Source organism: Cyprinodon tularosa, unplaced genomic scaffold, assembly GCF_016077235.1.
Source record: "Cyprinodon tularosa strain WSP-4 unplaced genomic scaffold, ASM1607723v1 ctg127, whole genome shotgun sequence".
Taxonomy (NCBI): domain Eukaryota; kingdom Metazoa; phylum Chordata; class Actinopteri; order Cyprinodontiformes; family Cyprinodontidae; genus Cyprinodon; species Cyprinodon tularosa.
Window position 1 is genome coordinate 1,400,732 of NW_024038081.1, and position 72,089 is coordinate 1,472,820.

The window sequence follows — 72,089 nt, forward strand, 5'->3', positions numbered from 1 at the left end:
GTCTACCTGGGGCTTATAAAAGTGAAAATTATTTGGGCAAAAAAGCAAACTCTAAGGCAGTTGAGATGAGAAAGAGATCTTAAGTGGACAGAAGAGGGTTATACTTAAGATTTAATACATACATTAAGTTATAAAAATGAATAACAATGTGCAGACGACCAAAGAACAAATAAAAAAACGCAGCCTATTAAAACTAGAAAGACTTTCTGAGATGATTTAAATGTGACACATGTTAAACTCCTAAACAATCCCACAGCAACAAGTAAATACATTTAGGAATTTAGAGTTTCCAACACTGTATAGGTCAACATAATTGCCTCTCCTAGATGGAGGTTGCTACAGGGTGATTGAAACAGTTATTAGGTTAAAAGGGAAAAAAAAAGGAGAGAGAAGATAAAGTTATAGGTTGAAATAAGAAGTACTATAGAATGGGAGAACACTGTAAATCTGAATAAGTTAGCAGTACTCAAAAAAGTAAGGCAATCAGTTGCAACAATCTTGCTGAGTTCTGAAACTCAAATATTTGAGAATGGCTGCATATATTTGGAGTTTATTTAAATGCGTATTTAAATTATAATTACCAATTAAGACAACTTAAAAGTATTCAGTTTGTACTACTCAGAATATTCCTTCATCTTTCTCATTGAAACAACTCAAGTAAACTTAATCATTTCAAGTATGACTCAGGATTTTATGGTCAATGAACTTTTTATTCATTTATTATTTTTTTTTCTTTCTCAATAAAATTAACTGAAAAACACACAAACTTATTACAACTCAAAATCATTTCACTTAAAACAAAATATATGTGGCAACTGGTTGCCTAAAAGATAATAAGTATATGTGACTTAAAAGTAACAAAAAATAAAATGAATACATCAAAAGTTTTTTTTTATTCTGAATTTTTACATATACCTTTCTGTTTTACTTAAACACAAAATATATTCAATAAAAAACAAACAAATATAGACATTAAATCTATATTTCTATATAAGAAAAACCATAACAGAGATATTCAAACTCAGAAAAGCTAAAATGTATTAAGAAAAGATCTTTATGTCACAAATATTTATAGATTTGAAAGACAAAAGAATAATAATAATAAAAAAGAATTAAATAGAGAATTAAAGAAACATTTGTTAAGGGACACTTTTGGCCATCTGGTTATAACCCTGCAGGGCAGCAATGTATAACACATTGCTTATAAATTCTTCTGAACCAAAACTAAAATGTCCAATCTGTACAAAGGCAGTGTGTAGCTTTGGCTATCTGGTTTAAATCTAGCAACTTCAAGCAAGATTAACAATATGATATATAACATTACAGTGCATAAACCTTAATACAGCACTGCATTCGTTAACGACAAAAACCTTTAAGTAGTACAGACAGTGTCTACTTTATGCCAATTGGCTGAGAACCAGTTGAGTAGAACAGCAAGTTTAACTCTGTGATTCCAGCTCTGTGATTGGATGATCTCTGAACTCAGTGCAGGAGGTGGAAACAGACGGATCCTAACTAAATGAACATCTCTGTTGGATAAAGTCTCCCCCCCCATGCATGAAGCTGGTGCTGAACTGGAGAGCTCCTTCAGTGACAGACTGCTGTGCCCTAAATGCACCAGGGAGCGTTATCACAGATCCTTCCTCCCAGCAGATGGAAGACTCTAGAACCTTCACTGTTCCAGACAATCTCAATCAGTTGTTATATTCATGCTGATTTTGAACAGTTTCTACCTTAGTCAGTTAAATAACATGCTGCTGTCATTTTGCACATCTCTGATGTTGATGCTATTTTCAAATATCCATTACTGTAAAAATGTCCACAGCTGTATATTGGTTATTTATGCTCCAGCTGCAAAGTTTTATATTGTTAAAACACTGTACAGTACAGAATTTTATTGCTTATCTTTTCACTCTTCACTATTATTATAATCTTACACATTTTTTCTAAGGTCCACATATGGGTGACCATCTTTCTGTAATCCTTTTGCTGCTGTAAACTCGAGAGTTTCCCCATTGTGGGACAATAAATATTTTATAGAATAAAATAAATATATTTTATTCTATCCTAACGTTAACATTGAACAGTAGGCAACATGGACCTGGTGATTGTGGACTATGTGCTAATAGAGTGAGCTATCAGAATCCACCACTGCTTTTCTTGATCTCGAGTTACACATAGAGCATCAGGTGGTTTTTAAGATTCTGCAGCTTGGGTGACTTTAGAGTCATCAAGACCAAGCAAGATTTTCTGTGTGAACTCAAAAGTGTTGGTGAGTCCCTTAGGATAGCTGAGGTAAAGTGCATAGATCTGTCCAAACATTATCAGGAAGGCATCAGGAACTCTGAGAAAGTTGTCTCTCACTGGGTGGTAGGGCACATCATCACTGACAGTTGCCACTGATATACCCCCCATGTCTGGTTCATCCATTACCATCCTTAAAAAAGGAAATAGAGATCATATACTAATCACATTTACTGAAACTATGGCTGAGGCACGTTTGATTACAGTTGATTCTCCTACCATTGAAAATAAATACACCAGTCTGAAAGACTCATTGGGTCAGTTTCAAGAAGCAGGTTTACCAAAAACTCAAAGTAGGCAAAACCTGAAAACAGGGAAACTCTGACTTTTCCGTTTCACAAAGAGATTTCTCTCAACCTCACCATAGTAACATTCTCCCCAGAGCTAACCTGGTCAGCAGCAGGTTTTCTTCAGTAAACTCGGATTGTCCTCTTTCTCCGCTCCTACCTACAGCCAATCCCACGGTGTTATTTCCTGATTTAGGAAAATGTTTGTGCTAGTTTTGTGCATAAAAAAAATATATGTCATTTACTAGGTCTGTTATACACATTAGGTTTTAAAAACAAACACTGCATGTCCATTTGATGCAGATTTTAAATTAAATATGTATAGGGAGAGGATTCTACAACTCAGTTGACAGGGCATGAGATTACTTGTTTTTGGTTTGTTTAATATGAGCAAGATGATGATTCTTTTTTTTTTATTATTTTGTTATATTTACATACCATGAAGAATTAACAACATTTATTGGGATGATAATATCTGAAGTGGCAGCAAACAGCCATTTAGTATTTACTGTGTAAAAGAAGACTGAATCAACATGTGGAGAGGCCCATAAGGTTTTATACATTAGAACATGTTTAAACTTCATCTTCACCTGCTGCCAGAAGATTTAACTTAAATAGATACAACCCTAACCCTACTACCATTCAAAAATAAACCCGTTACATCATCAGAGTCACAAGAGACTAACAGTGTACATGTTTTGATATATACTAGTTTTACTGAATATGTATTCCTGATATCTGGAAAAAAAAGCACAAAAACCTTACAAAACACAAAAACATTACAAAATGTATTTCTCCACATTCTGGATGTCTACAAATTACTTTCAGATCAACATATTCCCAATATTACTGGTCAGCATGTGTATTATTTTGACTATGAGGAAATGTATTTCAGATATCATAAATACATTTTCAGTCACTTAAAATCTGTAAACATTTGTAGATATATAAAACTTAATTCTTACTAGTAATTTTGGTTAATTTTGTTATTTTACTTTCTAAAATTCAGTTTCTGCTACAGAAATGTAATTTAGAAAATATATTATTAAAGTTCACTCTAGGAGTGAACTTAAAACTTAAAAAGAGGGAAAAAGCTATTGACACTTGACATTTTTAAGTAAGTAGAACTAATAAGATGATTTTAAGTTTACTCTACTTATTTTAATTAATTTATAGTTAAGGAATGAAGCTAAATGATGAAAAGTGGTTGCTAGGTTTTCCAGCAGTCTAAGCCTATAGCAGCATAACTATAGAGATAACCTGAGCCACACTAAATATAAGCTTTAACAAAAAAAGGAACATTTTAAACCAAGCTGTTATGGCTTAAAATGTGTAGGACCTTACTGGCACAATATATATTGACAATATATTGACAACCCTGAAGACAGAAGTGCAAAGGAACTGTGTTACACACTTAGAAACTTTGGTTTAACTCAACATGTTAAACAACCAACACACAAACAGGGACATATTTTAGACTTGATCATCACTAAAGGTCTGAAGATTTCTAAAGTCAGTGTTACTGATGTTGCCCTATCCGATCACTTTTCTGTTACCTTTGAGGGCATCATTTCCAGTGACTCATTTAGCCAAAGGGACATCATAAGAAAACGCACCTTTGAGGAAAATGCCACAGAAACTTTTATTCAAGCTTACTCTGCTACTTCAACCTTGGGGTGCAACTCAGTAGAAGAGCTAGTAGATAACTTTCAGTCTAAAGTCTCAGACATCATTAGCTGCATTGCTCCAATTAAAGTGAAAGTCTTTTCCGGTAAGAAAAAATCTCCTTGGAGAAGTGCTCCAGCAGTTAGAAGTGAAAAAAGGGAGTGTCATAAAGCTGAACGCAGGTGGAGAAAGATGAAACTCCAGGTTCACTATGACATCTATAAAGAGAGACTTTACAGATATAGCTTACAACTGAAAAATGCAAGAGAATCTTTCTTCTCTGAAATCATTAACAAGAACATTAATAATACTCGTGCTTTATTTGCCACAGTCGACAAGCTAACAAATCCTCCTGTGTCCGTGGCTCCTGAACTCGACACCACCCGGGCCTGCAATGAATTTGCTAATTTCTTTACTGAGAAAATCCTAAAGATCAGAGTATCAGTTTATACATCCATATCAAGTTCAGTACCAAAGCTGTCTCCAACTGGAATTGATCTTGGCCAAATGTCCCAATTCAGCCAAATAAACTATAAAAGCTTAGAGGAAATCATTCAGCAGCTAAGTTCCTCCTCCTGCTGCCTTGATGTTCTACCCACAGCTTTCTTTAAGAAAGTTTTGCCTGTCATAGCGTCTGATTTGACTCAGATAATAAACACGTCCCTTCTGTCAGGTGTTTTCCCGCAGTCCCTAAAAACAGCAAATATCAAACCACTGCTGAAAAAGAACAGTTTAGACAAACTACTACTCCAGAACTACAGGCCCATATCAAACCTCCCCTTTATCAGTAAGATTATCGAAAAAGCAGTGTTTCAACAATTAAACACTTTCTTAGATATGACCAGCCGCTTTGACGTGTTCCAGTCAGGTTTCCGTGCTCACCACAGTACAGAGACCGCCCTTATCAAGGTGTTTAATGACATCCGTATAAAAACAGACTGTGGAAGAACCACAGTGCTGGTACTATTGGACCTCAGTGCAGCATTCGATACTGTCGATCACTCCATCCTGTTAGAGCGCCTGGAAAACTGGGTCGGCCTCTCTGGTACAGCTCTCAACTGGTTTAAATCCTACTTAAAGGACAGGGACTTTTTTGTGTCAGTAGGCAACTTTACATCAGAGATGACAAAAATCACATGTGGGGTTCCCCAAGGGTCCATTCTGGGTCCCCTCCTATTCAATATCTACATGCTCCCTCTTGCTCAGTTAATAAAAAACAACAACATCAGCTACCATAACTATGCAGACGACACACAGCTTTACATCACCATGTCACCAGGTGACTATGAACCAATTCAAGCACTGAGGAAATGCTTAGAAGAAATCAATGCCTGGATGTGCCATAATTTTCTTCAACTGAATAAAAACAAAACTGAAGTAATAATCTTTGGAGCAATAGAGGAGAGATCTAAAGTTAGCACACAGCTTCAGTCGCTTCAGCTAGTAACCACTGATCAGGCCCGAAGTCTAGGTGTAGTGCTGGATTCAGACTTGAACCTCCAAAAGCATTTAAAGACAATTACATGGTCGGCTTTCTTCACCTGAAGAACATTTCCAGGATTAAAGGACTAATGTCTCAGCATGATCTGGAAAAACTAATCCATGCGTTTATTTTTAGTTGAATTGATTACTGCAACGGTGTTTTCACAGGTCTGCCTAAAAAGTGGATGAGACAGCTGCAGCTGATCCAGAACGCTGCTGCCCGTGTCCTCACTAAGACTAAGAAAGTAGAGCACATCACCCCAGTTCTAAAGTCCTTACACTGGCTCCCTGTATCTCAGAGAATAGACTTTAAAATACTTCTGTTAGTCTATAAATCTCTGAATGGCTTAGCACCTAAATACATCACAGACTTGCTATCAGTGTATCAACCCTCCAGACCACTCAGGTCTTCTGGCTCCAGCCTGCTCTGCATACCTAGAACCAGAACTAAACATGGAGAAGCAGCATTTAGTTCCTATGCTCCACTTATCTGGGACAAACTTCCAGAAAACTGTAAAAGTGCGGAAAGCCTGAGTTCCTTTAAATCAAGACTAAAAAAACATTTGTTTAGGATTGCCTTCGACTGTTCTAGTTAAACAATTCAACAAAAACATGTTTTCTTTAATCCAACTGTTTTTAATATTCTTTTTTTGTTTCTGCATTTTTTATTTTATTTTATTTGTTTTTTATTCTTTCCTACTTGCTTTGATTCTGTTTTATCTTCCTGTATTTTAATCATGTAAAGCACTTTGCATTGTCTTTGTACTGAATTGTGCTATACAAATAAATTTGCCTTGCCTTGGCACAAGACAACAAACATGAGATTAAACATAAACAGGGTGCAGCCAGCTTTTTAGCAGACACTTTAACCAAAGAAATTCTCATACCTCTGCCTTTTTGTTCAGTTTTTATGGATGCAGGCGTTACAGCCAGAGGTATTTGTTTTATTTTTTGTGTGTGTGTGTTTTTCGTTTCTCAGGGTATGTTTTTTAGGTACAGATCGCAGCTTGCAATGGGAACTTGCAGCCCTCCTGTCGCATTCTGTTTCCTGCAATTGCCTTTTGTCACTTCCTGTTGCCTCTCCTCATCTGGATTTGATAATGGTCTGATTGTCCCACCAAGGAGACCTGCTCCTATTTAAACCAGCACTCTCATATTGACTAGGAGGCTGTCTTTGTTTTAGCAGCATTTTTTTTTTGCTGGGTTGTTAATTGGTAGAAGCTTGGAACAGATATCATAAATATTAAAGTTGTGACACTTTTTAAACCTCTTTTATCAGTGATGTTGAGATGAACACTCATGAGGCATTTAAATTTCTTCAAAAAACCACACATTTCATGAAGCTTCATATAAACATGTCCCCACCTATTGGCGGAGTGCATAACTATAGTTAGCATATAACCTGTGATGTTTGAAATCGTTCATCTTTTTTGTTCTTTATTTAAGTCCCTTTGAATTTGTTCATGATCAATCTGTATAATAAAATATTTTGTTTATAAAATTTCATAAGCAGACAGTGAAAGTACTTGTGCAACTTGGGCAATGATGAGCATATTGAAAGTTGTTCGTCTTTTGTATGAAAATAGTTTTTCCACAGTTTTTGGTTTGAAGTTATGATGTTTCCAACAAATCTTTTGGTTAAAAAACAATCTAATTTGGTAGTGTTTTTACCTAATCTATATTGATATTAGGCAAAGCCAATACAAATTGTTCACTTTGGCCAAAATACTGGTTCAGTAGTACAGCTAGTTTCAAAAGACCAGACCAGAAAATAACCAAATGATTCTATGGCACTCTGTAAAAGCAGACGCCACTATAGCAACTACTATTCATCAGAAATACTATTGAATAGTAATAATACAACCGAAACCAGTGGCTAGGTCAGTTTCTGATCATTATAGATAGTTTAATCAAGCCAAAATTGGTTTAACCAAATAATTTGTTTTTTTCTCCCCCCAACTATTCTATTAGAATACATAAAGACTCTATTCAACTGACTGCAACTCTCCTATAAACTCCCATATATTGACTGAATACTGGCACTGTTTAAGTGCTTGTCAAAGTTGGTGGGCGATCTGAACCACTTCCCAGAGTAGTCACATGGTATGGCGGCAGGGTTGGGATGTAATGATTATTTTACTTTAGTAGAATAAACCATGGATCCAGACATTTGAATTGAGAAAGCTTCCTGGAGAGGTGGCAAAATGTCTTCAAACTTTGGAAACTAAGTCCAGTGGATTTTTTGAACTTTTACAGAATGACTATGACCTGGATGACTGGGATTCTTCATCAGCACATGGATACTTTCTACTTCTACTTCACTACAATTTACATCAAGTACTTTCAACTCTATTACAAATTCTAATTTTTTTTATTACATGTTGCATTCAAGTCACATTGTATTTTTCATTTATTTGTTTAGTTTTGTTTGAAAGTTATTTGAAAGTTGTACTGAACAACTGCAAAGCAAACAGGTAACATTGGTGATTGATTACTGTTCCTCCACTCAGAGCAACACACATCTAAAATGGATTGCAGCATGGAGGCTACGCCAACAGTACTGTAAAACCTTGACTTCATTTGAAAGACTTGTCTTCTATAATTGGCTCAAAATTGATTCCTGGAGATTCTGGTACCACCTTTGTCTCCCACAAAATCACAACCTTCTAGCCTTCAAAACTCACCCTTAAATTAAAAAAACATTTCAAGGTAAGTTGCTAAAGGCTACCTTTTTACACGTGAGTAAAAACTTAGATTTTTTCATCTGTGTTTGCTTTGATGCTTATCCTTGTCCAGACCCATTTGTTGGCTTCTTTAAAGAAAAATAGAAGAATAGCATTTTTTTCCTGTGTTGCTGGAGAAGCACCATGCTATTTTCAGCGTGGAGAGCTGCGCAGATGCTGTGTCTGCCAGTAACACCTGCTTGAAGTTATGGAGAGAGGAACTCTTTCACTTTCCATTATTGTAAATAAATCACAAATGTGCAAAGTTGTGAAATGTACTGTCCTGGATTATTCCAAAAACGTAAAACAAAAAAAATCCTCTGGACTTTGTCTCCAAGTTTGAAGATATTTTGCTACCAACCCAGGAAGCTCTTTGAATTTTAAAATGCCAGATTTTGCCTTGAATTCCAAGTTCACAGTGTGGGTGTCATGTTTGCGCAAACGATTATTGGTTTATGTATTTTCTTACTTCAATACTTAGATCCATCTTCCTCATTCTCAGTAGTAGTTTGTGCGGAGTGAACAAAATTAAGGTACAGTGTTCAGTGAATATTTTGTTGTAAAAGTTGTACATTTTTTTTCTTTTAAATGGTGTTACACTGTCTTATTAACATGTGTGATGGTTATTTGTAGTAGATATTAACACTGAAAAGTTGTTTTGCAGATGTCATAAAATCCAAAGACAACATCATATTTTAAACATAAGCAAAGAAAGTTCTGGAAAATAATTTTCCCAGCAAATCACTATTTACATAGAAATGTTGGGCGTGTAAAAAATAGCATTCCTACTTCAAGAAATTGGCAAATTCAATGTTAGCTGTTTAAAATATGGCATGTCTAAAACGTTTCGTTATACAGAGCATTAAGTAGATATTACCGCTTTTCCCATGGACAGAGTCTCCCACCTCAGCCGTACATGTAGATCTCTGCAGTTCATCCAGAGTGATCATGGGTCTCTTGGCTGCATCTTGGATCAGTCTTCTCCTTTTTTGAGCTGAAAGTTTAGAGGGTCAGCTTGGTCTTCATAGATTCACAATAGTCTGATGCTCCTTCCGTTTAAATACTATCGCTTTCACAGTTCTCCTTGGGATGTTTAAAGGTTTGGAAATCATTCAGAGATCACTGAACTTGAGTTTGCTGTGCTGAAAGTAAAGGGGCCTATTTATTTTGCATTCCCAACTCTTCAGGTTTTTATTTGTTAAACAAGTTTGAAATATCTAATAAATTTCGAAGCACTTCATGATTGTGTCCTACTTGTTGATTCTTCACCAATAATTAACATTTTTTATCTTTATGTTTGTAGCCTGAAATGTGGCAAAAGGTCGAAAAGTTGATTGGGGCTGAATACTTTCGCAAGACACTGTTGGGTCATCTGTTCTTAAAAATGTCTTGAAGGTTTTCATTCTCTGAAGGCAGTGCTCTCTATGTGGTCCTTTAAAAATATATATTTTTTTCAATTACTAGTAATTATTTCTACAAGATGAAAGATATATTGTTGTAAAATATGTTAACTTTTATCATTATCATTAGATAATTTGTTTTACTTGTTCTTTGGGCCACTGGTGGCCTCCTGGTTGCCTTGGGGCCCTTAGCAGTCACTTGGTTTGTTGTGCCTTGGGCTCTGATAAATTTTTACTTTCTATGTAAATACAATACAGTAAAAATACTGTAAGCTATTTAATCAAAATTTTAATAAAAAAAATAATTAATTCTAAAAGGGAGAAAAGAAGACATTATCGGGACTCTGTCCGCGGCCTTGAAACCATGAAAGGTAATACCCTTACAGTTATGAATAAAAAGAAGAGAAAATGGTCCCAATTGGACGAGGAAAAGAAAAACATGATAAAATATCTTGAAATAGGATACTGGTGGATATACGACATGTTAATATAGTTTAATAGCCGATTCATTTTTTTTCTTTTATCCAAAAAATTTGTTGGTTTACAAACATAATCTACTAAATCTTTAAGGCCTTTCCAAAAGGTAATTTTCTATATGAATAAATTAATGAATGGGTTGGGGAGGCACTGAAAATACAAAAAAAGTTTCATTATTAAAGAATTTTACACGGAGAAAGATAGGAATAGCGAACTCCATTCTTTTTTTTTAAATAAATTAAAAAGAAGTAGAATAAAATACAGAGGAAGCAGAGAAACATAACGAAGGAATGTAAAACAAGGACTAAAAAGTGTTGTTTGAAATCTGATTTTCTGTCAGATAAGCTTTAATTAACAGGTTCAGAATAGGTTCCTAATTAGATCAAAAAGCTTTAAGCCATGCAAACAAAGCTGTCAAATGTCCTCATAACAATTTGCTTCAGGACCTTCATAGTTACCATGTGCTACAATGAGCAATTATGCAGTCTAATTTTACTTAAGACTCATGGACATGTTGACAGGTGAAATGTGTTTTCTACATTAGTGATGGTGTTTTTTTATGAAGGTGGTTTTGTAGACTGCCAATAAAGGTGTGTTAACATTAATCCACTGTCAACGTAGGCTGCAGACAGCTTGTGTTACTATGACTCCATATTCAGTGTGCAAACAATGGTGTGTTTTTGACCTGCAACTCTGAAGTCTTTGCTATGAATCTGTGCTTGTAGGGTAAGGAGAGTTTACAACATTAAAGTAGGGGTAATTATATCTCAGTTGGTAGGGAAGTTCTATAATCAGAAGGTCTAGGTTTGTGTGTGTGGGGTCATTGCTTTTAGTGATCTGTATAACTAGAAATAGAACCTAAATCCATTGATTGATTGACTTTCTTGATCTCACAGTGGAGAAATTTACTCATTACATCGGCTCAGAAGTCAAAAAGAAAAAGGTGCCAAAAAGGGGAAAAGGTGCATGGGTATATACAGTATATACAGTGCATCCACACATTTATATATATATATATATATATATATATATATATATATATATATATATATATATATATATATATATATTAGGGGTGTAAATAATAATCGTTTTGTATCGATGCATCGATCCAAAAGCCGACGATCCGATGCATCGACACGTCCGCAAGATAATCGATTAATGTTTTTTTTTTCCCTCCGGTCTATTTTTATCCATTTGCTCCTGGGCGTAATTCTTCCTCCCGTGCTGCGGTGCCGCTAAACCTATTTTGCCCTCCTACCTCGCTTCCTGGTTATACTCTTACAGCAGTTGGTTGCAGCAAGCTTCACACAGACATTTTTAAATTATGCTCAGTATTGAAGCGTGGTCTGGGCTACACGCTGTGGGTCTAGATATGGCCGAGGCGATGAGGAAGTGGGGGCGAGTTTAGTCCGACGACGGAGGGACAATGGGGCAAAAAGAGCGGAGATTCAGCTGGAAAAAGGCTCCCAGCGTTCTCGCGCACCTCGCTCTTCTAGCGGGTCAAACTTCACGAGTTGTTTTCCGCAATTTCGGTCATAAAAACAAAACAAGCCGGCCTCCTGTCTGGTGCACTGTTTGCGGTCAGCTACAATCTGGGAGAGGTGCAGCGGAGCGTCTCTCAAGGGGGCGGTGACGCAACACTCTGGAGCCTTCTTCTTCTTCTTTTTTTTAATGGCGGTTGGCAAACAACTTATAGGTGCATTACTGCCACCTTCCAGAATGGAGTATGGACCAGACAAACTATTATATTCTCCCTAAAATACCCGTTCTTCTTAGAAAATTAAAAATACTACCAAAAACTACATCCCCAGATGACCTTTGAAACAATTCCCTTATATCTAGTTTATTTTTATTCCTGTCTAACTCTCTACACAACATCTCTCTTTCCTGAATATATTTATTACATTCTAAAAAAATATGTTGGACAGTTTCTCTGGAGCCGAGGTATTGCATTGAACTCATTACACTGATATTGTGCAGTATTTTTGCAGTATTTTTTGATGCAACTTTTCTACTTCTGTTATTTGCTGTTGTTTCTAAAGAAAATGCATAATGATATTACAGCTTTCATTGATTTATTTCAAACTTGAAACTTTGTTTAGCCTGTAAGGTGTAAAAAAATAAATAATAATAATTTAAAAAAAATTAATCGATTAATCAAATCGAATCAAATCGTGGTGTATTCTTAAGTATCGAAAATAATCGAATCGTTGGGTCAGGAAATCGATACTGAATGGAATCGCCATGATGGATGTGATTTACACCCCTAATATATATATATATATATATATATATATATATATAGCTGGGTATTTATATAAATAGCTATTGCACTGGGTATCAAATATAAAAACAGGTTATTGCCCAGGATATTAAATATTAATTGCACATTTGATATTGCATGAGTTGTTGCCGTTATAGTGTTGCATTGGCAGCAGGGATGAATGACCTGTGGTAGCGCTCCTTTTTACTAACAGGGTGTAAGAGTCTTTGACTAAGGGAGCTCCTGAGCTCCTCTACAGTCTGGTGCAGAGGGTGGAAGGTCCAGAGTGCAGCCCAGTAGAGAAGCAGCCTTTCTGAACATTTATATTAAATAAAACAGGGTCTTGTATCTTGGAGCATAAAACCAAATAATCAGGTTGCAATTCAAAAAGCCTTGAAAGTTTGCATTTTTTACCCTACGGAGAAGCTAATTACTGTCAGAATAGCTGTATGTGTCAATGTTGAAACCTTGGACCCAATATTCAAACAGACAGATCCGATTGAGTTCAAACTGTCTTTATTTAAATATTAGGTTCAATGATTTAATTAAAGTCAATGATAATAGAAAACAACTAACTTACACAAAACTTGGTTTCTTAATTCAGCTTTCTTTAAAATGGGAATTGTTGGGACAAAGCATGAGTTGACATATAAATGAAAATGGACTGAAAGAAACGTAGGCACAACATTGATTCCTCCATAAAAAGCAGTGCACAATCTGTTGATTAAATCGCCATGACATAATTAACAGTGAAAATTTTATAAAACCCATCAGAGCACCTTGAAGGCAAAGATCAGAAGACTGATGTTAATTTACGATGAGAAGCTGAGCTGAGAAGCACGTGTGTGAGATGTTTTTAATAGAGAAGAAAGCTGAAGCTATGAATGAGGAAACACTGAACCTTGAAGCAATACGTCTCACCTGAAGAGAATCAGCCAGCTGAACGCAGAGCGAGCCAGCTAACTGCCGATGGCTGAAACACAGAAAGGTTTGAGACGGGGGAACAGTTTAACCTGACTCCGCCAGATGGATTTGCTGGATTTGCTCCGCATATCCATCTGGAAACCTTCCGTTTAAGTAATTTTGGGAAGGGGTGAAAATACTGGTTAGCTGATAGGCCTATGTTGGTGATAGACGGGCCAAATAAACCAATCAGATCAACGAAGCATATGACGTACTAACAGAGCGAGAACGAAGAGGAGCCAATTGATAGATCAAACCCTTGCCGAAACCAGTCAGGAGAAGAGCAAAAACAACTTTTCCTCTGAGAAAAGCCTCCAGAGCAGTGTTTTGCTCTTCTTTCAGTGAAGAAATACTCTGTAATTCTTCTCGTTGCGTCACACTTCAACCCGCCTCAAAGCCAACGCTGATTGGACGTTCGCGGCTCCAAATTTTCTTCAACGGAGAGTCTCCAGACTGATTAGCGAGTGAAACCTTGAAAGCTCGCGAGATCAGGATGGTCTCACGAGGCTAGGAACAGGGAGTGGTGGGGCCTCAAATCTCTGCAGCATTGAGTGGATCAACAGGTGTGTCAGAGGACACACCGCAGCTGGTGCGGACGATCTGAAGCTCACTTCGAGTTGAAACGGGGTCATCTGAATGGAGTCACACAGCGCAACCTCCACCTGCGCACGAGGAGCAGACAAGCTGCAGACATGAAATAATCAAATTCATCAAAGGACACATTTTTTCCTCCGTCCCGAATCATGCCAGACCTGCAGACCTCTGTCTATGTCCAGTTGGAGGGCTTGAGTTTCATCCAGGCAGCTTAGCATGGCAGGCTCACAGCAACACTGGGTTTTTTCTTTTCCATGTGGCTCACACCAAGGGATCTACAGGAGACTTTCTCTTCCAGTTTTTCTCTGTAAGTTCTGAAACTCAAGAGAAATGGGTGGCAAAATGTCTGTTTTGGTGGACAGAGCAGAGAAGAGAGGTCTCAAAGCTGCTCCATGAGCCAAAACTCTTCTCAGGTTACTATGTTGAGATGAAACATGGACGCAATGTCCCAATGTACAAAACCAAGATCATGGCCAATGGAACAACAACACTATCCATAAAAACTCCTGGCTTAAGCCCCAGCCCCTCAATATTAAACAATAAACATTTATTTAAAAGAGTGCACCATATGGAGCAGATAATTGCACAATTACAAATGAATACAGATTTATTTAGGGGAAAATGGGCCTTGATTTGGTTATTTTTCAAATTAAAAACAAAGGCAAAGAAAAGTAAGAGAAAAGAGAGAGAGGGAAAAGAAAAAGAATGTAATATTTCAATAACATAAAACAAGTAAGATTTAAAAATTGAGTATAATAAAAAATTACAGAGCGCCAGAAGCACAAGCACATTGTTCATTACTGTAGCTATCACTAGCTGTCAAATAAATTTTCACTATATTGAATTTTCAGTTTGGGCTTTGTGAAAACTTTGGTATTTTTACTTGGATTTTGAGTTAATCTAGTTTGTCTTATTATTTTTTTTTTTACTTAGACCTTATGGAAATGATAAAAAGTAGATTTGGAATATGTAGATCTGTGAAAACGGAGCCGTCTTCCCCCTCTGTTCTCAAAGTATAACCGCCGTCTATCACACACAGCGTCGCATCCTTCACTACATTTCCCAGCATGCACCACAGACCGGCCATCATGGCGGCGGCCGATCGAAACATTTCACCCGGTAATTTACACTAGTTCTGCAATTACAACGTCACCTTTCATTTAACATTTTACTTACTCACCAGCATAGCGAACTCTGAAAGTATCCACTGCGTCAGCATCAGTATACATTCCGTAGTCGGCAATAAAACTTCCCAGTCAAGTTACACTTTCTCTTCCCTTAGTCCGTCAGAATACTGGTCCGTGTGGAAACACGTACCGCATCGGAGCCAATCTCTTATTCATTGTCCCAGGGCATTGGAAAAGACTATTAGGGGGCAGGGGTGTTAAGTGGGATTTCAGTGTGTGTGATAATTGTTTGCATGATGATAAGTAGGTGAAATGGTAATGTTTGTATGGTTAAATTATTTCATAAATATGTATGTTTTTGTATGAATGATGATATTGTCTGTATTTATTTTTCTATAATGTTAACTGTGGTTTATTTGGGATTTGCCTTCCTGTTCAGTTGGGCTGTCCCAATTGGTTAATTATTGGTGGGTCTATTTAAGGGGCATACTCACAATGTCTTGGAAGGGCTGCTTGAAGGGCTGCTTGGAGGGCATCTTGGAGAAACTGCTTTGGAAGGTCTGCTTAAAAAATAACTATATTTAATGTCAGCTTGCAGTGAGGCTGTCAGTTTTTTGTATTGCCTGCAATGGCCGGTTTTGTTTTCTTTATTTGAAAGTATTTTGTTTGTTTTGTTTTTTTTGTCTTCACCATCGCCAGTAAATAAATTGCTACAAGCTTTTTTACTGGAATTTTGTCGTCCGCTGGTTCTTACCATTTAATTTTTTTGCAAGTCATCTGCTTACTCCTCCTCTGACGTGAGACGAGAGCTGGCGAGCCGTTTTTCTCACATGTGGTGTCAGAAGTGGGATCGTGGCGCCGAAGAAGTCTACGAAAAGGAGAGGAGGAGGAAGGCTGCAGTCAAGGTCTGCAATGTCACTGGTCAGGCGGACCAAAGCTGACTCAATGGAGCTTCCTTGTGATGAGGAGGACTTGGTGGAAGAAGAGAGATTCCAGCGCTCAGCTGATGATGCTGAGGGTGGAGCCACAGGAGGAGCAGCTGAAGTGTCCGGGGAGCTCGACCTGCGTTCACTGTACAACCTGCTACAGACTGCTATCAAGACCCAAGAGCATGAGTCCTACAAGCATGAACAGAGGTGGCGTAGCGTTCAGGTCCAGTTGAACAATGTGTGGGATGAGTTGTACTCTGGGCGACAGGGGCGTCAGCGACCTGTGTTTGATGCCGCTGTACCAGCACTGCCAGTCAGACCACCAGTGCCGTCTCCAGAAGCCCAGCGGAGTCCGGCAGCCGCACCACCAGTGTCACAGCATCCAACGGTGCCACCTGAAGTTCTGCTGAATCCGGTGGTGGCGTCGGCCGCACCATTTCCTGTGCCAGTTCCAGCAGCCTCACTGTATCCAGCAATCGACCCAGCAGCGCCGTCCCCAGTGGCCTGGACCAGAGCAGCAGTGCCAAAGCTGGAAGAGGGGGACGACATAGAACAGTACCTCACAACCTTTGAACGACTTGCTGTCGCCTATAGGTGGCCGAGAGCCAACTGGGCTGTGTACCTGGTGCCATATCTTACCGGTCGAGCCAGGGCAGCTTATGTGGCAATGGACAGTTTTGATGCCATGGACTATGATAAAGTGAAAGACGCTATTCTCACCAAGTTCGAGATAAATGAAGAAGTCTACAGGCAGCGTTTCCGTGATCCAGAGGTCAGGACAGGGGAGACTCCACGGGAGCTTTACAACCGCCTGATGGACCTCTACAGGAAGTGGATTAAGCCATCCGGGAAGTCGGTGGAGGAAGTAGGACAAATTCTGGTCCTGGAACAGTACCTGCGTACCCTAGCTCCAGAGGTGCGTGTCTGGTTGAAGGAGCACCACCCAGCTACAGGCCAGCAAGCTGCAGAGCTGGTGGAAGCCTTCCTTGCTGCTCGTCAGGGGCCAAAGACTTTCCGGGTTCAGACCTGGTCTGGGGGATTCGGTGGTGGAGTTGGTCCTAGGGGGTCTGTACAGGGTAGGATACCGGATAAACAGGCCTACCCTTTTCCTTCTACCTCACAGCCTAGACAGGCCCCAGCACCCACAGCTACACAGAACAGGACTTTTGTTATCTGTCATTACTGCAGCCAACCTGGTCACATGATTCGGGATTGCCCCGTTAGGAAAGCTAAAAACCTGTGTAGCCTGTCAGGGCCTGGAACTGGAGTTGTTGCCAGATTACAGACTGCACCGGTCAAAGTAAATGGCAAAACTACAGTTGCTCTCTTAGACTCAGGTAGCATTCACACCTTAGTCCAGCCCCATCTGGTAAAGCAGCCAGTTGAGTTGGGGAAAGGGCAGCTCAGGGTTTGCTGTGTGAATGGAGAATAGCATGTTTACCCGGTAGCAGACCTTTGTCTGGAGGTCAAAGGTCAGATCTTTTCATTGAACGTGGGAGTGGTTAAAGGACTGAGCTATCCTGTAGTGTTGGGGCAGGATGTGTTAATTCTGCCTGAGCTTATTCAGTCTTCCAAGCCAGTTAGCCTGGTTGTAACCCGCTCTCAGGCCAAGGCTCAGCAGAAAGAGATCCTAGAAGAGGTTACTGCCCGAGCACTGATAGAAACTATGCCTTTTAGCCACACTGACATAGACTTCCCTGAGCATGAGAAGTTACACAAAAGCCGCAGACAGAGAAGACGGGAAAAGCTATTGGGATCAGTTCAGAAAATGGCAGAGCAGTTGCCAGTTCCAGATGTTGATAAAACAGACACATGGGAGCCTCCAAGTAACATTAGGGATTTGCAGAAAGAAGATGAGTCATTAAAGGAGCTTTTCAGTAAAGCAACAGAAACTGAAGGGGAAAAGAATGGGATAGCCACTGCGATGTATGGGGAGGATTATTTTATCAGGGATGGTTTGCTTTTTCATCAACTTGAGGGGGGCAGTATTGAGCAGGTGGTAGTGCCACAGTGTCTGAGGGGAAAAGTGTTGGCCCTAGGTCATGATGTTCCCTTAGCAGGACATTTGGGTAATGTCAAGACCTTTGAGAGGATAGCACGGCGATTCTACTGGCCAGGGTTATATACTGATGTCCTGAAATATTGCAAGTCATGTCCCATCTGTCAACTGACCAGCAGCCATAAAGTTAGGCCTTCCCCACTTAAGTCTCTCCCCATTATTGGTGTCCCATTCCATAGAATAGGGATGGATATCGTTGGTCCCCTGGAGAGAACAAGGTCAGGTCACCGGTTCATCCTTGTTGTATGTGATTATGCTACCCGCTACCCAGAAGCCTTCCCCTTGCGCAAAATCACAGCCGTTGCTGTTGCCCGTGCCTTACTCCAGCTGATCTCTAGGGTAGGCATACCTCTGGAAATAATTACAGATCAGGGCACTGCATTTCTATCTAAGACACTCAAACAGGTCTATAGCTTACTGGGGATAAAGGGGATACGGACTACTCCCTACCACCCCCAGACTGATGGGTTGGTTGAGAGATACAACCGCACACTGAAGAGCATGCTCAAAAAGTTTGTTGCTCTGAATGGCAAAGACTGGGACCAGTGGTTGCCGTACCTGCTTTTTGCCTACAGGGAGGTTCCCCAGGCCTCCACGGGGTTCTCGCCCTTTGAACTGTTGTACGGGCGCCATGTTCGGGGCCCTCTGGATTTATTGCTAGATGCCTGGGTGGCACCTCAACCGGAAGCAGCAGACGGCGTCCTCTCCTATGTCCTTAGGATGCGGGACAAGCTGGAGGAGATGACCTCCTTGGTGGAGGAGAATATGCAGCAGGCGCAGGAGACCCAAGCACGATGGTATGACAAGTCTGCACGCCAGAGAACTTTTTCACCGGGGCAGCAGGTCCTGTTGCTGTTGCCGACAACGGAGAACAAGCTCCTTGCCCGTTGACAAGGGCCGTACAGGATTACACATCAGCTGGGCCCAGTGACTTACGAGTTGGAGATGCCGGGGAGGCGGAAGATTCGACAGGCCTACCATGTCAACCTTCTCAAAGAGTGGCACGGACGGGAGCCACCTGTCAGCCAACAGCTGATGGTACAAGCAGTGCAGGAGGATGAGGATCCACCAGAGCAGTTCTTTCCAGCTGCTGTTTCCCCCACTGAACCAGACCTTTCACACCTGACTGCTCAGCAGGCCAAGGAAGTGCAGGCTGTCATACCTGCAGGTCTGTTTTCCGAGCAGACAGGGCACACTTCATTGGTGGACCATGACATCCCGCTGAAAGACTCCACTCCCGTGAGGCAGCGGATGTATCGTATCCCTGAGCGCTTGTTGCCGGCCCTCCAGCAGGAGCTGGAGGACATGAAGCAGCTTGGGGTCATCGAGCGTTCCAGCAGTGGAGTAGTCCCATTGTGCTCGTGCCGAAGAAGGATGGGAGCATCCGTTTTTGCATTGACTTCAGGCAAGTTAATGCTCAGTCTCACTTCGATGCATACCCAATGCCGAGGCTGGAGGACCTTATCGAGCGCCTTGGGAGGGCGCAGTTCATCACAACCCTTGATCTCTGTAAGGGGTACTGGCAGGTACCGTTGGCGGAGGGAGCCAGACCATACACGGCCTTCCGTACCCCTCAAGGTCTTTATCAATTTACTGTTATGCCTTTTGGCCTACAGGGAGCACCAGCCACTTTCCAACGGCTGATGGACCAAGTCTTGGAGGGCACTGGAGCCTATGCTGCAGCCTATTTGGAAGATGTGGTGATTTACAGTGCCACCTGGCAAGACCATATTCAACACCTGGCCGAGATTCTGAAGCGCATTCACGCAGCTGGACTGACGATCCAGCCAAAGAAATGTGCCCTAGCCCAGCCGGAGGTCCGGTATCTGGGACACATCATCGGCAGTGGGGTAATCAAACCTCAAAAGGACAAGTTGGAGGCTATCCGAGACTGCCCACAACCCCGGACCAAAAAGGAGATACGGTCTTTCTTGGGGCTGGCGGGGTGGGACCGGAGATTTGTCCCGAACTTTGCTACCCGGGCTGCACCTCTCTCTGACCTGACCCGGAAGTCGGGGTCAGTAAGGGTGAAGTGGGAGGAGGTGCGTGAAGTGGGAGGAGGTGCATGAACGGGCTTTCCAAGACCTGAAGGCAGCATTACTCTGTGAGCCTGTGCTGCAGAGTCCAGACTTTGAGAAACCTTTTGTTGTGCAGACTGATGCCTCTGGAATTGGGCTGGGGGCGGTCCTTCTCCAGGGGGAGGATGAACAGCAGAAGCCTGTGGCTTATATCAGCCGCAAACTATTTCCTCGGGAGACCAGGTATTCTGTGGTGGAGCTGGAGTGCCTAGCTGTGAAATGGGCTCTTGAGTCTTTCAGATATTACCTGTTAGGAAGAGACTTTCTGCTTGAGACTGACCATAGGGCACTCCAATGGTTGGGGAAAATGAAAGACTCCAATGCTCGCATTACAAGATGGTTTTTGTCTTTACAGCCATTTCGGTTTAAAATTCAGTACAGGGCGGGGAAGCTGAACCCTGTAGCAGATTTCCTGTCTCGCCACCCCTGTGTCAAGACTTCAGAAGGGGGAGGAAATGTGAAAACGGAGCCTTTTTCCCCCTCTGTTCTCAAAGTATAACCGCCATCTATCACACACAGCGTCGCATCCTTCACTACATTTCCCAGCATGCACCACAGACCGGCCATCATGGCGGCGGCCGATCCAAACATTTCACCCGGTAATTTACACTAGTTCTGCAATTACAACGTCACCTTTCATTTAACATTTTACTTACTCACCAGCATAGCGAACTCTGAAAGTATCCACTGGGTCAGCATCAGTATACATTCCGTAGTCGGCAATAAAACTTCCCAGTCAAGTTACACTTTCTCTTCCCTTAGTCCGTCAGAATACTGGTCCGTGTGGAAACACGTACCGCATCGGAGCCAATCTCTTATTCATTGTCCCAGGGCATTGGAAAAGACTATTAGGGGGCAGGGGTGTTAAGTGGGATTTCAGTGTGTGTGATAATTGTTTGCATGATGATAAGTAGGTGAAATGGTAATGTTTGTATGGTTAAATTATTTTATAAATATGTATGTTTTTGTATGAATGATGATATTGTCTGTATTTATTTTTCTATAATGTTAACTGTGGTTTATTTGGGATTTGCCTTCCTGTTCAGTTGGGCTGTCCCAATTGGTTAATTATTGGTGGGTCTATTTAAGGGGCATACTCACAATGTCTTGGAAGGGCTGCTTGAAGGGCTGCTTGGAGGGCATCTTGGAGAAACTGCTTTGGAAGGTCTGCTTAAAAAATAACTATATTTAATGTCAGCTTGCAGTGAGGCTGTCAGTTTTTTGTATTGCCTGCAATGGCCGGTTTTGTTTTCTTTATTTGAAAGTATTTTGTTTGTTTTGTTTTTTTTGTCTTCACCATCGCCAGTAAATAAATTGCTACACGCTTTTTAACTGGAATTTTGTCGTCCGCTGGTTCTTACCATTTAATTTTTTTGCAAGTCATCTGCTTACTCCTCCTCTGACGTGAGACGAGAGCTGGCGAGCCGTTTTTCTCACAAGATCAAACTGAGAGGAATGGTCAATATCTAACTAAAAAATAAAAACAACAATGTTCTTTTATAATTTAAAAGCTACTGGCAATCTGGTGCTATTTTATAATCCCCAACTTGTTTCTTAATGTTTGAGAAGCAGTGAACTAACACTCTAACTGAAAAAAAGAAGGTTTTGCATCATATTGGCCCCAAAATGATAATTGGTTCTACAGTATATAGATGCTGACTGAACAATGTGCGGGATGAATAGAAAAAAGAGGTTATTCAACATATTTTTACACTAAATTTGTTTGTATCAGTTTAGAAACATAAAACAAACTCTTCTCACAGAGGAAGTCCAGCTGCAGGTTTATTGAAACAAGAATGCATAAAATATATATTTTTTACTTTTTCTGCTTGAACAGTAGATTCTGCATGGTTTAAAAATGTAACTTCTCTTAATGTTAGGAATAAGGACGAGAAGCAGTAAGGCTTAGGTCTTGTAAGAAGTTCAACTGAAGTAAAAGTGAGACATGTAGCAAAAAAAAATGTTCAAACTAAATGTAAGTTGAAAATTGTGATACTTTTGATTTTGGTGAACGATAGCACTAAAATAAAAAACACAATCTATTAGATGATCTTTATTACCTTCTGTATTGATTTTGTTTCTTACATGTTTGATTTTTCAAATCCTCTGTTATTTAGAGCAACCATGCTCAACCTTGGGGTCCGGACCCCAATTGGGGTCTCAAGATGATTTCTGGGGTCAGGCAATTTTTTTTTACAAAAATATAAATGCACAATCCGACTGTACATTAGAATAATGGCAAGCAGTTGGTCTAAAACAGGCTGTTTATTACTCAAACCTAGTTACTGTCAGCCCTAGCTAAGCTTCTCCTATCTCTGTCATTCTCTTTCTCTCTCTTTCCATCTCAGCAGGAGTGGTGGCTGTAGAAAGCCTTTGGAGAAAGGCAGCTGAAATTTTAATAATTGGCTACGTAACTTCAGCTATGATTTCGTTTTGAACCATTTCAGCCAATCCCTGCAGAATCTCATTTTGGATTTGGTGGCTAGTATACTTTGCATTGCCATGTGCATCTAACCTTCTCTGCACAAAGGGGTCTCTGCTTTAACCTGACTCCGCCAGATGGATTTGCTGGATTTGCTCTGCATATCCATCTGTAAACCTTCCGTTGAAGTAATTTTGGGAAGGGGCGAAAATACTGGTTAGCTGATTGGCCTATGTTGGTGATAGACGGGCCAAATAAACCAATCAGATCAACGAAGCATATGACGTACTAACAGAGCGACAACGAAAACACAACCACAAGCCAGTCGGGAGAAGAGCAAAAACATCTTTTCCTCTGAGAAAAGCCTCCAGAGCAGTGTTTTGCTCTTCTTTCAGTGAAGAAATACTCTGTAATTCAGATAAAACTTGCTCGATAGCCACGCTAACGCTAGTTTCATCGGCTGAAGCCGCCATGTTCTTTAGACTGAACTGTCGCGCTTCTCGTTGCGTCACACCTCAACCTGCCTCAGAGCCAACGCTGATTGGACGTTCGTTTGGTGAACGGCTCTAAATTTTCTTTAACGGAGAGTCTCCAGACTGATTAGCGAGTGAAACCTTGAAAGCTCGCGAGATCAGGATGGTCTCACAAGGCTAGTCATGCTTTGCAATTTCATTTAAAATGGCAAAAAAATTCCCTTTATTGTCAGAGTCATCAGACTCCCTGTGACCCCTTTGTGCAATATTTTGAGTTGCTGTTAATAGTAACACCTAAGCAACTGTTTTAATGTATTTTTTATTTTCTTCAACTTTCTGTTTCCTACCCTCATTTAAGGCATCAAGAATAGATCTGTTACACTCATTGACCCTTTTGTACTCAGTCCAGGCATACATTGCATTTATGTGCTGCTCTGATTTTGAATGAACTTTAAACCCAGCATCCTTAAACAAGGCTTTTTTCCAGTTGAAAAACACTGCTTCATATGTGAAGGATGATTCTGTATAACTAGGGAGGGAGGAATGCCTGCATGCAAAAAAGTAAATGGCATTTTGAGATACAGAGTACTCAAGCCATGGATTGCCTTTGTACCAAGAGCTGTTGAAAGCCCTTGTTCTTGTTCCATGCTGAGTTCTTGGGAACTTTGACAGACATCGCTGAGCTGGACCTTCCGCTTTAGTTCTTGAGATGTCTGGAATAAATATTAGGTAATTATATTAAGTATTTTAAGAGCATTTTTGGGCAGACATCTCAATAAGTTAAGCTGTAATTAGTTAAGTTTATATAGCATAACATGGGTAGTGTGTGCCTACCAACTGGTCCTTTTGGTGTGCAATAGGTTGTGCTGGGTGGGGGGAGTTCAGTGCCATTTCCTTCTGCTTCACTGTCTTCCTCCCCAGAGTCTGAGTCTGAATCTGCGTCTCAATTTGCAGGCTGCGTACTTCCAAGGACGCAGCCTACCTAGCCTCCGGAGGACCCAGCCTCGGTAGGCTGCTCCGGAGGATCCTCAGCCGTTGGTAAATGGGACGGTCTAGCCTTTGGAGCACTTCCTGGTTACGTCACGACGTCATCACATCTACACAAAGCCCGGGAAAAACCACGCCATTAATCAGACGATTGAACAGAATCTACCGAAATGGAAACTGAAATTTTTATTTTATTTTGTTGTTGTTGGAGGGGGAGAGTCGGATTTGGCGGCAGCAAAACCGGCGACAGATATATTTGAGACTGGCAGAGCGCAGTGGAGAGGTAACATTTACCTTTATTATTTTCCCCCACTAGGGTCTGCTAATGATCAGAATATACCAGTTATTTATCAAACACTTGTCAGCAGATTGACGAATATCATTTAATATCAAATTTTAGATATATTTTTTAAGACTTGGTATAAGCTTGTTTGTAACTTTAGTAATTCGAATTGAATAGTTAAATGTTTGCAATCCCTGTAAATAACTGACTTAAATCACCACTTTCACTATCACTAATGTTGTGTGAAGGCAAACTGTATTATTGAGAAATAAATCCTTATTTGTCTAAATTGTTATCCACTTACTGCCTGATTTTATTTGCCATTATATAACCGAAAAATAATACAGGTAAAATATATATAAAAACGAAAAAAAAATAAAAAAAGTTAAATAGTGGATCTAGATGAAGTAAAATAAGTAAAGGCCAGAATTGTTTGGTCCCAAATTGGCAACACCCGGCGTTAAGGGGTTAACATTCAATAGAATTGTATCAGCTAAAATGAAATAGCTATCATCTAATCCTGTTCTCAACCTTCATCTCTCTATCCAGACCAGGCCGATGTACTGCCGGATCAACCTGAATGTTCCTGTTCTTCCATTATTCTTTAACAATCATGACACCAGACCAGACTTTCGGCTGAGCAAAGAGTCTCTGGTGGTGCTGCTGGACCTTCTCTGCCAGGAAAGAAGACATGGATGGGGGGCCACAATAGAGACCTTGGTCTTCCTCTTCTGGCTAGCGAGTGGGGCATCCTACAGAGAGGTGGCTAGGGTGTTCGGGATGCCTCGCTCCACAGTTCACCGCATCGTCCATCGGGTTACTGAGGAGGTGGTGGCCATCCGCCACCGAGTCATCTGCCTCCCGAAAACTGCAGAAGACCTGGCAGCAGTAACCCAGGGGTTTGAAGGGCTGGCCGGACACAGAGCTTTTCTCAAAGCTGCTGGAGCGATCGACGGCTGCCATGTGAGGATCAAGCCTCCAAGCGGTCCTGATGGTCACTGCTATCGGAACAGGAAACTGTTTTCCTCCATCATTTTACAGGCAGTTTGTGACCATCAGGGCCGCTTCATCGACACGTACGTGGGCTGGCCGGGGTCGGTGACTCCAGAGTGCTCCGGAACAGCCCACTGTACAGGCAGGCCATCTACCCTCCTCCGGGCCACTTCATCTTGGCAGATGGTGGTTACCCATGTCTCCAACACCCACTTCCCCTCATCACTCCCTTCAAGCGGCCGGTACAAGGTGTGGGAGCCCTGCGCTTTAACAGCCATCATTCCAGGGCACGCTCCATCATAGAGCGTGCCTTTGGGATGATGAAGACGAGGTTCAGGGCCATCTTCCTCCAAGCGATGGAGGTGCACCACACCTTTGTGCCTCAGGTATGTTACTAAATGAGAGAATTATTGCTTACAGATAAATGATAAAAGCTTTAAATTAATTTCTTCAAATATACTATAAAATGTTTTTTGTGTTGTTTTTTCTTAAGGTCATAACGGCATGTGCTGTCCTGCACAACATCTGCCTGGGAGCTGGTGACATCACGGCCCCAGAGGATGACATGCCAGAGGATGAGGAGGGGGAGAACATGTTGGAGGCAGTCAGTGGTGCTCCATGGCGGGACCAGCTGTCTGCCGAGGTGTCTGCCCTGGAGGACGGTCTACCCAACCACGATTACATTTAGATGGCAAGTAGATTCACATTTTAGCTGTTCTCATTTCAGGGTTATGAAAACAGTTTTAGTAAAGTCATTTTCTGTGTCTTCTTAAACATTTTTAGTAACATGGCAGCCGTCGATTGGGTCAGGCCTTTAAACCCTGATGGACGATGTGGTGAATAGTGGAGAGAGGCACCCCCCAGATGATGTCCCACTCGCAGTCAGAACAAGGGCGCAGATAGCGTGTACGTCAGGGGTGTTCTGACGTACACAGATTCGAATGACCCTCAATCCGTCCCCCCCCCACTTTTATAAAAAAAAAAAAACATACGGCGAAACTCACAGAAAATCAAAAAGCTTTTTCTAATTTACTGGTTTGCAACAACAACATAAAAGAGTCAGATCATAGACGGGCAATCGTTTTGTTTAACTGCAGGCTGCCTGCGTCGTAGAGATTCTAATCTAAAAGTTATCCTGTCTCTGGCATTTACGTCTCGAGCCTGGTTTCCATGGTTACTCAGACAGACAGTAGTGGCGGGACAGTTCCCAATTCCGAAATCCGGACATCAACATGAGGCCAGCCAAACCGAAAAAACAGAAAACAATCGCATCCTTTTTTCGAAAAGCACCAACTGTAAGTAAACTGTTCATTGCGGTATCATATCACCTTGCATTTTTTTGGTTGTCTGTTCGATGTCGCCGTGGAAAAAAGAGTAGAGACGGTCAGTGAGAATAGCGTGAAGAGAGGTGCCAATGTCTTAAGGCGGGAGGCAGGGGGAATCGACTGGAATTTATTTATTTATAATTAAATCGAGTGTTCCGACTTTTTCTGGAGTTGTTGGGGGTCTTTCAGAAATGTGTAGGCCACAGTAGGCTACTTGAATCCGTATTTATGCCAAGCCAAATAGTTTAGGTTGTTACAGGTTGAATCATGAGAAAAACAAACTTCAAAGCTAGACAAATTCCACTACACATGGGCGGATTTAGGAAATTTGGGGCCCTAGGCAAAGACAGGCATGGGGCCCTCTGAATTGAGAAGACAACATATAGAACAGACCCATTATACAGATACAGAAATTTTAATAGAATAGAAACTTGAGGATGTCATGTATCTTCAAGTTTGTCTATGTCACTGTAACTCGGAGGAAAGAATCTCCCTCTCATATACACGCACCGGCCACTTTATTAGGTACACCTGTCCAACTGCTCGTTAACACTTAATTTCTAAGCAGCCAATCACATGGCGGCAACTCAGTGCATTTAGGCATGTAGACATGGTCAAGACAATCTCCTGCAGTTCAAACCGAGCATCAGTATGGGGAAGAAAGGTGATTTGAGTGACTTTAAACGTGGCATGATTGTTGGTGCCAGAAGGGCTGGTCTGAGTATTTCAGAAACTGCTGATCTACTGGGATTTTCATGCACAACCATCTCTAGGGTTTACAGAGAATGGTCCGAAAAAGAAAAAACATCCAGTGAGCGGCAGTTCTGTGGGCGGAAATGCCTTGTTGATGCCAGAGGTCAGAGGAGAATGGCCAGACTGGTTCGAGCTGATAGAAGGGCAACAGTGACTCAAATAACCCCCCGTTACAACCAAGGTGGGCAGAAGAGCATCTCTGAACGCACAGTATGTCGAACTTTGAGGCAGATGGGCTACAGCAGCAGAAGACCACACCGGGTGCCAATCCTTTCAGCTAAGAACAGGAAACTGAGGCTACAATTTGCACAAGCTAATCGAAATTGGACAATAAAAGATTGGAAAAACGTTGCCTAGTCTGATGAGTCTCGATTTCTGCTGCGACATTCGGATGGTAGGGTCAGAATTTGGCGTCTACAACATGAAAGCATGGATCCATCCTGCCTTGTATCAACGGTTCAGGCTGGTGGTGGTGGTGTCATGGTGTGGGGAATATTTTCTTGGCAGTCTTTGGGCCCCTTGGTACCAATTGAGCATCGTTGCAACGCCACAGCCTACCTGAGTATTGTTGCTGACCATGTCGATCCCTTTATGACCACAATGTACCCAACTTCTGATGGCTACTTTCAGCAGGATAATGCGCCATGTCATAAAGCTGGAATCATCTCAGATTGGTTTCTTGAACATGACAATGAGTTCACTGTACTCAAATGGCCTCCACAGTCACCAGATCTCCATCCAATAGAGCATCTTTGGGATGTGGTGGAACGGGAGATTCGCATCATGGATGTGCAGCCGACAAATCTGCGGCAACTGTGTGATGCCATCATGTCAATATGGACCAAACTCCCTGAGGAATGCTTCCAGCACCTTGCTGAATCAATGCCACGAAGAATTGAGGCAGTTCTGAAGGCAAAAGGGGGTCCAACCCATTACTAGCATGGGGTACCTAATAAAGTGGCCGGTGAGTGTATATATATATATATATATATATATCTGTGTGTGTGTGTATATATATAAATAAATAAAAGGTGCATGTCACAGGAAAGACTAGTGATGTTTCAAATTTGACAATTGCTTTAACTACAGAACAGTAAATTATTTAATCGATAATTAACGTGACCCTAAACATCCCCAGCTGCACACAATAACACACATTAAGGCAATGTTAATACAAAGCTGTAAAGCAGAGTGAGATGTTGGTAATAACTTCCTTATGTTTTTTGAATGTATAACTTAAATTTTTAAGGACTAAAACACCTAAAACTTATGGGTGATTTTACATTTAAAAGCCTGAGATTTTACTGAAATTGGGGCTACTGGGGCTCACACTGGCCTTAGATGTAATGAGCGAACTGGAAGTGCTGAATACATCGCTCCAAAAAAGCACCCAGACAGTGGAGGGCATGGTCTCTGCAGTCTCAGTTGTCCAAGAGAGATTACGGGACAAAAGAAAGCCAGCCCACTTTGAGGCAGTCTTTAAGGAAGCAGCGGATATGGCTGAGAAGCTGTCTCTAGAGCCCATTGCTCTACCTCGAACACATAGGCCCCCAAAGAGATATTCTGGGCCAGCACCTGCTCACAGGCCAGAATCTGCTGTGGAGTACCACAGAGTGGAGTTCTACAGAGTCCTTGACAAAGTAGACACACAACTTACCGACAGATTTAAGCAGCCTGGAATAGAATCACTTAAGGCATTGGAGGCCTTGCTGCTGACCCCTACTGCCAGCAATGTAGGGGGAGATACTCAGAGAAAGGCAGAGGAATATCACGAGCTCCAGTGGGAGGATTTGAAGATTCAATTGGCTATTTTCAAGAAGAAATACAATTGTAAAACCACTGCAGATGCTGCACAGACCTTAAGAGCAATGCCTGTGGAAGTTCGCGCCCTTTTCCCGCAAGTTGACACAGTGGTCCGACTGTTAATGGTTGTGCCTGCATCGTCTGCTGAGGCAGATAGGAGTTTCAGTGGCCTGCGCAGACTTAAAACGTGGTTGCGGTCCACCACATCCCAAAAAAGGCTGAATGGAATGGCAGTGTGCCACATCCACCAAGAGAGGTTAGACAGTCTGAACAAGAAAGACATTGCCCAACAATATATTCAAGGCAAGGATCGGAGGAGAGAGGTTTTTGGATCCTTCACTTAGTCTGTTTCTTCATTTGAGGCCATTTATTGAAAAGCCATGTAAAGTACTTATTTACAAATTTGTTTTTGTATATATGTAGGCTTTGCTGTTCGTGTTTCTGTGTGTTTACAGCCTGCACTTAAAGTCAGTCCATGTTTAAATAAAACCTTCTTCTCTTCATCCTTTCCCTCCTCTCTCCTGGCCTCTGTTTCTCTTCCTCATCTTCACCCTGATGCTGCTCAGCCTCTGCAGCATCTAGCCCTGGTGTGTCCTCAGGGATGGAGGCAATTAGGACAGGTGGGGGAGGACAAACCATGGCCAGGTGGCAGCAGTAGGCTTCCCACTGACCCCCTGCCCTGTCCCTGGATCTTTGCATTCCTATAGTAGAGGAAAACAATTTTTGTCAACAGATGCAATTTTCTGTAGTGTTTCTTTAAAGCTAGAAAAAAGGAGTGTTTCATGATTTGGATAGATTAATGACATTCTACAGAAAAAGAGACGACTTTGGAATAATAACTTTGAGATGACTTTTTTCAAGCTAATTTAAAGTGTAAATGAACCTGAATATAATATATGTAAGATGTCATTTCCCTACACATTTACACACACATCTATCTATCTATGTGTGTGTATATATATATATATATATATATATATATATATATATATATATATATATATATATATATATATATATATATATATATATATATATATATGTGTGTGTGTGTGTGTGTATTTCATTACATTATCCAAACCTGAACATACTTTGTATTTTTTTTTTAGGTTGTCCCACTTTTTTTTTGGCCTGTTGTGGCTCAACTTTTCCCTCCAGGCCCATTTTCTGCAGGATTGTTCTAAACAAGAGAAATGAGAAGAGATAAACACACTAGGATCACTTCTATCACAAATATAAGATTGATCAAAAGTGGCATCTGGGCATCATATCATGTGATCAAAAGATTATATTTGTACGTTGGTGTTTGAACAGGACTTCTTTTATCTTGTGTGACTTTTACATAGAAATGCAACATGTAGATGGAATTATGCCTCAACTCTTATCTCCAACCGACTGCTGCAGTATTTTTGGCGCCGGTAAAAAGGTGGTCATTTTGCCCACAGAGTTTGATCAACTCCTCTGTCTGCTCCCTGGAACAAAATGACATGTAAAGCATATTTCTGTTATGTCAACAGGCAAAATTACTGTTCTGTATAATTACGCCGGCATTGTTCTTCAAGTGAATTATACTTTAAACCTTATTTTACTGTACTGTAAATTAACAATACATTACTGAGTATTCAAACAGTATTGCAGTATTGACAGCCCAGTACAGCTGGACTAATGTTATTTCTTCAGCTGCATTAAGCTTTGACAGTTCTAATCCTGTGTAATAAACTGTATGAGAATAAATAAATCAGATTAGTGAGGGCTATCAGCAAAGTTACAAGATGTAGGTTAATAATTGTGACATTTTTATGAAGGCTTTCAATTGTTGTTGAGCGTCTCGTATCAACAGGTTAGCTTTAAGCTTTAGCTTTAGCTGGTCCTACACATCCCGGTGGCTCCGTTACCATCATGTAACCATTCAGTAAAATAAAACAAAAATAATACTCACATTTAAAAGTGTACTCCATCTTACTACTGCCGGCACTGCTACTGCTTTCCATTTTTCCTGCCTTTTTTCATTTCTCTCTTCTTCTTCAACTAAAAAAAAAAAAAAAAAAAAAAAAAAAAAAAAAAAGCACCTTGGGAAATCTAGTGCGAGGCGAGGCCACTAAGGACGGTAGCGATGCATCCTCAGAATTCGGGGAAAAGGAGGATGCATTTTGATGCTGCATTTTAAGCGTCTTCAGAATTTTTGCCAAATGGGACGGCCTCCGCGCAGCGTTGTGACGTCACCGGCCTCAAAATGCGTCCTCCCAAGTACGCAGCCTGCGAATTGAGACGCAGCCAAAATCACCCTCATCTCTCTATGGAACTTAATTGTGAAATATATAAACAGAGGCAATAAAAAATGCAAAAAGCATCATGCTAACCGTTAGAATTAGGCTTATTGGATTTTACTACTTAATAACTCTCTGTCACAGCCTCTAACCTGCTGGTGATACACTTGGGCCTGGTGTCTCCTGCCTGGTTTCTCCAGGTTGGTCACTGCTGCAGGGTTCTGTCTGGTCCTGGTCTGGCCCTGGTTTTTGCCTCTTTAAGAACAACTGGGAGATATTCCCTTTTCTCTTCATTTGGGCTCTACAAAAAATAAGAGCCTGGTATTTAGACTCCATGACTGTTTGGCAGAGACAACACTATTTTAACTATTATTTAAACTATAGTTTTTAGTTTTCTGTAGCTAGCTAAAACAAAACTAAATTAAAAGTAGATTAATTAAATGAATTAATATAACTAGTTAGGTTATAATTCAAAGCTTTCATATGACATAGCCTACTTCAGGGTTCCTACAGCATAAGGCAAGTTAAATTCAAGACTTTTTAAGACTTTTTAATACCACTAGAAATAAAGATTTAAGACCAAATTCACAAGAAACACAAGAAAAACCCGCTTGCAACAACTTTACCCAAAAAGGTTTATTTTAACATAAACAACTGCACTAATGTTTAAAATTTTGAAAAGCTTCCCATACAGGAAGAAAGCTAAAAACACAGAAATGACAGTTATATTTTAACAATTATTTAACTGAATTCACAAACTTTGTTTTAGCAGGGAACGAACCAAATCAGTTTTAAAGCCACAACGTAACCAGTGCTAAGTCTTTTTTTCAGCTATTTTTCTTTTTATCATTTTCTTAGTATGTTTGATTTGGTGATAAGTGGAGGCGTTGCAGAGACAGGGGTGGAACAGAACTGAGAAATACCGGTTGTTTCTCGGGAACTCAATTTTGACGCTTTGTGTTTCGCGCTTCGCATGTGCGACTCCACTGCCTTAATTCCCATCGTTCCGAGCTTGAATGACTTCTTGCACAAAATACACTGTGCCTCATGTATGTTCCCTGGTTTTTATGGAAGCCCAATAGATTCATAATAAAATAAATAAATAAAAAACTATGAAATAAATACAATTTTGATAAATAACAAACAAATATATAATATGGTCATGAAATAAAAACAAGGTAATGTTATTATGAAATATATATTTTTATTGTTTAATATCTGCTTATTATTATATTCATCATAATTGAATATTTCATGATAATTATTTTCACAATGTCAAAATATCAATATTTATACAATATGCTTTTTAAATAATTACTTTTTATTTCATTTTCCAAGATTTTGGAAAATAAAGAACTTTTTTCCAAAGTTTGTCTTTATTCCATAATGACATTTTCCACAATGGCCTTTTTTATTTCATAATGTTTTTCAGCAGAATGACCTCGTATGTCAATCAAAGCAGGCAAGGCAGAGCCAGTTAGGTGATTGGCTGCTCCTTTACTAAGACATGAGCAGCAGCACTTGCAGTATCGATTCAAGTGCGGAGACTTATCACCAACTGGAGGCCAGGAGTGAGCGGCTAGTTAGCGATGAGATGGCAGCTGGAGTAAGGTGACCAGATTTCTGAAATCAAATCTGGGGACATTTCTTGCTCGTGGATAAAAATCAATACATCTTATCGAGATGAAATTAGGAAACGGGGACAGGAATGGTTTCATATATTTTTACATATTTATTAATATTTAAACAACAAAAATCAAGTGTAAAAGCCAGGAATGTGCCTTTCCAAACGTTTAGTATATCCTAAGATTAATAACATGAATAGTGTTATTAGTAGAAAACTAGAACTGTGTCTCTGGGTTGGGGCAAAGTGGTGGGGGTGGGAGCGGAGGGGTCAAGGGTCATTAGCAGGGCTTTCCAATTTTGTCGGGCCCAAAGAGCTCTGCCGCCTCCTAAGGGGAGAGTGACATGAGGAAAAGAAATTTAGAAAAGTAAATACAAACATTTATTCTATGCCTGTGGCTGTCTGTTGAGACAGAGTTCCCCCACCTCTTCAAAATTGCAACAAATACTTATTCTGTTTACATCTACTGTACATACCTATAAGAAATATTTTTTTCTTCATTAACATAAAAAAACAAGTAGTAGTCAAGCCTGCAGGTAAAGGTTCATATATGTTTCTTACTGTCACCTAGCCACATCAGGGGCCTGTGTGTCTCAAAGTAGCAGGTTCATTTTTCCTACTAACCTGAGTATACAGCCACTCTGTGTTCCACAGCATACTTTGCACACTACATCACTCAATATGTTAGTTTATCACTCAAATCATGTCAACGCTTTATCACTTGAACTTTATTAATACATATTATACATTTTAAATGTTTGAAACAAAAATATTAACTGAACAGGGTCTGAGGCAGTGGCCCTGGGTTATCAGAGTTCCTAGTTTCCTCCTCTCTCATTCAATCTCCTTTCTGTCTTTCTATCTTCTTCCTCACTCCTCCAGCATCAATCTTAAATTATTCTAAAACAGAGACATTATATAATCAAAATCACCTCCAAAAAAATTAGGATGTGCAACATGAAAACTTATTATTATTAATATCTCATCTAAATACTAAAAATGCTAATTACCACAATATTAGGAGCTACAAGCAAAAACCACATAATAAATGAACATTAAACAGGTGGTTATCTCTTCCTCCATCATTCTCAGATCATGTAGATCTTGTCTTATTCAGTTCTCCTGTTACTGACTCCTATTTTTTCACAAGGAACTTTCATATATATCCAAACTGAGCAGTAAAAAGCACACCAAAAACTGGAAGTCTATGCTCATAAATCACAACCATAAATCATCAAAACAAATTGAAATAACTCTACTTATAATAACTATCTGAAATATAAACTAAAGGTCACCTATCCATTCTAAAACATCTTTATACAAACCCTTGTTGATCCCTGGAGAACCAGCGTACCAGATTAGCGCCTTACAAGGAGTTTTCAATCATTTTGCTACATTTTAACCCAGCGTCTTTTACTCATGCTCAACTCGTGGTCTTGTCTTACTTTTTATTATTGTTTTAACCTGGACACAAACCAAACATTTATCACCAGATCAGCCCGATCAGAATAAAATTAATTGATTAACACACTTACCATCACTCAGCGTAGCTTCTCATCAGTTGCCACAGGTTGTAAAAAACGAACTTCCACTTCTTCTTCTTCTGTTTTAAAAGTGATGCGCTCTTCTTCTTCTTTGTGTTTTAATGGCAGCTGACATCCAAAAGGATCATTACCGCGCTTCTAGTGGTGCGCTCTGTTCCTTATCTTTATGTTATCAGCTGCGCAACCAGCTACTGTAATACCTATTTTTGCGCGCAACAGCTCTACCGTAATAACAGTCTACACGCAACATTTTTCGCCTCGGTAACATCGGGAACATTTCCGGGGACAGCTTTAGCCGGGGACAGGGGGTCCAAAACGGGGACAGTCCCCGGAAATCGGGGACGTCTGGTCACCCTAAGCTGGAGAGAAGTCAGTTGCAGAATTGCTCAGAGAAGTTGCGAATAGATTGGATAGTAACACGAATCCTGCACCTCAGCCTGAGAGAGGAGCGCCGAGCACCGTGTTTCTGACCAGGTGGTGCCTGGACGTTCACCTAACAGTGCAGCATCAACGTTACAAACTGCTCATGCTAACGCGGGTAACCAGACGCCAGACCAGGGGTGCAACTACATATTTTTGAGGTGGATGCGAAAACACATGATCGCCCCCAAACCCCCCCCCCCCCCCACGTACAGTAACCAAAAGAACAGAATGAGAGATGGTCATCAGAAATTCAAACCATTATGGTATATATGTTTTTGCTGCCTCCCTAATGTATTTATTCCTGCCTGATGTCCTCACTTGTCTCTTCTATCACCGACCTCATGTCTGTCTCCTTCACCCCTTGTCTGTGGCGTTCTCCACTAAGTCATATGGTCAAAAGGCATTATAAATTAGTTGTAAAAATTACAGATCTTAATACAGTTTTTAAAAATAATGTTTAAACATTATCGATTGGGATTAAGTAGCTGTTCCCTCACTTCCACCTAATATTAGACCAACCTGTTGCTTTCCCCTGTCTGTCCTGATTCTTCCTCTGTCATCTTCTCTTCTTTCTCTCCATCCTCACAGCTGAATTAAATTAATTTTATGTTAAGTAGGGTTAAAAAATACAGCAGTCAAACCACAATAAAAATTAATCTTTAAATTTGAATGATCTTCTTGTTGGATAACAGTTACTGACTGGACACTGCATCTGATCTGACTTATCAGATACATCACAACACCACTGTAGTGATACTGAATAAAACATTTAAACTCAAGTGTCCCCCTGCCAAAAAGTTTGGTAACAAGGGTCACCGAGTCTAAGGGCTATAATGACACTGGATTAATGTGTCTGATACACACATAAACTTGTACAACTCATCTTTAATAATAAAAATAAATAAGAAATGTACATATGAGTGAATAAATTGCAGCTAAGCCTTGGAGCGTACTTGGTAGGACGCATTTTGAGGCCGGTGACGTCACAACGCTGCGCGGAGGCCGTCCCATTTGGCAAAAATTCTGAGGACGCTTAAAATGCAGCAAGCTAACCTGTTGATACGAGACGCTCAACAACAATTGAAAGCCTTCATAAAAATGTCACAATTATTAACCTACATCTTGTAACTTTGCTGATAGCCCTCACTAATCTGATTTATTTATTCTCATACAGTTTATTACACAGGATTAGAACTGTCAAAGCTTAATGCAGCTGAAGAAATAACATGAGTCCAGATGTACTGGGCTGTTAATACTGTAAACATTTTGTTTTAATACTCAATAATGTATAGTTATTTTACAGTACAGTAAAATAAGGTTTAAAGTATAATTCACTTGAAGAACAATGCCGGTGTAATTATACAGAACAGTAATTTTGCTTGTTGACATAACAGAAATATGCTTTACATGTCATTTTGTTCCAGGGAGCAGGGAGCAGACAGAGGAGTTGATCAAACTCTGTGGGCAAAACTACCACCTTTTTACCGGCGCCAAAAATACTGCAGCAGTCGGTTGGAGATAAGAGTTGAGGCATAATTCCATCTACATGTTGCATTTCTATGTAAAAGTCACACAAGATAAAAGAAGTCCTGTTCAAACACCAACGTACAAATATAATCTTTTGATCACATGATATGATGCCCAGATGCCACTTTTGATCAATCTTATATTTGTGATAGAAGTGATCCTAGTGTGTTTATCTCTTCTCATTTCTCTTGTTTAGAACAATCCTGCAGAAAATGGGCCTGGAGGGAAAAGTTGAGCCACAACAGGCCAAAAAAAAGTGGGACAACCTAAAAAAAAAATACAAAGTATGTTCAGGTTTGGATAATGTAATGAAATACACACACACACACACACACACATATATATATATATATATATATGTATATATATATATATATATATATATATATATATATATATATATATATATATATATATATATATATATATATATATATATATATATATATACACACACATAGATAGATGTGTGTGTAAATGTGTAGGGAAATGACATCTTACATATATTATATTCAGGTTCATTTACACTTTAAATTAGCTTGAAAAAAGTCATCTCAAAGTTATTATTCCAAAGTCGTCTCTTTTTCTGTAGAATGTCATTAATCTATCCAAATCATGAAACACTCCTTTTTTCTAGCTTTAAAGAAACACTACAGAAAATTGCATCTGTTGACAAAAATTGTTTTCCTCTACTATACACTCAAAAAAGTGGGACTAAGCTAAATTAATATTTACAAAATAAATACTAGTAACCGTTACATAAAAAAATTGTCTGTCTGCAGTTTGGTATATTGTTATGATGTTTGAATTAAATTTGAAGTATTAATCAATTGCATTTTACTAATTTTTGTTTGAATAATATCAGCTGAAATCACTGAGTAGAATTTGATACTATTTTGTCAGTAAAGTCAACAATGTCGAAAAATTAATAAATTCTAATAATGGGAATTCTGTAGTTTTAAACACTGTACACTTCCGCCGAAGGCATTTGCGCCATACGCAAGTTGATGTCTGCCACACCCGCCATCAACTGATATCTGCTCAAGGTAAGAGGCTTTAATAACAACACAAAGCTTTATATCTATGATGCTACAGCAGTTGAACATTGTTTTGCCTTAGCCCGAGTTACCTAACAAGTTTACTGGCAGTAAATTAAGCCTTTATCAGTCGGAGTCAGATTCAAAGTCAGTCGGAGCTTAAAAAATTGCGCGCGCAGAGATGTGTTTAAGCTAGCGCGACTTATTACTCAAATATAATGCCAAAGACAAGGTGTTACACTAACGACGTTCGTGTTTTTGATCTCTTCAAACGCGAATATCCAACTTGAAACTAACTTCACTGCGGTCGCACAATACACTCTGCACCCCTGAATAAAAGTTTCTGGAATCAAGTTGTAGAGCACTGTAACTAATGTTACTTTTTGCACTTTCCTACTTGCCCTCCTATTTGCATGGTCTATGCATATTTCGGTGATAATTTATCTAGCATGGATTTTTATTCATGGCATGGAAAATTCAACTCGCCATAAAAAAAATACGTATGTATATGTATGTATATACAGGGCCGGTTCTAGCCCTTTGGTTGCCCTAGGCAAGATTGAGTTTTGCATTAAGCATTCAGAAAAAACTGTAACTTAGCATGGAGTGATGCATAGACAAATACCAGAATAGGTTTCAGTACCTTTTCTTTTTTATTATTTTAAATAATTTATTACACACTCAAAGTTAGGACTGTGCAAAAACACTTTTAACCATCTGTAAGGACACTGTAAAGTATAACTAAAAAACTGGATTGAATCATTGAATGAATTTATTTCAGACAATTAACAAATTTAACACACATTAAAGAAATATTAAATACATCAATTTCAGAAATTACCAAATAACAATAAAAAATAATAAATTTAAGAAATTCTTCAACCAAGGACTACATAAAAAAGTAATTGATAAACATTAAATTAAAATTTCTGTTCCAGTTCAATTAAATCATTTGAACATAAATAGAAATGAGATAAACAAAATTTTCCTCTAAATAAAATATATCAGCTATATTTACCCTGATTTCTGACATTGATTAGTGATTAAAGAAAGGATTAACCCTCTACAAACAAAAGTGCTTTTATGAATACCATTACAAAATTAAAAGTTTGAAGTTGTTGTTTTTTTTTTGTTCACATATTCTATGATGAACAGCCATAACTTCATATATTTTGATGATTATTTGTACATCCCTTTTGAATACTCAATGCAGATAATCACTACAAAATATTTTATTTATATTAGTATCTTCTACCCATTCTCAAGCTAATAATATAGCACATAATTCTGCTGCATATATACTGAGAAAAAAATGATGTCAACATTAGGGATGGGGATCGTTAATATTTATTGATATCGATACCTTTATCGATACTCCTTATCGATCCGAGTCTTTATCAATACCACTATCGATACTTTTCTGTTATTTGGTGGAAAGACGATGCAACAAAATTTTTTTAACAGAACTGGTATTGCTTCTATTGCTTAACAAGTGAGCATAACAAAAACGTTTCTAGCCTTCAATAAACATGGCTAATGTAATAGGCCACTTCGAAATGACATAAAACTAACTAGAATATATTTTCACAATTGTTGGTTAATGTATTGTCTACTGTCACTTTTCATCATGTTTTTAGTGATTAGGAAAATATTTAACAAATAAATAATTGTATTTTAAATTAAATGTAATTTTTAATAAATGTTGGCATCAGTAGTTTAATTATATATAGAGCAATATACAACTGTATTACTCATGTTTCTCGCCAAAAACAAAATTTCCCGTTTTCTTTACGTTACACTTGAAGGCATCATGATAACCTAATTGTCGTTTTACTGAGCTAATCTGAACACATCATCACGCAGCACGTCTGAAACGAATTTACTTTTCAAGCTAACTAGCTTGTATGCTTCCGATTACAACACGGATTTCACAATGAATATTTTTAACTGACCGGACAAGCTACAAAGTCTGTGTGCGCTTACCAGTGGTACTCTGAGTGGATGATTAAGATGGGCCCGACTGCGGCGGCAGCAGCAGGAGGAGGAGGAGGAGTCTTTTCCGTTCAGCCATCCTCGAGTCGCGAGCTAAGTTAACTGCCAGACTTCACTAGTTTTACTTTTAATATCTGTTTGCTTACAATTTCATTCCAAAATATTGGTGTACATGCTGCAGTGATTGACGTCACGACTTCCGGGTTGGAGGGCGCTTGAAAAGTGATCAGAATCTTTTCCGATTTTCTCTTAAATGTGAAAAAATAAATAAAAAAACGGTGGTATATTTATTTGTTCATATTTTGCTATTTATATATACGTAAGGTTAAGTCAAACTGACGGACGCTTCATAACCGGTTTAATTCGCTTTTTTTTCTAATTCTATGATTAATGGGAAGTAAGCCTAAGGGCGACGCTAAGTATAGAGGGCGCCCCCAACACATTTGTCGCCCTAGGCAATTGCCTAGCTCGCCTATAGCAATCGCCGGCCCTGTGTATATATATATATATATATATATATATATATATATATGTATATGTATATGTAAATGTATGTACATATATATATATATGTATATATATTTATATGTATGTATATGTATATATATTTATATATATGTTTATATATTTATATGTATGTATATGTATATATATTTATATATATGTTTATATATTTATATGTATGTATATTTGTATGTATGTATGTATGTATATATGTATGTATGTATATATATATGTATGTATGTATGTTTGTATATATATATATGTATGTATATATATATATGTATGTGTATATATGTATGTATGTGTGTATATATATGTGTATGTATATGTAACAAATGATCTTGTTGTGTATATGACTGTGAGACAGTCTATCACAGTCAAGTCTGTTAATCTAATAATTATGGATCTAACTGTACGTACAAAAGCAAGTGTAAACTTTTGTTGCTTGTTTGGCTGAATTTCATATATTCCTTCTTCTGAGTTTGTGCTTAAAATATTATTTCATCCAAATGAATTAAAGCTATGCATTTTTTCTAGGTGTATAAAGAATCTACCAACACTTATCTGTCAACACTTAAAGACCGCAGGTATGTATTGCACTTACTAAATACATGCTGTTATACTACTCTACAGAACTACTTCACATACAGTATATTGTGTAAAGGTTCATTCTCTGTTTTGCAACACAATGTTGATAACTTATATAAAAATCATGTTTTTATCAACTTTTGCTGGCTACGCAAATTTGATACAGTTTAACCCGAAGTTAAAACTTGAATTTGAAATGAAAGCAGCATAAAATATAGAGAATATTTTTCTTAGATATGCAGTATTTCTATAATACCATATACCCATATAATTATTAGCACTATTATTGAAGTAGGTTACTCTTTATACAGTTACTGTATACAAGTTAATAGTTCCTTTTTTTCTTATTACTTTAGGTTTTTGCTGATGGGATGGCAGTGTAAGATCTGCAAGTCTTTGTCTGCTACAAAAGGGAACCTACTAAAGCATTACAGACTAGAGCACACAACATTTGGTCACGGGCAATCTCAGCCATGTCCCTATAGTGGTTGCCCTTGCACATTCAAAACGCAGAGTGCTCTTCGCACACATTTGTCCAGGTACCATACCTCTAAGGAAAGTCTACAGCCATATATCTCCACTTTCAAGTGTTTAGTTTGTGATGCTAGTTGTTCTACTGAGAAGGATTTCTTTCAACATATTGGAAATCATCTGAAAGGCCATGAAACTGTCTTTTGTGTATTTGAAGGGTGCAGTTTTCGGACAAATATTTACAATACATTTCTAAAACACAAAAGCAGAAGACACCAACCCTATTCTTTGAGTGATTTTAAGCAAGCTGTGTATGAAAGACACTATGATCAGACAGCTGACCTCTCTGATTTACCAGAAGCCAGTGCTGATGAGGGAACTAGTCTAGATGGTGATCCCGAATGTGCATCATACCTAGTTCTGAAAAGAATTGCTTTGCTTCTGCTGAAGCTAGAAAGTATATGCAATGCATCTGTGAGGTGCATTGATGCCTTGGTTGAAGACCTTCACTTCATTTCATCTGCAGCATCTGTTGCCGTTGTAAGAAATACACTCGATTCAACATTTAGATCAAATAAATGCACTGTAGACCAGGCATTCATATGTGACTTGGCAGAACAACTGTGCAACTTCCATCCCATTAGTACAGCACTAGCGGCAGGTGGTCCTCTTAGCACAGCTTTTAAGAGAAGAAGATATTTTAAAGAGCATTTCCAGTGTGTTGACCCTGTTGAATATATTCTGGATTTTCAAAAGAACAAGACCTTTCAGTATGTGCCCATTCTCAAAACTCTGCAGGAAATTGTAAAGAATAAAGACGTTGCAGACGGAATTATATCCAGGTGTTCAAACAGCACTGGATATATTAAGTCAATTTTTGATGGCAAATTTTACAGACAAAATGATTTTTATGCTGGAGAAGAAACACGACTCTCAATAATCCTTTATGTAGATGATTTTGAGGTGTGTAACCCTCTAGGGACCTCAAGGAAAAAACATAAAATTACAGCCATTTATTGGATTTTGGCAAATTTGCCAATTGAATTGCAATCTGAATTAACGTCAATACACCTAGCTTTACTTTGCAAAGCTGTTGATGTCAAAGAGTTTGAATACAAAGTAGTTTTGGAACCACTATTAAAAGATCTTGTCACTCTAGAAAAAGAAGGAGTTTTCATTCCCAGTGCTGGAAAAAGTATTAAAGGGACAGTACACTGTGTTTCAGCTGATAATCTCGGGGCACATTCAATCAGTGGACTAGTTGAAAGTTTCACAGGGCCATACACGTGTAGGTTTTGTCTTGGACATTCTTCCAAGTACCAGACACATGAAGTGCGAGGTGGAGCATTTCCACCCCGTACAAAGGAGGACCATAGTTTGCATGTACACACTGTTAAAGAAAATCCCAGTTTAACACATTTCTTTGGTGTAAAGCGGTCGTGTCCATTGACCGACAAACTGACTCACTTTCACTTTGTCTCTGGATACCCACCAGATGTACTTCATGATGTTTTTGAAGGGATTGTTCCAAGGGAACTAGCATTGTGTATTCAGGTTTTCACTAGAAAAAAATACTTTAATTTAACTCAACTTAATGAGTTAATTAAATGTTTCCCCTATAAGGGCTCAGACAAAACCAATAGCCCTCAGGAAATCCCTCAAAATTACATCACTCGCAAATCTATAGGGGGAAATGCTCATGAAAACTGGGCCCTAATACGTTTGTTGCCACTCATTGTTGGTTCACTGATACCTGAGGGTGATTGTGCTTGGCAGGTTCTTCTGACTTTAAAAGACATAGTTGAACTGGTGGTTGCTCCTGTTCATACACTTGAAACTATTGCATATCTTGACTCTAAAATATCTGAACATCGTGACAGACTTTTGGCAGTTTTTCCAGAAGAGACACTGACACCAAAACACCATTTTTTGGAGCACTACCCCACATTGATTGAAGAATATGGACCTCTGGTTGGTGTGTGGACAATGCGCTTCGAAGCAAAACACAGCTTTTTTAAGAAGGTTGCGAGGCACACTAACAATTTCAGGAATGTCTTGTTGACCCTTTCGACACGACACCAGATGATGATGGCATATCACTTGCAAACAGATGGTGGAAAGCAGGCACTGTGTGTTACTAAAATATCTGAGGTGCCTTTAAATGTGCTGCATCCAGACATACAGGGACTCTTAAGAGAAACATCACCACTTCTGTCTGTTGTGCTGTTAGCCAAGACTGTCACCTGTTATGGAACAAGGTACAATGTTGGGATGATCCTGTCCTATGGCTCTACAGGTGGACTTCCTGATTTTGCTGAGATTATTCAGATTGCTATTTTGGACAACTGTGTACACTTCATTGTAAAGTTACTGGCTGCCTGGTATGAAGAGCATCTAAGGTCTTTTCAGTTGGAGGACACTGGGAAAATGGCACTTTGGGAGCAGCAGAAACTTGGTGATGTCTACCCCTTGGCTGCGTACAGTGTGGGAGGAAAATGCTTGGTTACACTCAAACGTCACATCTGTTGTCCGTTTTAGGTAAATTATATTGAACCTTACATCTGTACATACATAATGTTATCTGTATTCTGGTTCATGCAACTGGAATTTTAATTTCTTTTGAGTAATTATATGATAGTTATAATTATGGCTTACATATATATTGTTGTGATTTCATCATTCAGGTAATAATAATAATAATTTTTAACTTGTTTGGTGTCCATATCTAAAATATAACTTTAAAAAACCCATATAAATTGATTATTAATTTTAAAGTTAAATGAATTGGGAATATAATAATTATTTATTGTCATATTTGAATAGTTTATAGTGTTAAAATGAAATGCAAAAATACTTTTTAAAAGATTTTGTATATTTTTTTCAACTTTTAATTCATAAAACTGAAAGTGGTCTAACACATACAGTATGATAGCAGCATTAATCAACATTAGACACATAACTAATTACATACATGGCAACACACAAAAAATTATCAGAGTTCCATTGATTTTTAATTTTAGTGATTTATCATGTGATGACAGAATAAGGAAATAGAATATTTAGTTGAAAATTCAAGTGTATTTCAGTTGTCATTAATAGTCTCTGAGTTTGTTTTGTTTCTTTTTTTTCTGGTGGCACGTCTAGGCTCTTCATTGTAGTATTTACTGTATGTGTAGTCTAACTGTCTGCTTCTGTCTGTGGATATTCTTATCAGGCCGGAGAGATGGAGGAAAAATTGCGAGTAATCATTGGCGACCGAATTGAGAAGTTGGTCCTTCAATCAGGAATCCCACCGACTGTGGAGGAGCTGCAAACTATTGTGAAAGAGAAATTTGGAATTTCTGAGGAGTTCAGTCTTCAGTATTTGGACTCAGAATTTGAAGATTACTTTACACTGCATAAAACTGACCAAATTAAACACAAAGACACGGTAAAGGTTATCTATGCTGCCCCGATTATTCTTAACTTGCAGCAAGTTGAAGGAAGTTTGGACATTTCTTTTGGTCAACAGTCAACAGACTGTGACTCTGTATTTGATGCAGAGTCTTCTGCATCAAATACAGAGTCATCTGCTGGAACATCATCTTCAACGGACACTATTATCCTGCCTAGACAGAGAAGCACCACTGAACGATGTCAGCAATGGCCAAAGCAGTTTCCCATTCCACAGTTTGCATATGAGACTGAGATGTGCCTTGAAAGAGCCGATGAAGACCACAGAAAGAATGGAACACTTCTGACTGCCTCAAAGGTCAAAGCAGACATATTGGAGAAGCTGGCTGAAACTATATATATGTATACAGCTTATCCATCAAGTGCACAGATATGTGATGTTGCTGAGGCACTTGTCAATAAATATCCTTGTCTGAAGGAACCTGGCTCCTTCTCAGGCTACTATGGCTGGCAACAACGCCTCAAATACAAGATGGCAAATTATCGTACCAAACTCAGAGGTTACGGAGTTCCTGAGGTGATGTGCAATGCCTTCAAACGCAAGAGCCCTGGGGACCAAAAATCTGCAAAGAATGTGAAAAAGCCTCGAAAAGCAGAAGTAAACTACCTCCCACCTTACCCAGCAGGAGAGGATGAGGAAAGTCAAGAACAGGAAAGGATACAGTTGCTGACTGAAGTAAGGAAAAGAGACAACAACAAATTGATCAAAGAAAAGATGGCCAAAACATTTGCACACCGAAGAAATGATATCGTTAACCAATCACCTGCCATAGAGGACATCAAAGCCAGATGGCCAGCTCTATTCGAGGCATCTAATGTGAGTTACAAGTGTATTGCAATCAGAAGCATTCCTTTGCAATTTTGAGGGGATAGCTATTTTATACAAAATGTGTTAAGTGACTGTCATTTCATAAATTATGTTTCACATATTTTCAAATATAGTTTACAGGTTACATAATTTGTCTTTTAGATCGAGGATGAGTTTCACAGAATTACAACGGTGCACCTGGAATCGAAGTTCATGTCCAAGCTGGATGAATACTCTCCCAGGCTTCTGAACCTCTTCCACTCAAAGGGTGGGACCATGGGATTAAGGTTGCAGACTATCCTACTGAAGGTATCCTAAGTTTGGCCATATTATGTTTTTTAGTGCAATAAGTGCATATCTTACAGCAGTTTGTATGGCTACCGAAATGGACAATGTTTATCACACATTCTCAAAAATATGACCATAGCTCAGGCAAAATGTTTTCATTTTAATACATAGATTATAAATAATGTGTTCTATATATGTTTTACATTACTCTGCTCTTACCTGATACATTCTGGATAAATGTAAATGTCTGACTCTTTAGGCACCAGCTGCCACTCACTCCTATTTTCTAGCAGCTTAAATGTTAAAATGGAGTTATAACAATATTGCTTCTTTTCTTCTACTGTAAATTTGAGGGTACGACCAGCGGAACCCATATATATATATATATATATATATATATATATATATATATATATATATATATATATATATATATATATATATATATATAATATATATATATATATATATTATATATATATATATAAAAACAACTTTGGCAACCTTTATTCCCTAAGGTGGTATGTGGCTGAATTTCTACTTCACTGCAGTAAAAAAAAACAAAAAAAAAAAACAGGTGTTTTGTATTGGCCTGTAGAAAAATGCATTTACCAAATGGCTCACAAGAAGTGACTGTGGATAAGATGACTGCATTGGCATGTTGCTCCACAGGCGCAGGGGGGAGGTCAGGGTTCTCCGGTAGGGCGTCAGGGCGACATGGCATTTAGAACGTCGGACAGCACTTCTGAAAAACTAGATTGGGAGATCCCAGCTCTCGCTGCAACCGTACGCTGGAATGACCCAGATGCAAAAAAGTGCAATGTTGCAAGGAGTTTTGTGATATCTGGTATTGCGTGGGTCCTCCTTGTGCCTGGCTCCAAATCCATTCGGAGTTCCCCCAACAGCTCCAAAATGGCAATGCTGGATAAACGATATGTTTTGATGATCGTTTCCTCAGTCATTCCAAAAATAATCACACGGAGTGAAAAAATGCGTTCTCTGCGTCTCCTTGCTTTAATTTCGATGTCTCCTTCTTGCGACAATAACTGCTGCCATGTGTGCGCAATTACGCATACAGACCATTTGCACCTTCTTTTGAAACGTGTTAAATATAGAGTCAGATACCGTTAGCAAAATTGCTTTCAGGTTAGATAAATCACTTTGCGAGTGCTAAATTAATATATTTACATGTTCTCCTCCCACAAGACACACTTTTGCGTGTAAACGCCCCATATTGCATATTCATAGCAGAAAAAGTACTAAATGGATAAGAGGCGCTATTTAGGACGTTTTAAAGACCAAATCCTTTTAGCACGCTGTTGATAGATCAGTTTGTACATTTTTTAGCGTGCGCAGTGAAATAGCTCACGTTTTTATACACGCAAACCTTTGATAGATCCGGCCCTTATTGTTAAAAACTGCACCTTGACCTTGAGTAATATTAATTTATGTGTTTTTCGTTTTCATTTCAGGCTCCTAGCAATCCTAACATCAACATAACCAGAGACATTGTCATCCGGTGTCTGATGTTGTACCTTGGGGAATCTGCCGATCAGCTCTTTAAAGAGTATGATGTAAGTTGAAATGCATAACTCTTTCAATCTCTATTTATTAAGGACCATCTCCTTTAGCTGCACAGTCTAAAATACAAAATGTTCTCATTATTTTAGGATGCAGATGAAGACAGTGTGGCACAGGACCTTGCTGTACAAAGGATGAAAATTTACAGCATCCAGAGTAATCTGTCAGAGGGTACAGAGGACATCGGAATCGTGATAGATGGTACAAAGGTTCTGACCGCTCTGGGTAACTTTCCAAGAGCTTGTGCCATGCTTGTTGGTTTGACGTATGCAGTGAATCTTGCTTATCCCAAGGAGCTCAGGTACACTTTCGAAGCCTTTCAGAAACTCTTCCTGGAGCTGGACTGTTCAAAGCTTTCTCCAAAAGTGAACAGCCTCAAGAGCAAGCTACTGGCTTAAGAAAGGGAGCCTAAATACACTGGTGTGCTCAGTTATTCTGTGTGTTCAAGTGATTTAAGTGTTCAAGTTTTGTTAAAAAATAATGTTATCCATACTCATCTGAAGGGGATGATGTTTTTTGTAGCTTGGTGTTCCAGAAGTAACAAGTAAATGATAATGCTGCACTATAACTAGGACAGTGACAGTTGTGTCTTGATAACACAGAGTTTCTAGATGGACTATGAACACTTTGCCCCCACCTTAGGACATGGATGCCAGTGACACAATCCACTTTCACAGAGGCAAAAAAAGACACTCCTCTTGTTTTTCATAATTCTTCTGTTTGTTCTTGCAACAGCAATCCACAGCTATATTATGAAGATAGACAGTATTCTGCTGGGTCTTTACCTCTGTTTTGTGACCCTGGTAATTGTGAGCACAAGCTGTACTGATCTGACACTGATCTGAGGAGCCTACCTGTTCAATTGGCCTGCCTCAAATAGCAAGTGCCTTTGTTAAATATATTTTGCCATACTCATTTGAGGGGCTTGTTGTAATTCTGTTGTGTACACCAGGATTTCTTTGTATTTTGGCCTTTTACACGAAAAATTTTCAGAATATATGTGTAAACGAAGTTGCACAAATAAATGTTTACCTGCTGTTGTTCTAAATGTGGTCATTTGTTAACTGCCCTTCTGTAAATTCTTGCAAAGAACACATTATATTGAGTAGATTCTACATAAAAAATATATGGCAACAAAGTGACAATCAATAACATTAAATAGATTTTAAGTAATGTGGTACCAATTATAAGTTCATTTGAACAATTAAGTTATGTAAAAATAAATAACAATTTCAGTTTAAATGTGTTGAATTAAGTAACATTGTTCCAGGTTATGAGTTGATGTAGCTTATTTTATTTATTTAATCTAAATCATTTGTATCCAGATATTTAGAGAGATAGAATCATTTTAACGCATATAATTATTAAATATAAATCAATATTATCCAGATATTTAGTAAATGGAAATCTATTTCATCCACATAATTATTAAATATTATTTAATTCCACATAATAAATTAGTAAATCTAAATCACTTTTTCACAAATATTTGGTATATCTAAATCACTTTCTTTCGGATACATAGTAAATATTAATCAATTTTCCCTGTATAGTTGATTTGGATTTACTCAACATTTGCCATATTATAAGTAAATCCAAAGTATTTCAACCAATGATTTCATTATTTTGTATTTAAAATTTTTGTTTAAATTTGTTTAATTAAATCAATGGTTTTTAATCAAAGTTGAAGTAATTAAAATCTATTCAATTATATTAAGTGTCACTTTGTTGCCTTAATTTTTTTAAGTAGACAATGGTCAAAATTTTCTGAGTGTAGGAATGCAAAGATCCAGGGACAGGGCAGGGTGTCAGTGGTAAGCCTACTGCTGCCACCTGGCCCTGGTTTGTCCTCATGGATGAGGTATTAGGACAGAGGCCCTCTGTTGCCCCACCTGTCCTAATTGTCTCCATCCCTGAGGACACACCAGGGCCAGGTGCTGCAGAGGCTGAGCAGCATCAGGGCGATGACGAGGAAGAGAGTGATGATGAGAGGCCAGGAGAGAGGAGGGAAAGGATGAAGAGAAGAAGAAGGAGTGACGAGTTGCTTGAATTGATCAGGGAGGATATGAGATGGCAGAGGGAGGCGGAGGAGAGAAGAGAAAGAGAGAGCCGGGAAAGGATGGACAGATTGTTTAATTTATTGAGAGGATGGTGGACAGAAGTTAATTTTTGTTGGTGTGTTCTTTTTTTTTGGTTGTTGCTGTGTTTACAAGTTCAAGTTATGTGTTGCTGTTATTAAATTAAATTATTAAATTGTTTATCAAAGTTATTGTCGGTGTGTTCTTAGTCTTTTAACCTTTTTACATCATCTGTTTCATCACTTCTTGACAATTTAAGTAAACGTAGAACAACTTCTCAGTGACAACATCAATTTATTTTTTGAGATGCAATTATAAACAAACTATTAAAAATATTTTAACTATTTACAGTCAATTTGAACTACTATTTACAGAAGATGTAAAAGAACATATATATACAATTTCGACTGAGCAGGAGTCCCTGGTGGTGCTGCTGGACTGGATGCGGTGCCACACAGATGACCTTGGAGTGTTCTGACTGCGAGTGGGACATCATCTGGGGGGTGGGGGGGTTGCCTCTCTCCACTGTTCACCACATCGTCCATCAGGGTTTGAAGGGCTGACCCAATCGACGGCTGCCATGTTATTAAAAATGTTTAAGAAGACGCAGAAAATGACTTTACTACAGCTGTTTTAATAACCCTGAAATGAGAACAGCTAAAATGTGATTCTACTTGCCATCTAAATGTAATCGTGGTTGGGTAGACCCTCCTCCAGGGCAGACACCTCGGCAGACAGCTGGTTCTGCCAGTGAGCACCACTGACTGCCTCCAACACCTTCTCCCCTCCTCATCCTCTGGCATGTCGTCCTGCTCTTCATCCTCTGGGGCCATGATGTCACCAGCTCCCAGGCAGATGTTGTGCAGGACAGCACATGCCGTTATGACCTGTAGAAAAAAAAAAAAGACAAAAACATTTTATAGTATATTTGAAGAAATTAAATTAAAGCTTTTTATCATTTATCTATAAGCAATAATTCTCTCATTTAGTAACATACCTGAGGCACAAAGGTGTGGTGCACCTCCAGCGCTTGGAGGAAGATGGCCCTGAACCTCGTCTTCATCATCCCAAAGGCACGCTCTATGATGGAGCGTGCCCTGGAATGATGGCTGTTAAAGCGCAGGGCTCCCACACCTTGTACCGGCCGCTTGAAGGGAGTGATGAGGGGGAGTGGGTGTTGGAGACACGGGTAACCACCATCTGCCAAGATGAAGTGGCCCGGAGGAGGGTAGATGGCCTGCCTGTACAGTGCGCTGTTCCGGAGCACTCTGGAGTCACCGACCCCGGCCAGCCCACGTACGTGTCGATGAAGCGGCCCTGATGGTCACAAACTGCCTGTAAAATGATGGAGGAGAACAGTTTCCTGTTCCGATAGCATTGACCATCAGGACCGCTTGGAGGCTTGATCCTCACATGGCAGCCGTCGATCGCTCCAGCAGCTTTGAGAAAAGCTCTGTGTCCGGCCAGACCTTCAAACCCCTGGGTTACTGCTGCCAGGTCTTCTGCAGTTTTCGGGAGGCAGATGACTCGGTGGCGGATGGCCACCACCTCCTCAGTAACCCGATGGACGATGCGGTGAACTGTGGAGCGAGGCATCCCGAACACCCTAGCCACCACTCTGTAGGATGCCCCACTCGCTAGCCAGAAGAGGAAGACCAAGGTCTCTATTGTGGCCCCCCCATCCGTGTCTTCTTTCCTGGCAGAGAAGGTCCAGCAGCACCACCAGAGACTCTGCTCAGCCGAAAGTGTTGGGAGCTGGAGAAATTCCACCTTTCTCCAGCAGAGTCCGCCGTGGATCCTGAGGGAGCCTCCTGCACAGCTGCAGCTCGTCAAGATCATCAGAGGATCCACTACTTAAGCTGTCTTCAGACCTTGCCTCAACGCCGCAGTGTTGTTCCAGTTGGTCAGCGCTTAAGCCTAGATCCTCAGAGTAATTCGAGGACTTTGAATCCAGCTAGGATTCTAACCCCTGTGTCTGTTTTCCAGGAAACCTGTGCCTCCTCTGTGAAAGCTCTGGAAGAGCTAACCTGCCGAGCCGACCCTCTGAGCCAAACCTAAAGATTCACAGAGAACCTCCAAGCAGCTCTGGACTAGAGCTGGGAAACCCAAAGCCAAGGTCTGTTCTAATTAGACGTGAGACGCTGAAGCAGCTAACGGACTCTGCTGATGAACTCTTCTCCAGAACCAACAGTGACTCTCCCAAAGCTAACCTCAAGAACCCTCAAGGTACAATCTGTGAACGTCTGGAAATCAAACCTCTGTTGGCAACGCTAACTGAACTGTCTCTCACGCAGACTCCGGTGAACCAGAATCCAGGCCCCGAACCAGAACCCGTATATTCAGTGTGCTTGTGCATTAATAAAACTGTTAAACTTTCATCCTTGTGTCCGTCAGTGGTGTTCTGCATTCTTGGGTCGCTTTCAGTGAACCCATCATGACAGAAAGTCTGGTCTGGTGTCATGATTGTTAAAGAATAATGGAAGAACAGGAACATTCAGGTTGATCCGGCAGTACATCGGCCTGGTCTGGATAGAGAGATGAAGGTTGAGAACAGGATTAGATGATAGCTATTTCATTTTAGCTGATACAATTCTAGTGAATGTTAACCCCTTAACGCCTGGTGTTGCCAATTTGGGACCAAACAATTCTGGCCTTTACTTATTTTACTTCATCTAGATCCACTATTTAACTTTTTTTTTCGTTTTTATATATATTTTACCTGTATTATTTTTCTGTTATATAATGGCAAATAAAATCAGGCAGTAAGTGGATAACAATTTAGACAAATAAGGATTTATTTCTCAATAATACAGTTTGCCTTCTCCACACAACATTAGTGATAGTGAAAGTGGTGATTTAAGTCAGTTATTTACAGGGATTGCAAATATTTAACTATTCAATTCAAATTACTAAAGTTACAAACAAGCTTATACCAAGTCTTATAAATATATATTTAAAATTTGATATTTAATGATATTCATTAATCTGCTGACAAGTGTTTGATAAATAACTGGTACATTCTGGTTTAGATCATATTTGGCTGAACGTACTTTTTGTGTCTGTCTTGATGGCCATAGGTCCCCCTCTGCTCCACTGTCGTGTGGTGTCCCACAGGGCTCAGTTCTAGGCCCGCTCCTTTTCTCACTTTACCTTCTTCCGCTCGGCTCTATTTTCAGAAAACATGGGATTGCCTTTCACTGCTATGCAGATGACACACAGATATACTTACCGCTAAAGAATGTAAACTCCACCTCTCTTCGGTCTCTGTTTTTATGTCTTGAAGATTTTTTAATTTTTTTAAAACTCAATGAGGACAAGACGGACGTAATGATCTTTGGCAGATCCACTGCTGATTCCGTGACCAGTCTTGGCTCCTTGGCTCAGTACGTTAAGCCGGTTATTACAAATTTAGGGGTTAAGATGGATGCTGGTCTTAAAATGGAAGCGCACATCAGAGCCGTTATAAAGTCCAGCTTTTTCCACTTAAGGCAGCTAGCAAAAGTAAAACCCATTCTTTCCAGACAGCATTTTGAAACAGTGATACATGCATTTGTGACCACACGGCTGGATTACTGTAACTCACTTTATACAGGGGTCAGTGACTTGAATATTTCTCATCTTCAGAGGGTTCAAAATGCTGCTGCACGTCTTTTAACAGGTGCACGAAAATTCGACCACATTTCCCCTGTTTTAGCTTCCTTACACTGGCTGCCAGTACATTTTAGGATTAATTTTAAAATTCTTTTATTTGTTTTTAAAACTCTTAATGGCCTTGCTCCTTCTTATCTGTCTGAGCTGTTACATTCTTATACACCCTCCCGTTCCCTCAGGTCAGCTGATCAGTTGCTTCTGAGGGTCCCAAAGACAAAATGCAAGCTCAGAGGAGACCGTGCTTTTTCTGTGGCAGCTCCTAAGCTGTGGAATGATCTGCCTCTGAGCATAAGACAGGCCTCTTCTCTTGCTGTTTTTAAGTCCCTTCTTAAGACTCATCTTTTTTCCTTGGCTTTTGGCACAATTTGAGAGGTTTTACTTTGTTTTATTCTTTTTGTATACTAATATCTATTTTACACTCGTTTTTTCTCTATTTTATAATTTTATTGTATTTTATGATTGTGTACAGCACTTTGGTCCTGTTCGGTGTATAAAGTGCTTCATAAATAAAGTTGGTATGGTATGGTATGGTATTCTGATCATTAGCAGACCCTAGTGGGGGAAAATAATAAAGGTAAGTGTTACCTCTCCACTGCGCTCTGCCAGCCTCAAATATATTTGTCGCCGGTTTTGCTGCCGCCAAATCCGACTCTCCTCCTCCAACATCAGGTAAATAAAATAAAAATTGCAGTTTCCATTTCGCTATATCAATCAATCGTCTGATTAATGGCGCGGTTTTTCCCGGGCTTTGTGTAGACGTGATGACGTCGTGACGTAACCAGGAAGTGCTCCAAAGGCTAGACCGTCCCATTTACCAATGGCTGAGGATCCTCCGGAGCAGCCTACCGAGGCTGGGTCCTCCGGAGGCTAGGTAGGCTGCGTCCTCGGAAGTACGCAGCCTGCGAATTGAGAAGCAGCCTATATCCTTCTCCCTTTTTCTGTTTTTCACCCCGGATAGTTTTAAAAAAAAAATTTTCTGGCGCTCCATCTTGCTGTTAAGTGCGCACTACGAGTGATAGTCGAAGATAAAAAAAAAAAAGATAAAAAAAAGAAAAACACGCCTGAGTGCGCCTCTTAGGGGCGCGTGCGCAAGCCAACTGTGTGGGAAGGGAGAGCGACAGGAGGGGAGGTGAAGGGGGCGCATAATCAGTGGGGGTGCATCAGAGGGGCGCATAATCAGTGCTGTCTTTCTGTTATTGATCGTTTTATGCTGTTAAATATAGAAAATTACAAGTAGAAACATTTATTTTCTGGAGGGGTTTTTTGACGCCCCCTCAAGTGCATCGCCCCTATGCGTTGCATGTGCTGCATACCCGGTTTTTGCGCCTCTGCGCCAGACCCAGGGGAGGTCCAGCCCCTTAGCTTTGATTGACAGACGAAGTCATACTGCTGAAAAATGACATTATGAATTACAAAAGGCCATTGTGGAAAATGACATTTATGAAATAAAAATTGACTTTGGGAAAAACTTTTTTATTTGATAAAATCTTGGAAAATTAAATAAAATTAATTTTTTTCAAACGTATGATATTATGAAAATAATTATTATGAAATATTCAATTTTGATAAAAAAATAAGAAGTAAATACTAAAGAATAGCTATATGTATTTCATAATAACATTGCCTTGCTTCTTATTTCATGGCCATATTATATATTTGTGTGTTATTTATCAAAATGGTTTTTATTTCATAAAGTTTTTTATTTATTTAATTATGAGTCATTCAGGGTTCCATAGGTTTTAGCCATGGAGAAAACTCTTGGCTGGATAGACAATTTTGGTTACATTTACACTTGCTCATATTTTCCAGACAAAATGTTAATGGCACATCTCCCAAATGTCCCGGCCGCAAAAACGCTTTTATTGGTTCCGCTATCGGGACGGAAGCAATAATGGCGAGCCGTTTTTTTTTTTTATATAAAAATAAAATAAAGGTAAATTCAATGTTTTATTTAGATTACAAAATAAATAATAATAAAAATAATCCTATTTATGATGTTTTAAAAATTAAGACCTACAAAAGACTGATTTAAGACATTTTAATACCAATTAAGGCCTTAGTTTTGTTTTGAAGAATTCAATGCCTTTTAAGACTTTTTAAGGACCAGCGGGGACCCTGTACTTACATTTCAGTCATTATAAAACTTAACAATGGTTTTTCACATATTCTTACTACACACATTTCAAGCAAGAGCTGGGAGATATATCCTGGCCAAATGAATAAAACATTACAGGGCAGCATATGCACTAAAACATATGTTAAAAGAAGCTGTCTAAAACACAATCTATCAGCACTAGCATGGCTAATATAATAAATGAGGCACTACGGAGCGGTGCACAACCATTAATTTTTTTCTTTTTAGAAATGTATGACAAGTGCCGCCTCTCATCAGGAAGGTAACACAGCGGTTACCGCTGAGCGGTAAAATGTTGTAAACACCTGCAAACTCCTCAACGGTGTACTCTAAAGCTGTGGGTGTGTTTTGGATCAAGCAGGAACCACATGTCAGTTTAACCAATGAACAGCATCAGTGAGCAGCATGTAGGCTGCTACTACATCGGGCTGCCTTCAGGGACAAACGGAAATTACAGTTTTCCTGGCAAATCTTTGCCGATCTCATAAGTATTATATTTTAAAATTACCATTTCCAGTGGGGTGGCAAGGGCTCTGTTGGGGGTGGCTGCCACCCCTCTGGCTCCGCCACTGGTTCTGGTATTCCTGAGAATATAACATTTTCACACATGCTGTGGCTCGGTAGCTATATTCAGCAGCACGGTGTTTGTTTTTTTAACACTTTTTTAATTGTTATCTTTTGAAAAATGTTCAGTTTAGGAGCTGAGTGAACTAATAGTGTGTTTCGGTTATTTACTCCCACGCAAAAGGGCGTTGCCCAGGTACAGGCTGTCTCTCGTCATCAAAGTTCTCTTTAATCTATTCTTTATTACGTCATCAAATAGACAATAAAGCAGGATTACAGTATTGACCAGTGTAGCTGGTGAATGTCTTGGAATAAACTGCATTTTTGTCCCCTCCAGTGTTTCATTGAACCATCAAGTTTTATTGAAAGAAGTAGAATTCCTCGATTATCTTACCAATTAAGGTTGGTTTTATTTTGTATTAAAATACTGAATCTTTTCACAGTTTTCTTATTATTTTGTTGTGAAAGGATATAAGCTGTAGCATTCAGGTTTGTCTTTTTTGTTTTTTTTTCTCTTACAGACCGGATCATGCCTCTAGAGCATCCTAAGGGCTACAACCATAAAATGTCCTCCAAGTGTCATCAAGACAGCTTCAAAGAGGCTCAACAGCATCCAGATCACAAAACCCTTCAAGGGACCTCTCAATGTAAGAAGAGAAGATTTGAAGAGGGACATCTTCACCCTGCAACCCAAAAAAGAGAAAAATGGACAGATGGGCCAAAAAGGTTGATAAGAAGTCAGAGAGTTCTAGTTGCGGTTTTCCTCTGAATGTTAACAAGTCAGATTAGATATCTATCAAAACATCTATGGATTGTAGCATTGGTCCAGAGAAAAAAGGAAACAATGACTATAAAGATCAGGCTAATCATTCAACCCCATTCCAGTTTGTGGTCCTTCCTCCACACCTTCAAATGTTTTGGGGCAAAGAACATCCAAAGGTGCCTCTAGAGCATCCTAAGGACAACACCCCTGAAAGAACCTCCATGTTTCATAAAGACAGCTTCAAAGAGGCTCAACAACATCCAGAAGACAAAACCCTTCAAGGGACCTCCCTGTGCAAGAAGAGAAGTTTTGAAGAGTCTCTCAATTCATCTTCCCCCTGCAACCCTAAAAAGAGAAAAGTAAACAGAGGGGCCAAAAGGTTGATAAGAAGTCAACCAAGTCTAAGAGAGAGCCTCTTGGGAAACCTATCAAGGACGTAAGGAATTGTTGTATGAGCCCAAAGGGACAAGAGAAAAAGGATTGTGACAATAAGGAGGAACAGTTCAACCAAATCCAGTACAAAGTTCTTCCTTCAAGTTTCAAATTGCTTTGTGAACCAGACCTACCAGTAGACCATCAACAGCATCCAGAAGGCAAAACCCTTCAAGGGACCTCTCAGTGTCATCAGGGAAGTTTGGAAGAGGCTCTCAATACATCTTCCCCCAGGAAACATGAGAGATGCGATGAAGTTAAGGAGGAGCAGAAGTTTAAGGGCTGGATAGAAATGAAAAAAGTCGACTGTCACTATAAAAAAGGCAGCCCTGTTGGTGGTTTTCTCTCGAGGAACTCTTTTATGAGCGTGACAGAGAGCTACCTGAAGTGAAGGTGAATGGGGGCCAAAATGGACCCTCACTTTAAACATTATAAATGTAATGGTTGTTTAATCTATATTAAATTACATAATTTCAAATAAAGATTGGTTTACTGCTCAATTTTTTGTTGAAAATCAATTTTATCTATACAGCGATTGAGATTCTGATCAGTCTGGTGAAGATCCTGCTAAGATGGCTTTCTCAAGGCTCTTTACACTGCGTGATGAGATACGCATATTTTTTAGCAGACCGTAGCTCTCCTCTGGCTGACTATCTGAAATATCCCAAGAGCTTGGAGACTTTAATGAGAGTTACGATATAGCCGTTCAAATTATGTAACAAATGATGCCTCTCAACTCCTTGAAAATTTCAGTAAGTTTTTACCAAATTATGATGCACCGGAAAAGTATGATTTAATACGCCAGCCTTTCTCCAAATACTCCACACATCACACATCTCTCCTCTTATCGCACATTACAGACTGCTTTCTTTGTATGCGCGCTGAAAGACTTCTGGTTGTCAGTAGCAACAAAGTACGCAGCACCGCCAAAAGCTGCAACTGATGGTTTGTTATTTGCGTCCACATATCTGTGCCAAATGACTTTTTCTGCACTGACGTACACAAAAAACAAATACAGATGACAACTCTTCCGAGTTGAGAATAATCTCTGTGTGGCCATGTCTAACATAAAGCCATGAATATAGCTGCTCTCTTCTAGCAGGGCCAGCCATCACATTGAATAGTAGCAGAAAAACATTTCTGCTTTTGACCAGGAACATTTTTTTTTTCACGTTTAAGTAGGGTGACCAAACGTCCGTATTTCCCGGGACATATCCGTATTTCACGTCCTGTCCCGGGCGTCCCGGGTTTTTTTTAGAAAGTGAGGAAATGTCCTGATTTCACTGCGCACGACGCTCCGTGTGACGTAATCCCTGAGCCGCGTCAGTGCCTGCAGCCCTGCTCTTAATCAGAGGCTCTGTTCAAAAACCTGGGCTGCATCCTCCAAGGACGCGGTCTACCTAGACTGGATCCTTCGAAGTCCTTGAAAATGAGGAGACCAGAAGAGTTTTGTCTGTAAATTCGAACAGGTCCTCCCTTCGGCGGGTTTTACCGCCGTATGCTCTGTTGCTTAGCAACCGTGAAAGTTGACACACAAAGCAGGAAAAGAATGAATACCGAGGTTTTCAAAACTGTTTGTTTATTTATTTATTTTTTTTAAAGTTTAAGTGAACAAAGACTACACTCACAAGAATCCAGAGTGGAATAAAGGTTCCAACCACCGGGAGCAGGAACAAATCAAATCAAATGTAATGATAGAAACCTTAGTCAGTTAAATAACCTGCTGCTGTCATTCTGCACATCTCTGATGTTGCTGCTATTTTCAAATATCCATTACTGTAAAAATGTCCATAGCTGCATATTGGTTATTTATTCTCCAGTTTTATATTGTTAAAACACTTTACAGAATTTTATTTTTTATATTTTAACTCTTCCCTATTATGTTATTCTTATACATTTCTCTAAGGTCCTCATTTGTGTGACCATTTTCAATAATCTTTTTGCTGCTGTAAATTTGCCCATTGTGGGAAAATAAAGGGATTTTCTATTCTATAAAAGGGTTAGAAATATATAAGTAAATCTAAACAATGTATCTACAAAATATATCTGCAAAATGTCTAATATTCAACAACAAAAAATACTTAGTTAAGCATATTGTGCAAAACAACAATAAAAAAATTTAAATCCTATCAGATTTATAGTCCCCACTCTGCAGATCTATTAGAATCTGTCCTTAAATTACAGCCAAACTCATTTACACAGTAACAGATTAAAACCTTTAAATAAACCAAACATTACCGCCACATATCTGACTCAACAACTATTAAAACAACTATTTTCATTAATTTCAGACTCAACTATTCAGAGAGTTGTATTATATTAAACTGAACTTCAAATTTTCACAACTGTTCTGCGCCAAGTAACATTTCCTCTGATCACGGAGCATCACGGAGCTTGCATTTTAACTGCAATTGATGGGTCTGTTTGGACAGGTTGCCTCTTGATGCTGCTTCTTGTTTTTCAAAAAAAAATGCCTGTTTGTTTACAAATAAATAATAAAGAGGCTAATAGCTGACGTGAGTTCATAAATGATTGTGTGATTATGTAAATGTGACATACACAGATTCGTGGCGAGGGATGGGTGCCGGCTCCGCAGTTGTAGGCAGCAGTACATTTTAAACGGGGTGTTGTGACTAAAAAAATGAGAATTAACAATATTTTCAATGTTTATTTGTCATTGTTTTTGGTTCAAGAAGATTATTTGTTTTTGGACCACGAGGCAATGGTTTTGGTCACTGAGAAGAGACCAAATTTATGAAAGCGGGTCAGTGTTTATCAAGCGCAGTAGACATGAGCATTGGAGAGACGACGGGCAGGCAGTAATGCTGAGGTTAAAGCTGCGGAGGACTACCACGGTGCAGGTGAGATTTCCAGGCCTATTCTGGTATACATTGGGTGCTTTGGAGATTTTGGGAAACAAATAACAGGGTTCCCGCAGGTCCTTAAAAAGTCTTAAAAGGCATTGAATTCTTCAATATAAAACTAAGGCCTTAATTGGTATTAAAATGTCTTAAATCAGTCTTTCGTAGGTCTTAATGTTTAAAACGTCATACTGTAAATATGATTATTTCTATTATGGTTTATTTTTGTAATCTAAATAAAACATTAAAATTTACCTTTTTTTTTTTTTTATTAAAAAAATAAATAACGGCTCCCCATTATTGGTTCCGTCCTGATAGCGGAACCAATCAAAACGTTGTTGCGGCCGGGACATTTGGGAGATGCACCATTTACTTTTTGTCTGGAAAATATGAGCAAGTGTAAATGTAACGAAAATTGGCTCCGGCCAAGAGTTTTCTCCATGGCTAAAACCAGGGAACATACATGAGGCACAGTGTATTTTGTGCAAGAAGCGATTCAAGCTCAGAACGATGGGAACTAAGGCAGTGGAGTCGCACATGCGAAATGCGAAACGCCAAGCGTCAAAATGGAGTTACTGAGAAACAGCCGGTATTTCTCAGTTTTGTTCAACCCTTGTGTCTGCAACGCCTCCACTTATCACCAAATCAAACATACTAAGAAAATGATACAAAGAAAAATAGCTATAAAAAAGACTTAGCACTGGTTATGTTGTGCCTTTAAAACTGATTTGTTTTGTTCCCTGCTAAAACAAAGTTTGTGAATTCAGTTAAATAATTGTTAAAATATGTCTGTCATTTGTGTGTTTTTAGCTTTCTTCCTGTATGGGAAGCTTTTCAAAATTTGAAACATTAATGCAGTGGTTTATGTTAAAATAAACCTTTGGGTTAAGTTGTCGCAAGCGGGTTTTTCTTGTGTTTCTTGTGAATTTGGTCTTAAATTTTTTTTTCAAGTGACATTAAAAAGTCTTAAAAAGTCTTGAATTTAACTTGCCTTATGCTGTAGGAACCCTGAAAAAAAAACTGTAAGGCACAGAGAGTAGAAAGTGAACCTGAAATTAACTCAGGGTTGAACAGGGAGCTAACATGGTCACTTGAGGAACAACAACTAAATATTATGGAGGGTTGTCTCTACCGCATAGACTGATCACGAGGAAAGCCAAGGTTCACCAGCAGATCTGCTGAGAAAGAAAGGGCCCCATACTCATACAGTACAAACACGATGCTGTTTTTATCAGTGATAATATTAAAAAAAAAATAATAATAATTCATTCATTCCACTAAAAAGAAAGCATTTCAAAAATATATATTTTTTGTTACATATTGATGGTTCCAAAATATATAAATATTTTTTACTGTTATGATACCAACTTCAACTGAAAAGGATTCTTCACCTATAAGGGTAGTAGTAGCTTAAAGTCAGATGAGATGGAGCTAAGGGGTTGCCAGATCTTAGTAGTTCCATCATAGAGATGAAAGCTGTTCAGATATTCTCAGTTTCAAGCCAAAAAATAAATAAATAAAAGAAGCAAAATGAGGCTGAACAGGATCAACTTGCGGTACACCTGGCAAGTCTTGGATTTGAAAATAATATAAGCTCCAGTGTCCATTACATTTTAAAGAATGTGTACAACAAATCTAAAACACACACCTGTAAACAGTTGCAAACTACAATATTGTGATCATATTTTGTTTTGTGATTTTAGGGAACGGTTCTGTGTAGAGAGGCAGCTCAAATAAATAAATGAACTTTATTGAGGTCACATTGGAGGGATGTGTCTCTGCATTTAACTGCATTTTTTGTTGTTGAATATTAGACATTTTGCGGATATATTTTGTAGATACATTGTTTAGATTTACTTATATATTTGTAACCCTTTTATAGAATAGAATAGAAAATCCCTTTATTGTCCCACAATGGGCAAACTTACAGCAGCAGAAAGATTATTGAAAATGGTCACACAAATGAAGACCTTAGAAAAATGTATAAGAATAACATAATAGGGAAGAGTTAAAATATAAAAAATACAATTCTGTAAAGTGTTTTAACAATATAAAACTGGAGAATTAATAACCAATATGCAGCTATGGACATTTTTACATTAATGGATATTTGAAAATAGCAGCAACATCAGAGATGTGCAAAATGACAGCAGCAGGTTATTTAACTGACTAAGGTTTCTATCATTACATTTGATTTGATTTGTTCCTGCTCCCGGTGGTTGGAATCTTTATTCCACTATGGATTCTTGTGAGTGTAGTCTTTGTTCACTTTAACTTTTAAGAAAATAAATAAATAAACAAACAGTTTTGAAAACCTTGGTATTCATTCTTTTCCTGCTTTGTGTGTCAACTTTCACGGTTGCTAAGCAACAGAGCATACGGCGGTAAAACCCGCCGAAGGGTGGAACTGTTCGAATTTACAGCCAAAACTCTTCCGGCCTCCTTATTTTCAAGGACTTCGACGGATCCAGTCTAGGTAGACCGCGTCCTTGGAGGATGCGTCCTAGGTTTTCGAACAGAGCCTCTGATTAAGAACAAGGCTGCCCGCACTGACGCGGCTCAGGGATTACGTCACACGGAGTGTCGTGCGCAGTGAAATCAGGACATTTCCTCACTTTCTAAAAAAAAAAACGGGACGTTTGGTCACCCTATCTAATACATAATTACTAGATTTATGTGGGGTTGTGATACACAAATATCACAACCACACTAAAGCAAGAAAACATTGTTAGCTTCCACACATACACAAAAAGAAAGGAAAAAAATATTTGATCACAAAATATTTTTAGGGGATTACAAGCTGAAGAAGAAAGCATGTAGCTTCTCTAAATTTAATTTTAGGGAAATGTAATCACAAGTTGCTAGTGCAGGATGAAGACAGCAGAACTGTCTGTGTTAAATGTAATAGCTGTAAAAAAAAAAATCAAAGAAACATGACAGCCACAAGACGGGCACATCCAGGATGAGGTTTTGCGATTTGCGAAGTGAGAGACGTCTCAGGCAATCATATTTTTTCTCAGGCCAAAACTGATGTCATCAGCTGTTGTTTTGATCTGTGCTCTCAGGTCCTGCACCTGTTTGACATTGTTTCAGGAAAACAAATTCATACTCTAGCCTAGAGTTAAATATACGTGTTCGTTACGGGCACATTGATGTCCACAACTATTTGCGACAAAACCAAATTGGTGGCAAAGTGAAGAAAGAATTTCTTGTAAGGAAAATAAAAAATACACTGGACTGGGGGATTGCCATTACCACTGAAATATACAGTAGATAGATGAATTCAACAAAACGGTCATATAATGAAGCTCTAGCGGAAGTTCAATTGAAGAAACTCTGACTTACCTCCATCAATCAGAAGCTGATCCGTCTCTGAAGCGAGCCAATCAGCTTCGAACTACTCCACCACGAAGCCCAATCAGCGTCCTGCTTCCACTTTATAAACTCGCTCAAATCTCACCCCAGCCGCTATCCTGCAATCGCAATGTCGGATTTCGATTCAGACGACAATTCACCCACCTCCATCCCCTTCTCCGATATCGCAACTGAATCGTCCCTCATGACACGACTTCACCTCAACCTCATCAGAGAGTATTAATCCCAGTTGTCACCATCCCTCGTCTCATCGCATTGGTCCGGCAGAAGACCACCATGTTGAGCCTGGTTCTGCCAGAGGTTTCTTCCCAAAGGGGAGTTTTTCCTCTCCACTGTCGCTTCATGCTTGCTCATCATGGACAGTTCACGGTACCTGCATCACCAAGCAGGACCTCTATATCCCGAGTCTGAGTGAAGCCCCGGCGTCAGCTCCCTCAGTCTTCTAGTCCCACAATTCTGCCCAGCAGATCTCTTGTCAACCAGCTCGGATTAAACCACCACCAGTTTCAGGCCGGGGGGAACATCCCTATTCACATTCATCTACTCATGCATGTTAAAGCATAATTCAGCACGAATGTTCCTGCCGAGGTCTGAGCGCCAAAGACTATACTTTCTTATCAATAAATTCTTCTAATTATCTTTTCTCTCTGTGTGAGTTTTTCAGATTGAACTGAACTGATAGGTCCCTGAGTAAATGGGGACTGCCCTAGCCTATTGGTCAACAAAAATGCTGTCATTTTGATTCATGTACTTTTTTTTTAAAGTTTAAATTAATCAAGAGGTATTTTTATTTTCTTGTACCTTTGCTCTGTCCATGTGCAGGAACATTGTGGAGAAAGCTTTCAGCAGTTGATGCCTGTCAGGGTTCCTGTGTAGTGTGTGTGTGTGTATACCGGTCCGCACATCACTACAAATCATCCATCTTGATGTCAGGAATCGATGGGAAATCCTAGAGGTCAAACCTTGTTACCAGAGGTGCACAAAAGACATAGTCAAGACTACGGAAAACAATTTCTATCAATTTTTTTTGTATTAGTTCAGTCTGTCACATTTGATTTGATCCATTAGCTGAATGTTGCACCTGGGACATCTAACAAATAAACTTTCAAAGTGTATTTTCGCTGATCCGATCTGAAATTATTGTCGCAGTCTTGATCTTTTATACACACAACCTTGAGAGATTTGTGTAAAGTTGCATTTGTGAAACTAATTTTTCACCTTCAGTGTCGGAAAGTCAAAACCAAGAACAGAGATAAGTTCTGAATCTGAAATTACCTGATAAGTTGCTGTAGCTGTGTATTATTTCTCTGTTCAGAGGATTAACGGACACATGGACATGCATATGTGCCTATGTATCAACATGCACACCGCTCTGAAGAAGTCAGCTGTGACTTGCTATTTCCATTTATTTCCCTGTAGATAGCTTAATTCTGTGCCTCCATTCAGAACGCAGGCAGGGAACGTATAAAAGCAGAGCACTCGGGCTGAAAACACATATTAAGGCTTACAGCTCAGAGAAAATTAACTAACAAGAAAGACAGGTTTAATCCAGTTTGAACACGGTCAAGGGTTACCATCCCCATCACCTTCAAGAGACATGAGTGTTCCCTTTGAAAATGAAATGAAAAGTGCTCTTTTTTCCCTCTCACAATATGAAAAACATTTTCAAACATGCAGTATTTTCTGCATATACAATTCATGTAAGAACCATAAATGTCAGTATACTTTTAGGGGAGTTTTAAGAGATACTACATAGAGCTTTTCACTACTATAAAATCTGGGAAATTTTAATCTAACCAGTAATTTTGGTCTGAACTATCAGGTAATCAGGTTTCAAACCATAAGGTCTCAGGTTGTGACCTTACAGCTTTCCTTCCAATCAGATCTGAAGGTGAATTCAAATACAGATTTTGCTCCTGGGCAAACATTTGACATTTTATTCCTATGTAGAGGGCTGTTAAGCAGTGCTACAAGTTGAAGGTCATTATTTTAGCAAGGCAAAAGGCATAATTATGGCAAAATACAGTGAGGTGAGAGTGCGGACATGTCTGCGCAGTACTCAGAATATATCTGCAGGAGTTGAAAAGTCATAACGACTAAGAGGGTTTTTTTTATTTCCAAAGAGGTCGTAAGGTCGTAATTATCCCTGAGACATAAAAACTGAACCATTTTATTATAAAGACCTTGTAGGTTTATTGCGAAGGCAGGACAATAAAAATATATTTTTTTTCTATAAAATACCTTGTATGTTTATTGCTAAAATGAGAACTGAAAGGATTTTTTTTTCATATTCCAAAGAAATAAGTTTATTCCCAAAACACAAGAACTGAGATTTTTCCTAAGACCTGTCTTATCGTTCTTTTTTTCAAGAATTGATAACTTTTTTATTGTATGACCTGATCTGATTTCCTGAGACCAAAGGATGTTCTACAATGTACTTTAATCTGATTCACCAAGAAAACACCAAGGCAATCTTTCAGCAGAATAACCACGCCTTAAAAACAGTTTAAGTCTTAAAAGACAGCAACGATCTACTCTTTGCTTTGCCACAACGCATGGGTTCAGATTGAATCACCTGACTAGAAATAGATGCTACCATTTTCTTTTTGTTTCATCCAAAACAAAAATCCTAAAACACTTAGCCATATTTCTTCAATTTCGCTGTTAACCTCCACTTGCTGTTTCTCTGTCATTGTGAATTCAAATGAAATTTTACATTTTTCTGGAAGCATGACAGGTTGTTAAAAAAATCTCTGGAGTAGAAGGGTGATTCTCTGAATTCGGTGCACTTTTGATCTTGTGATTACTGAAAAAAATGTCACAAAAAATGTTGCTTTTGATCATGGTGTCTGATTTAGGACTATTTTAACCTCTGAGAAAATATGTTTTCCCACCTTAGGCATGCAATCCCAAAGATTATTCTCAATTTTTTTGTCACATATGTTGTTTTAAATTCAACCCTGTAACGGGACAATTGAGTTTCTGTGTGGGTACAATCCCAAAACATATTCAAACTAATTCTTCCAGTGCCTTAGTAATCACTTGTCCCTTATATAAAATAAGTAATTGTAAGTAGATTTTTTTCATTGTAAATAATCATTTGTGACTGTCAGGTATGATATGGCCTCTTTATATACCTACAGTCTTCATTAATCACAAAAATATACTTTAATGTAAACATCACATTAAGTTTTCATATATTTTCTCTTTTGTCCTCTAAACTTTACAGACAGTTCAGCTAGCATTTATCTCAAATTTTTTATTATTATCACAAAAAGTCTGGAAATGTATCAAGTAACAGGGTTGAACACATTGTAACAGGGTGGCTCACACTGTAACAGGGTTGAAAGAATCACAAAACATTTAATCAAATTTAAATTTAATTTAATGCATTAAAACAAACAAGAAAAGAAACATTTTGGATGTAATATTGAATACTCTAAAAATTATTTAGATGAACAGTATAGGCTGAATGCTGTAAGCAAAATCTCTCTCTGAAATCCGTTTAACAATGCTCAGGTCTTTATTTTCACACAAGGTCCTACGCTTCCTTGAAAAGCCCAGTATTTTCTCAGACCAACTCTGCAGCCTGTATTTCTTGACTATCTTCCCAACAACCACCTCTGCAACTTTTTTTTTTTCCTTTTTCATATTTGGCATTCTTGTACTTCCTCCTGATGTCACAAATTATGGCTTCATGGTGCAGTAAAGTTTTCCTCACCTTGCTGTTCACAGTACAGTTTTTCAGCAACTGACAAACTTTGGATCTTGGAGAATCTTTATTCTTAGTTGCTCGCTGGAGTCTTTTTTTATATTTTTCTTTGAGCTTCTTCTGATGTTTGAGTTTCCTTTTTAGTTCTTCTATTTCTTTGCACAGTTTATCTCTTGCTTTTCTGGATGCTTTCTTGCCTGCTGAATGACTAAAATGAAACCATAAAATAAATGGAAAAGAAATGATTAGTTCTGCATATTAGTAGTTACATGACTAGAGACATAGCAATTATGGTGCAATGACTGACCACAAGGCTTACTATATACACTCACCGGCCACTTTATTAGGTACCCCATGCTAGTAACGGGTTGGACCCCCTTTTGCCTTCAGAACTGCCTCAATTCTTGGTGGCATAGATTCAACAAGGTGCTGGAAGCATTCCTCAGGGCGTTTGGTCCATATTGACATGATGGCATCACACAGTTGCCGCAGATTTGTCGGCTGCACATTCATGATGCGAATCTCCCGTTCCACCACATTCCAAAGATGCTCTATTGGATTGAGATCTGGTGACTGTGGAGGCCATTTGAGTACAGTGAACTCATTGTCATGTTCAAGAAACCAGTCTGAGATGATTCCAGCTTTATGACATGGCGCATTATCCTGCTGAAAGTAGCCATCAGAAGTTGGGTACATTGTGGTCATAAAGGGACGGACATGGTCAGCAACAATACTCAGGTAGGCTGTGGCGTTGCAACAATGCTCAATTGGTACCAAGGGGCCCAAAGAGTGCCAAGAAAATATTCCCCACACCATGACACCACCACCACCACCCTGAACCGTTGATACAAGGCAGGATGGATCCATGCTTTCATGTTGTAGACGCCAAATTCTGACCCTACCATCCGAATGTCGCAGCAGAAATCGAGACTCATCAGACCAGGCAACATTTTTCCGATCTTCTATTGTCCAATTTCGATGAGCTTGTGCAAATTGTAGCCTCAGTTTCCTGTTCTTAGCTGAAAGGAGTGGCACCCGGTGTGGTCTTCTGCTGCTGTAGCCCATCTGCCTCAAAGTTCGACGTACTGTGCGTTCAGAATGCTCTTCTGCCCACCTTGGTTGTAACGGGTGGTTATTTGAGTCACTGTTGCCCTTCTATCAGCTCCAAACAGTCTGGCCATTCTCCTCTGACCTCTGGCATCAACAAGGCATTTCCGCCCACAGAACTGCCGCTCACTGGATGTTTTTTCTTTTTCGGACCATTCTCTGTAAACCCTAGAGATGGTGGTGCGTGAAAATCCCAGTAGATCAGCAGTTTCTGAAATACTCAGACCAGCCCTTCTGGCACCAACAATCATGCCACGTTCAAAGTTACTCAAATCACCTTTCTTCCCCATACTGATGCTCGGTTTGAACTGCAGGAGATTGTCTTGACCATGTCTACATGCCTAAATGCACTGAGTTGCCGCCATGTGATTGGCTGCTTAGAAATTAAGTGTTAACGAGCAGTTGGACAGGTGTACCTAATAAAGTGGCCGGTGAGTGTGTATATATACATACATATATATGTGTGTGGGGGGGTGTGCGTGTGTTCTAAAAGCAATAAACCATAGCTTCCATGTTACAAATGTTCATTTCTTAGGAATTACTACAACAAACATATTAGTCATGTATAAAGCAGAGTAAAAAGTAGTGTTTCTAAAACTATCATCATTAAAGTCAACTATACTTCAAACTATATTTCCCTCACCGTGAGGACCCTGGTCTGGCTTGGACTTTGTCTTGAATATCACATTCATGAGTATGTGGAGGGGTTAGAAAGGCAGACCCAACATTTTCAATCTCAGCCTTCCTTTTCTGTCGCTCCTTAGCTTTCCACCACTCCCTCTGCTTACGTCTTCAAGCTCTCTTACTCAGGTCACTGATTGATTTCTTTGCTTCTCTATCTTTTTTCCATCGCTCACGCTCTTTCCTGAGGTATTCTTCTCTTCTTTGTGAATCTGCATTTCTTCTCACCCTGTATTCTCTTTGCCTCTCTGCATTTGATTTAGCCATCAGATATCTGAAAATAATGTATGAAATAACATTTAGAGAAAAGGGACTAACTTGCTTAACAACAGAAAAAGCTTCAACCCCGTAACAATAATTCAACCCCGTAACGGTGTTTTTTGTTATGGGGTTGAATGTTACAGGGTTGAAGATTAAAGCCAAAAGTAGTTATAAGTCCACATTAGCTAGCAGTATGGTGTAGCTTATGGCATGTGGAAAACAAGAAATTCAAGTATTTTTTAAAGATAATTGTTTTATTTTTCCCAAACAATATTAAATATCATTTATACATGTAACAGTGTTGAAAGGTTGAGGTTGACGATGCAAATTTATTGATAAAAACGATTAAATTTAGGTGAGAAAGTAAGCTTTACACTTACCTCTCTTCCCAGTTTGAGAGGGAAAAGAGTTGAGGGATGTCACTTCCTGTGTGTGGTTGAAGTTGGACTGAACCAATATTTTAAAAAAGGGAACATTGGTATGCCGTTACGGGGTTGAACAAAAACTGAGGGACATGATCAAATAGTGCTATTTTGTCAATAATTTGTTTATTTTTCTCATATTTCTTTTATTCAGCTTTGAGTAAACATGCAAATAATAATTTTAGCAGAAAAAAATTAGATTATTCTAGCTATTTTATTTGTTTTACATTCAGTGAAAAAGTACTTTAGGTGCGAGGGGACATGCTCATCTCACTTAGCTCTGATCTTCTGCAGCCCATAAAATCTTTAAAAATTTTAATTTTAGGATATAGATGTGTGTTATAAAGCAGAGACACGCGGATCTTTCCATTTGTTCTTTTTAAATTCTCTTTATTGTTTACCTTATATGAAAATCTTTGAGGTAAACCTTTGGGGACACAAAGTGCACCGAATTCAGAGAATCACCCAGAAATACTTTTGCAATGGTGTAACTTAACAGGTTTACTTACACTGTAAAGTTTTATAAGTTGCCCTTACTTTAAAAAAAGCAAACTTTCTGCCTCAAAAAATGTAATTACATTGGATTTATTTAATTACTGTGAGTTTGCAGTACTGAAATTATCTTATATGATTAGATTATAACTTGTTTATTTTGAGTTTGAAGTGCTTAAATTATCTTAAATAACTGGATTAAAGTAACTTGATTATTTTGAGTTTATAGCTCTCAAATTATCTTAAATTGATTAGAGTAACTTGTTTATTTTGAGGATGGAGTACTCAGTTTAACTTGAATGAATTAGATTACAGCAGCTGTGAGTTTTCAGAACTGATAGCTTAATTCACTTTAGTGTTGTTCACCCATAATATTCAGGTCAACTTTATGTAATCTAACTTTGTGAACCACACTTACCATTGCACTCAAAGAGCAGGGGAAGGATTATTGTAAAAAGTAAACACATGATTTTGGTGGGACTGATTTTGGTGTTGATGAAGCTAGTTTAGCTGGCTGAGGTCATAAAAATAAAGCATATTGCTTCTCAAAAAAATATGTGGAGTGAAACATTTGTCACAAAACCACTGTCCACAAAAAAGTCTGACCTCACAATGGCTTAGCACTTTTCTCTCTCAGAATGGGCAGAGAGAGATGCTCTAAGCTGAAGTTGGATCCACAACTCTCTCACAACTACAGCTGTGGGTCAAACCTTAGATCAGAGGTCTTCAACAGGGGGTACGCGACCCCTAGGGGGTCCACAGAGGTACTGCCTGGGTGTCACAAAAGATTTGGCTGAATAGACTTTTTTTATATTCCCGTGGCAATTTTTTCACTACTTGAAATGTCTTTAAATACACGTTAACATGAATTCAACACACTGTAGTAAACAGATAAATGGAAGCAGAAGATGTCTTTCAGTCATCAATGCACACTTTCAGTGACACACAGGAGCTCTTTCAAGCTGGACACCGTTTCATTCACAACACCTGTCCCATCAACCAGGAATCAGAATCAAAAATACTTTAATAATCTCAGGGAGAAATTACTTTGGTTACATTACTGCATCAGTAACAGAGTGACTATAGGACCAGTTTGATATAACACAATTTCATAGAATATATATAATTAGGGGGTCCCTGCTCCATCTCGCAATCAGTTTGGGGGTCTTTTGCCTGGAAAACGTTGAAGACCTCTGCCTTAGATCATCTCTATCCTTTCGCTTTCTCTGCCTGTTCCAACTCCATCTGAAGAAGTTCAGCATGTTTATTCAGGTTCAAAAAGGTACCCCAGCTGTCTTGACCATGAAGAATTCCAACAGCACATGCAATTTCATTTTAAAAAAAACACAATGGAGGAAAACACTTAATGGATTTACTCAGTTAAGTTCAAATTTATTTTAACATGCTTAACAATGCATTTAACATGAGACATTGGCTCTCGACATAATGAAGAGCATTTTGTTAATGCTCAATATAAAAGTGAACCAGCAGTAGTTTGGTTGCAAACCTACTTAACATTCTTTTAAGCATTTTTTTTTTTCATCAAAATATAATCCAGGTGTGATTTGCCACAACAGATGTAAACATGTGTAAACATGTAGGGAGAGCGGGGTTGGTTGTCACACTTTTTACTTAAATGCAATTTCTGCTAAATTGGTAAACGGTACACTTTCAAATGGCAATATTTATTCTTACACCAACTTATAGTATCATGATTTATAAGAAAAACAATGGAGGCCTCAAAAGTTGGTTTTACATGTGAAAAACACTTAAAGTTGTCTCACCTCAAACTGATGCTGCTTTCACCTCCAATGTCAATGTAGGTGACCTTTGACCTAAATTCTGAACAGATCTGTGTCAAAATTTTTTATCAGCGCCCTCTAGTGGCGGAGTTATGATGACTGTGACAACCTACCCGTGTGACAACCAACCCTTCTCTCCTAAATGTGTAATCATTTGGTTCAAGGGTGTAAAAAAGAAAACTACTTCTCATCCGAATACAACAGTTTTGAATCTCCACAGCATTTTCTAAAAATTTACATTAGCTAAGACAGTT

General features: G+C 39.1%; 2 protein-coding genes and 1 long non-coding RNA gene across 3 annotated transcripts; 2 read left to right on the forward strand and 1 right to left on the reverse strand.

The window, feature by feature from the left end:
- Positions 1 to 37,502: 37,502 nt before the first annotated feature.
- On the forward strand, positions 37,503 to 44,890 carry LOC119777763. The gene is made up of 5 exons (XR_005279960.1): positions 37,503 to 37,824; positions 40,849 to 40,898; positions 41,256 to 41,438; positions 43,667 to 43,908; positions 44,585 to 44,890. It is a non-coding gene; the product is annotated as an uncharacterized LOC119777763 (long non-coding RNA).
- A 30-nt stretch (positions 44,891 to 44,920) lies between these two features.
- On the forward strand, positions 44,921 to 47,968 carry LOC119777764. Its single transcript, XM_038276770.1, has 4 exons — positions 44,921 to 45,640; positions 45,794 to 45,940; positions 47,392 to 47,493; positions 47,590 to 47,968. The coding sequence occupies exons 1-4, from the start codon at positions 45,059 to 45,061 to the stop codon at positions 47,896 to 47,898; spliced, it is 1,140 nt and encodes a 379-aa protein (XP_038132698.1). The 5' UTR covers positions 44,921 to 45,058; the 3' UTR covers positions 47,899 to 47,968.
- A 2,154-nt stretch (positions 47,969 to 50,122) lies between these two features.
- LOC119777748 (putative nuclease HARBI1) lies at positions 50,123 to 51,174 on the reverse strand. Its single transcript, XM_038276747.1, has 4 exons — positions 50,961 to 51,174; positions 50,576 to 50,895; positions 50,257 to 50,465; positions 50,123 to 50,153 (listed from the first exon to the last, which is right to left on the reverse strand). Exons 1-4 carry the CDS (start codon positions 51,172 to 51,174, stop codon positions 50,123 to 50,125), a joined length of 774 nt encoding a protein of 257 aa, XP_038132675.1.
- Between the last annotated feature and the right edge of the window lie 20,915 nt (positions 51,175 to 72,089).

Coding starts and splice junctions, on each gene's coding strand:
- LOC119777748 (XM_038276747.1), bottom strand. CDS start 51,174: ATGCCTCGCTCCACAGTTCACCGCATCGTCCATCGGGTTACTGAGGAG. Junction 50,466..50,575: donor ACCACACCTTTGTGCCTCAG/GTATGTTACTAA, acceptor TTTTTTCTACAG/GTCATAACGGCATGTGCTGT. Junction 50,154..50,256: donor ACCACGATTACATTTAGATG/GCAAGTAGAATC, acceptor ATAACATGGCAG/CCGTCGATTGGGTCAGCCCT.
- LOC119777764 (XM_038276770.1), top strand. CDS start 45,059: ATGTGCCTTGAAAGAGCCGATGAAGACCACAGAAAGAATGGAACACTT. Junction 45,641..45,793: donor CTCTATTCGAGGCATCTAAT/GTGAGTTACAAG, acceptor TTTGTCTTTTAG/ATCGAGGATGAGTTTCACAG. Junction 45,941..47,391: donor TGCAGACTATCCTACTGAAG/GTATCCTAAGTT, acceptor TTTTCATTTCAG/GCTCCTAGCAATCCTAACAT.